The sequence below is a fragment of the Quercus suber genome, unplaced genomic scaffold (genome assembly GCF_002906115.3).
Source record: "Quercus suber isolate HL8 unplaced genomic scaffold, Cork oak 2.0 scaffold_71, whole genome shotgun sequence".
In the NCBI taxonomy this organism is placed as follows: Eukaryota; Viridiplantae; Streptophyta; class Magnoliopsida; order Fagales; family Fagaceae; genus Quercus; species Quercus suber.
In genome coordinates, this window is record NW_027069536.1 from 1,438,699 (window position 1) to 1,509,591 (window position 70,893).

At 33.3% G+C, this 70,893-nt stretch overlaps 3 protein-coding genes across 5 annotated transcripts; 2 read left to right on the top strand and 1 right to left on the bottom strand.

Annotated features, from left to right (window-relative positions):
- Positions 1 to 7,198: 7,198 nt before the first annotated feature.
- LOC111996129 (uncharacterized) lies at positions 7,199 to 18,124 on the top strand. Of its 3 annotated transcripts, none has more exons than XM_065773238.1 (6): positions 7,199 to 7,411; positions 8,049 to 8,120; positions 9,221 to 9,307; positions 14,096 to 14,214; positions 14,931 to 15,067; positions 17,435 to 18,124. In XM_065773238.1, exons 3-6 carry the CDS (start codon positions 9,295 to 9,297, stop codon positions 17,508 to 17,510), a joined length of 345 nt encoding a protein of 114 aa, XP_065629310.1. In that variant the 5' UTR covers positions 7,199 to 7,411; positions 8,049 to 8,120; positions 9,221 to 9,294; the 3' UTR covers positions 17,511 to 18,124. The 3 variants fall into 3 exon arrangements, with proteins under 3 accessions (XP_065629310.1, XP_065629312.1, XP_065629311.1); XM_065773240.1 differs by having other exon boundaries at positions 7,200 to 7,411; positions 17,439 to 18,124; XM_065773239.1 differs by lacking the exon at positions 7,199 to 7,411 and adding an exon at positions 7,435 to 7,607.
- A 17,151-nt stretch (positions 18,125 to 35,275) lies between these two features.
- Positions 35,276 to 38,173, top strand: LOC111996124 (uncharacterized). Its single transcript, XM_065773241.1, has 3 exons — positions 35,276 to 35,821; positions 36,553 to 36,790; positions 37,732 to 38,173. Exons 1-3 carry the CDS (start codon positions 35,468 to 35,470, stop codon positions 37,884 to 37,886), a joined length of 747 nt encoding a protein of 248 aa, XP_065629313.1. The 5' UTR covers positions 35,276 to 35,467; the 3' UTR covers positions 37,887 to 38,173.
- Positions 38,174 to 47,599: 9,426 nt separating this feature from the next.
- On the bottom strand, positions 47,600 to 60,554 carry LOC111996101 (transcription repressor KAN1). The gene is given in 7 exon segments (XM_065773243.1): positions 47,600 to 48,306; positions 48,502 to 48,601; positions 57,144 to 57,312; positions 58,190 to 58,235; positions 58,736 to 58,812; positions 58,957 to 59,322; positions 59,325 to 60,554. Coding segments are annotated over 7 exon segments (1,320 nt in total). The 5' UTR covers positions 59,773 to 60,554; the 3' UTR covers positions 47,600 to 48,192.
- Between the last annotated feature and the right edge of the window lie 10,339 nt (positions 60,555 to 70,893).

Here is a 70,893-nt window from a genome sequence, read left to right on the forward strand (position 1 = left end):
CGTCCCTCTCTCTCTCTCTCTCACCGATTTCCCATGGGTGCGAGTCACAGTGCTTTAGTGGTCACTGTGGGTCACTTGGTCATGGTGGGTTTAGGTCGTGGGTCAAAGTTTGGTGGTGGATCGGATTTGGTGTTTGTGATGGTGGTTGTTTTGTGATTTGTGATTTGGTGGCTGGGTTTTTGTTTTGTGATTGGTGATTTGTAAATTGTAATGGATGGGTTTTGGTGGTTGTTTTGGAATTGGTGATTTGTGATGGCTAGGTTTTGTGATTTGGTGGTTGTTTTGTAGTGGTGGTGGCTAGTGGTGGATTGATTTTGGGTTGGGGTTTACGGTGGTGGTAGGTGGGTGGGTGATGGTGGCTGGTGGTGACTGTGGGTTTGCTAGGTTGGGTTTATAGTGGTTTGTTTTTGTTTGTGATTTGGGGCTTGGGTGGTGGTGGTGGTGGCGGCTGTGGTTTTGGGTGGTGGTGGCTATGGCTGTGGGTTTGTGGGTAGTGGTAGAGATAAGACAGTGAAGAGATTTTTGAAGTGTCTAAAAGAGAGAGAGAGAGAGAGAGAGAGAGAGAGAGAGAGAGAGAGAGAGCAATAGCTCGTTTTTCTTGTAGTGTAGAAATTAAGTTTAATTAAAATGGACAAAGAATGTATATTTATATCAAAAGGGGATGTAGCTCAAATGGTAGATCATGTGGTAGAGTTTACACAAGGAATGAGGATTGATATCTTGCATCTCCATTAATTTTAGTTTTTTCCTTAAAATATTTCATTTTAAATTTATTTAGCAAGAAAGAGAGTAGATGAAAAAAAAAATGCTATTTGATTATCGAAACAAATGAATTTTAGCATGCAAAATGTTAGATTAATTATGGATTGCAGTAAAAATAACTAAATTTAATTCATTTAAAATTATATTTACTGTTAAATCCTTTCAAAAGAAGACGAAAAAGTTGATTATTTTTATTATTATTAAATTTTACAAAAATTTAAATAGAAATTAAGTTTAATTAAAATGGACAAAAAATATATTTTAATATCAAAAGGGGATGTAGCTCAAATGGTAGAGCATGTGGTCGAGCTTACACAAGGAACGAGGATCGATACCTTGCATCTCCATTAACTTTTTTATTTTCATAAATGATCACATTTTAAAATTATTTACCAAGAAATTGGAATAAAGGAGAAAAATATTACTATTTGATTACCGGGATAAATGAATTTTTATAGACATATGTTAGATTAATTATGGATTGCAGTAAAATTAACTAAAACTTATACCATTTAAATGATATTTACTATTACATTATCTCATAAGAGGAAGAGAAAATGATTATTGTTATTGTTATTAACCTTTACAAAATTTAAATACTAAAAAAGTTCTAATTAAATTGGGCAAAAAATATATTTTTATGTCAAAAAGGGGTGTAGCTCAAATGGTAGAGCATGAGGTACAAGTAAAACAAGGAACGAGGATTGATTGATACTTTGCATCTCCATTAATTTTACTTTTTTCTTAAAATATAACATTTTTAAAATTATTTAAAAAGAATGCGGATAGATGAAAAAAAATTACTAATTGATTTCTAGAACAAATAAATTTTAGCATCCAAATGTTAGATTAATTATGGATTGCAATAAAAATAACTAAAATTTATACCATTTAAATTATATTTACAATTACATCCTTTCAAAAGAAGTTGAAAAAGTTGATTATTTATATTATTATTAAGAGATTAAATTCTATAAGGATGTGATGTAAAACCTATGTTTTACACCATCCAATAAGTGATTGCCATATCGGCATTTTACTTAAAATTTATTAAAATTCAATACATCTTACTACACCTAATAACATCTCAATAGATTCTCAATTTGGTTGCATTTATATATGGGTATTAGAATTGATTGAGTGTGATTGTGTTTATTCTTAAATATGTGATAAGATGATATGACATGTTGGGATTGGAGGGGTAAAACATGGGTTTTACACCACGTCCTTATAGAATTTAATCTCTATTATTAAACTTTACAAAACTTTAAATAGAAATTAAGTTTAAGTAAAATGGACAAGAAATATATTTTTATATCAAAAGGGGATGTAGCTCAAATGGTAGAACATGTAGTAAAGCTTATACAATAAATGAGGATCGATGCCTTGCATCTCCATTAATTTATTTTATTTTCTTGAATTATCTCATTTTAAAATTATTTTGCAAGAAAGTGGAGTAAAGGAGAAAAATATTACTATTTGATTACAAGAACAATTGACTTTTAGCACTTTTAGCATTCATGTTTTAGATTAATTATGGATTATAGTAAAAATAACTAAAATTTATACCATTTAAATGATATTTACTATTACATTATCTCAAGAGAAGAAGAAAAAGATGATTATTATTATTTTTGTTAACATTTACAAAATTTAAATAGTAAACAAATTCTAATTAAAATGGACAAAAACTATATTTTTATATCAAAAGAGGATGTAGCTCAAATTATTGAGTACGGGGTAGCACTTACACAAGGAACGAGGACTGATTAATACTTTGCAACTCCATTAATTTCATTTTTTTTCTTAAAATATAACATTTTAAAATTATTTAAAAAGAAAGTGAGTAGATGAAAAAAAAATTACTAATTGATTTCCTGAACAAATAAATTTTAGCATGCATGTTTATACTATTACAATTGCATTATCTAAAAAGATGATTATTATTACTGTTATTAACCTTTACAATATTTAAATAGTAAACAAATTCTAATTAAAATAGACAAAAAATATATTTTTATGTCAAAAGAGGATATAGCTCAAATGTTAGAGCATGAGGTACAACTTACATAAGGAACGAGGATTGATTGATACTTTGCATCTCCATTAATTTTATTTTTTTCCCTTAAAATATAACATTTTAAATTTATTTAGCAAGAAAGTGAGCAGATGAAAACAAAATTTACCATTTGATTACCGGAACAAATGAATTTTAGCATGGCAATGTTAGATTGATTATGGATTGCAATAAAAATAACTATAATTTATATCATTTAAATTATCTTTACCATTACATCCTTTTAAAAGAAGATGAAAAAGTTGATTATTTTTATTATTATTAAACTTTATGAAAATTTAAATAGAAATTAAATTCTAATCAAAATGGACAAAAAATATTTTTTTATATCAAAAGGGGATGTCGCTCAAATGATAGAGCATGTGGTGAAGCATATAAAAGTAACGGGGATCGATACCTTGCATCTCCATGAATTTAATTTAATTTAAATTATCACATTATTATTTAGCAAGAAAGGTGTTAAGGAGAAAAATATTATTATTTGATTACGGAACAAATGAATTTTAATAGGCATTTGTTGGGAACCCATGGATAGAACTCACAATTTAAAACTGACTTGCAAGGGAAGGGTGCCCAAGAGCTTATATACATGTGTTTAAGCTTCCATTTAAGTAAACTAGGACACTAGGATCATAACATATCATCACGCTTTGCAGCCGATGTTCACGATAACTCACTCTAATGACACTAACCTGATGGTAGCCCTTTTTCTTTTGGCAGCTCCAGTTACCTATTTGTTATTTTAATCTAGCCTCTAGGTCACCCCCTCCGGGATTCGACCACAAAGCCGCAATTCATTTGATCCCATACTCAATAAACTACACTCGATTACTTGAGGTGGTAGTTCTCTAATACCAAATAACAAGAACTTGCTAGAATATGAATATGAATTGTGGAAAAGTAAGAATGATGAATGATGAATGAGAATAGTAGTTGTTGTAGGCTACTTCAAGAGGGTCTAGACCTTCATAGAGAGAGAGAGAGAGAGAGAGCAATTGGTTTATTCTTCATTAATATCTAATGTTGAATTACAATCATGTGCCTCATTCTCAGAACAAATGAATTTTAGTATGCATATGTTTGAATTATGTTTATACCATTTAAATTATTTTTACTATTACATCCTTTCAAAAGAAGATGAAAAAGGTTGATTATTGTTATTATTATTAAACTTTACAAAAAGTTAAATAGAAATTAATTTCTAATTAAAATGGACGAAAAATAAATTTTCATATCAAAAGAGGATGTAGCTCAAATCATAGAGCATGTGATGAAGTTTACACAAGAAACGAGGATCGATACCTTGCATCTCTCTATTAATTTTTATTTTATTTTCTTAAATTATCACATTTGAATTATATATTATACTTGGTGGGGATATTTCCATTAGATATATCCATGTTTTTAAAAACCGGACCAAATTGGTGCCTAGTGCCTATCAATACGGTCGGATAAAAACCTTAAAATCAAGAGCAGGAGCAAAAACTGTAATTTGGTATTGGTTTTGAAAACCATGTAAATATTAAAATGTATTAACTAATTACTATAAGGTTCTTGGCGTATTGGGAATTCGTTCTAAGTGTACTAGTAGTAATGCATCTTTTACTAACTTAGCACGATTTCTAAAACCCAACTTTAACTATATGTACCAGTTTTGGTTCCCCTCTGTACATTGCTTTTGGAATAAAGTTCTACCTTTTTTTTTTTTTTTTTTAAAAGACATGACCACTTGTAACAATCCAGCATATAATAATAATTATTAATAAAATAGAAAAATCAACTTAAAAGTGATTATTAACCATGATCACTTGGGTGTGTGTAAACGGGGTTGTTCATCTTTCTGGAAAAAGAAAAAGAAAAAGAATGGGGTTGATGGTCAATGTCTTTACAAAGAGAGAGAGAGAGAGAGAGAGAGAGAGAGAGAGAGAGAGAGAGAGAGAGAGAGAGAGAGAGAGCAATTGGTTTATTCTTCATTAATATCTAATGTTGAATTACAATCATGTACCTCATTCTCAGAACAAATGAATTTTAGTATGCATATGTTTGAATTATGTTTATACCATTTAAATTATTTTTACTATTACATCCTTTCAAAAGAAGATGAAAAAGGTTGATTATTGTTATTATTATTAAACTTTACAAAAAGTTAAATAGAAATTAATTTCTAATTAAAATGGACAAAAAATAAATTTTCATATCGGAAGAGGATGTAGCTCAAATCATAGAGCATGTGATGAAGTTTACACAAGAAATGAGGATCGATACCTTGCATCTCCATTAATTTTTATTTTATTTTCTTAAATTATCACATTTGAATTATATATGATACTTGGTGGGGATATTTCCATTAGATATATCCATGTTTTTAAAAACCGGACCAAATTGGTGCCTGGTGCCTATCAATCCGGTCGGATAAAAACCTTAAAATCAAGAGCAGGAGCAAAAACTGTAATTTGGTATTGGTTTTGAAAACCATGTAAATATTAAAAGGTATTAACTAATAACTATAAGGTTCTTGGCGTATTGGGAATTCGTTCTAAGTGTACTAGTAGTAATGCATCTTTTACTAACTTAGCACGATTTCAAAAACCCAACTTTAACTATATGTACCAGTTTTGGTTCCCCTCTGTACATTGCTTTTGGAATAAAGTTCTACCCATTTTTTTTTTTTTTTTTTTAAGACATGACCACTTGTAACAATCCAGCATATAATAATAATTATTAATAAAATAGAAAAATCAACTTAAAAGTGATTATTAACCATGATCACTTGGGTGTGTGTAAACGGGGTTGTTCATCTTTCTGGAAAAAGAAAAAGAAAAAGAATGGGGTTGATGGTCAATGTCTTTACAAACGGTCTCAATGGCAAATTGCCTTTCTTACTAATAAGCAAAAAAAAAAAAAAGAAAAAAAAAGAGAGGAAGAAATTCATAAATACATAGATATGGAAAATTACATGATTACACTACAAAAAATTGCTAAACTAACAAAAATAAACTACACTTTTACTACATTAACATATAAACACATGCATTATCCTCAATATTTATTTCTCTACTCTATTTAAGTACTATTTTTCTCTCTAAAAATAAATAAATAATTTTTTTCCTTTTCCTCACCACTTCCACAGCAACACGGCAACTTCCTTTTCCCTACCCTTTCCATAGCAACACGACACTTGGCTTTTACAGCACCACCGGCCCACCTTCACCGCCAATCACAAACACTGAACCACTGCAGACACCACTAAGCACCACCAATCACTGCAAACAATTTTAGCATCGGAAACCCACATTTAGACACTGAACCCACTCACCCCACCTTCTACCAACAAGCACCACCTTCAATCACCAAGCCCCATTGAACCCAATCCCATCCCTACCCTTTCCATAGCAACACGACACTTGGCTTTTACAGCACCACCGGCCCACCTTCACCGCCAATCACAAACACTGAACCACTGCAGACACCACTAAGCACCACCAATCACTGCAAACAATTTTAGCATCGGAAACCCACATTTAGACACTGAACCCACTCACCCCACCTTCTACCAACAAGCACCACCTTCAATCACCAAGCCCCATTGAACCCAATCCCCAGACCCACTCGTACCAACAAGCCCTATCACTCACTAAAACCATAAACTTTGTCCATAAGAGAGAGAGAGAGAGAGAGAGAAAAAAAAAAAAAAAAACAATTTAGTTTAGCTTTGGCAATGAACAACTCTCGTTACTTCTAGCAAGGTGTTTTCGTACACTATTATTTTAGGTTACTCTATTGATAGTGTTGTTTAGCCAAAACTTTAGCCATTTCTAGTATATGACGAGGCTGCTGCGAGTGCTCTAAAAACAGCCAAAAGGGAAAAAAAAAAAGAGATGTTACGTCTACAACAATTTTACAATATTTTTACAACAAATCACAGGTGGTTAGTTGTTATTGGTTCAAATTTGAAACTAGCGCTAAGATTACTTTTTTGCCCCAACAATAACAACCAATAACAACCTGCCACTTAGGAAATGTTGTAAAAATGTTGTAGAAATGTTGTAGACATAGCATTTCTCAAAAAAAAAATCCAAGACATAAATGCAGCAACATTCATTGCCTTTACTCAAAAAGGGAAAACAAAATTCCACAACTTTTTTTTTTTTTTTTTTAAGAAACAAATTCCACAACATTCTATTGTTGACAATAGTGCAATGCCACGTGAACCTGACCTGTGAGCAACATATGAAATCTATCACATTCTTCTTAAAAAAAAAAATCTATCACATTTTTCACATTAAAATATTAAAAAAAAAAAAGAATGTTCCAAAAAGGGAAAAAAGGGCGAAAAGAAAAACCCCAAATTTTTACACAAACTAAACCCACCGTTTTCTCTTTCTAAAAGTTTCCCCTCTTGTCTCGGAGACTCGGACTCGGGGTCTCTACTCTCTAGTCTTTTTAAATATTAAATTAAATAATAAATACTACAAATTAGTGCTCCCTTTTTTCTTTTACCCTATATCTCAGATTTTGGAATTTCCACAACAAAACAATTTCCTTCGATTTTCCTGGAATCCATTTTCCCAGGTATTCCGTCAATTTTCATGTTCGATTCCACTTCGCTCTTCTCCCTATATTATTAATTAGGGATTACATCCATTTTATAACAAAATTCACTTGTTCAAAATTTCTCAAGCATAATTTTCTTTCCTTTTATCATATCATATAAAATAAACGAGCAGAGATTGTACTGTAAAAACTCTTGGTCGTTCGCATAATCGTTGTAAGTCAAACAATTTTGTTAAATTGACCATTGATAGAGTTTATGTTGCTTATGATTAAAAGTGTGTATTAAAAGTGGTCTTCCATTTATGTGTGTGATTGTTGCTCTCTTTTATTGGGTTTCTGAAGTTGATTGGTTTTAGTTAAATAATACTATGTCCATTCCGCCGAAAACTGCTGTGTCTGTGCTTCTTTTGTATTAGCACATGTGTGTGTGTATATATATATATGTGTGTGTGTGTGTGTGTGTGTATTATGAATGTGAATATGAATATGTTTGGGTTAACGAGAGCGCTAGTTCCGTTATAGATAACTATGAAATCTGTGTTTGTTTCCTCGGAAATTTTGGCGTGGAATCAATTACTTAAAACAACATATCTGAAATTTTCTTATTCTTTTGTTTTCTCTTGGTTTGTATTTCTGACTTTTATTTTAATTATAGTCGCGGGGTTTAGAGCTTACCGAGAACGTAGAAGAAGTTGCGGCAGCAGAAATCTGACTCCACAACCACCAGGTGCTCCCTTATATATATATATATATATATTTGAACCTGATGTCCTCCTCAATGAGTTCATTTTGAAATAGAATATCAAATCTTGCTTTTCCTTATATTTAAAAGAAGTGAAATCAAATTTTAGTTTTTAAAAGTGTTAAATAGATTAAATTACATATCAATTAATTAACTTTAGTTTCAATAGTTCTTGTTATCTATTTTTATTTCTTTTGATTGGTAAGTTCCTAGTGGGTTTTGAACCCATGATCTCACCCTCCACCAAGCACTGGCAAGCGGAGAAGTTGCTAATTGAGATAGAGCTTATTGGCTCTTATGTCTATCATTAGGATTGAGATTCTTCATTTTCAAATTGTGGATATGAACGCTCAGCATTTTTGAATAAATACTGGATCAACAGCTGATGACTCCCTTTATATACAATGTATGAGTGTGCAATGTATATTGATGCATTATGATTCCTAGCCTGTATTAATGTATATTAGAAGCAATTAGAAACCCAATCAGTTTTGCAGTACTGGTCTATGCATGTTCTGTATTCGCATATTCACCATAAGTCCTCAACTATTTTCTGTGGCCATGTTAGAAGTCCAAAGTACTTAAAAACCTGTCAAGGTGCAGCCTAGTGGTTGGAGGCTTGGGATGAGCAGTAGACCCAGACGTCCTAGGTTCAATTCCAACTAGGAGTTCCCCTGGATTACGTGATAGGCTGATACATGGTGCTAGTGGGTGGGGTCGTGTATTTGTGGTTTACTTCCTAGGTGTGGGTCTAAGGGCCCTGCCTTAGTGAGGTTCCACGTCATTAAAATAAAATCTATGGCCACTTCTAGGCCCTCAACCAGAAATTATAGGATTGCAAAGTCTCTCTAACTTAAGAAACATGAAGAAATTTCAAACGTATATTAATGACCTAATTAAATACCATGACACCAATTTTTGGGCCAAAAAAGCTTCTTTGTTATAAGTTGGTATTTCCTCAGTTAAAGGTCATGCTGGAAAAATATTTAAGTTATTTCTGCTAGGTTGATGGCACTTTACCATTGTTAACAGCCGACATTTGTGGAGTTCATTTTTATTTTTAATTTTTAATTTTTAATGTTTAGGTCTCTTTGTAAGCAGAATCAATCTTTGCAAGATAGTTGCTAATTTTCTTCTGAGAACTAAGTGACACAACAAGATGGAGGACTCGGGTAATTCTTTCTTTTCTGAATCTTAATTATGCCTGCCATCAAGTTGGTGTACTATTGTAAATCGTAGCTCTTGAGATATATTTAAAATATTGAATTTGAAATGGAACTTTTTATTCATTAGAATTTTGATCAGTGGTTATATATTACTAGTGATTTAGACTCTTTTGGGTACTTGTTTGTCCGAGATTAAATTATATTATTATTATTTATTATGATTTATAGTTTTGTCAATTTCTTGGGTGCACTTCCCTTAATATAGATACAATTTTCTTGATTCTATGGGAAGTAGCTAGTGACCAAGGCTTAAGAAAAGCAATATAATTATGGTGGTCAATGTTCTCCTAGGTGATCTCTTGGTACAGTTAGCTAAATATATACTTCCAATTTTATTTGTATAATTCCAAAGTAGTATAACTATATACATACAAAAAGAGTATAGTATAAATACAGTTGCTTTTATCAATTTATTATTCATTTTTGTGGTTCTTGTTTTCTATTCCTTCTTATTAATCTAAAGTTACATATATCTAGAAATTCCTCCAAACTAGAAAAAGAGTGACCACTTAGCAGCTATAGTCTGCTATGAAAGTCTAGTGAATGTGAGATCCCAATACATAGTGCCATTATTCCATTGCATATAGTCCTCTTCAAAAGGTTTTTTATTAGTGATGATATTTTATTGAGAAATGATTACTTCATAAGCACATGTTATAGACACAAGTAGTGTAAGAATTATAGAATAAAAATTATATCCAGAAAGTATAGCGACTCTACAAAGTCTGCAATTGGTTGCTATTGGTGAAACCCAACCCACAAGACCAACTGACCAACAATCTGATGAATTATGATTTTAATTGGATTATTGAAATTTCTGCATCTTCAAAAGTGTGGCAATTTTGTTCCCTCTTCAATCCTTGTTAAACATTATGGATCTAGATTGTAAATATCCAATGAATGTTTACCAAACCAATTCCTCCAATGAAACCAGAGATTAATTACCCTCTTTGTTAACACCCACTGAATCCCAAAAGGCAAAAGCTTTAACAACAAAACTCTACATATTGAATGCAATTTCGCAATGAATGAATAAATGGTATGTTATCTCCTCACTGCACAGACACATACAGCAGCACCCAGCTAAAATAAATCCTTTCTTGATGAGATTATCTCAGGAAAGAATCTTCCCCCAAGTCATTGTCCAAACAAAGAAAGAAACTCTTTTTGGAGCCTTAACAAAAATTGTCAGTTTGTTGTTGGGTTGGGGAATAGAGTGAGGTTTTGGCAAGATGAGTGGTATGGGATCAACCTTTTCAAGTGGCTTTTCCAAGGCTGTATGGTATTGCCACTGATAAGGAGGTATCTGTAGAAGCTTATTTGTCAAGGCAGGGGGCGGAGGATAGAAGAATTTGGGATGTTCATTTTATTCGAGAATTTAATGATTGGGAGATAGATGAAGGGCTGCATTTTCTTCGTATATTGGGAGCTAATACTCCTCCAATGGATGTGGGAGACCGGATGAGATGGAAGTTGAAGCCTAATGGGGATTTTGATATCCGGTCTTATTATAACAAATTAAGGGATTCTCCCTCAATTGTCTTTCCTTGGAAATCTTTATGGAAAGTAAAGGCCCCTAGGCGAGTATCCTTTTTTGTTTGGTGTGTAGCTTGGAATAAGATCCTAAAGAGTGATAACCTGAGATTGAGGAGATTGTTTTTTGTGGACTGGTGTATTATTTGTCGACATTGTGGAGAGACGGTAGATCACTTACTTCTTCATTGTGAGGTGGCTTATCGGTTATAGAGCTTTGTCTTTATAACTTTTGGCATGTCTTGGGTGGTACCTAAATCGATCCCAGATTTGCTTTTTGGTTGGTGGAATTGGTTGGAGAAGTATTCGTCTCAGATTTGGAATTTAGTTCCGTTGTGCATCCTTTAGTGTATTTGGAAGGAACGGAATCGGCGAACTTTTGAGGATTTGGATAGTTCCGGTGATCAGATGCTTCCTTCTTTTAATGGGACTCTTTTTGATTGGTCTCGGGCATGGAGACTCATAACTAGTGATTCTCTCCCTTCTTTCCTTAGCTCTCTTTCTCTTTGTAATTACTGTTGATTGGTTTTCTTTTTTGTTTTTTCTCTGTTTTCTCCTTCTTGTATTTTCTGGGTTTGCTCTATGTTCTTCATGTATAGGATAGCCATTTGTATATATAACATTCTTACTTATAAAAAAAAAAATACTCTTCCAAGAAAAAGAGACTTTACTGGTACCTCATATGGAAGTGTAATATGAATGAACATCAAATCCGCCATCCCTGTTCAATCTGCACCACATTCTATTCTATCGCAACCTTCTCTCGTAGAGATATTTGAGTGCAGGAGATTTAGGAATAATTTTTTTTAAGTAACTGAAGAAATTAAGATGTGAAAAAAAGTTAATGTTCCCCATGTACATAGGAAGTGTACTAGGGAAACTACAAAAATAATCTAAAGTTACATATATCTAGAAATTCCTCCAAACTAGAAAAAGAGTGACCACTTAGCAGCTATAGTCTGCTATGAAAGTCTAGTGAATGTGAGATCCCAATACATAGTGCCATTATTCCATTGCATATAGTCCTCTTCAAAAGTTTTTATTTTTTATTTTTTTTTATTTTTAATTTTAATTTTTAATCTCATGCCCAATCATTAAAATCACTATGAAATCAAACATTCTAGCTCCATGTATCCCCATCCATCTGTCTAACCAAAACGGAATATATTGATGCACTAAGAAGCATGGCCATAGACATGACAATGGACATGTGACATGGCGACATGGCAATTTAAAAAAAAAAACCAAGGCTGTATGGTATTGCCACTGATAAGGAGGTATCTGTAGAAGCTTATTTGTCAAGGCAGGGGGCGGAGGATAGAAGAATTTGGGATGTTCATTTTATTCGAGAATTTAATGATTGGGAGATAGATGAAGGGCTGCATTTTCTTCGTATATTGGGAGCTAATACTCCTCCAATGGATGTGGGAGACCGGATGAGATGGAAGTTGAAGCCTAATGGGGATTTTGATATCCGGTCTTATTATAACAAATTAAGGGATTCTCCCTCAATTGTCTTTCCTTGGAAATCTTTATGGAAAGTAAAAGCCCCTAGGCGAGTATCCTTTTTTGTTTGGTGTGTAGCTTGGAATAAGATCCTAAAGAGTGATAACCTGAGATTGAGGAGATTGTTTTTTGTGGACTGGTGTATTATTTGTCGACATTGTGGAGAGACGGTAGATCACTTACTTCTTCATTGTGAGGTGGCTTATCGGTTATAGAGCTTTGTCTTTATAACTTTTGGCATGTCTTGGGTGGTACCTAAATCGATCCCAGATTTGCTTTTTGGTTGGTGGAATTGGTTGGAGAAGTACTCGTCTCAGATTTGGAATTTAGTTCCGTTGTGCATCCTTTAGTGTATTTGGAAGGAACGGAATCGGCAAACTTTTGAGGATTTGGATAGTTCCGGTGATCAGATGCTTCCTTCTTTTAATGGGACTCTTTTTGATTGGTCTCGGGCATGGAGACTCATAACTAGTGATTCTCTCCCTTCTTTCCTTAGCTCTCTTTCTCTTTGTAATTACTGTTGATTGGTTTTCTTTTTTGTTTTTTCTCTGTTTTCTCCATCTTGTATTTTCTGGGTTTGCTCTATGTTCTTCATGTATAGAATAGCCATTTGTATATATAACATTCTTACTTATAAAAAAAAAAAATACTCTTCCAAGAAAAAGAGACTTTACTGGTACCTCATATGGAAGTGTAATATGAATGAACATCAAATCCGCCATCCCTGTTCAAACTGCACCACATTCTATTCTATCGCAACCTTCTCTCGTAGAGATATTTGAGTGCAGGAGATTTAGGAATAATTTTTTTTAAGTAACTAAAGAAATTAAGATGTGAAAAAAAGTTAATGTTCCCCATGTACATAGGAAATGTACTAGGGAAACTACAAAAATAATCTAAAGTTACATATATCTAGAAATTCCTCCAAACTAGAAAAAGAGTGACCACTTAGCAGCTATAGTCTGCTATGAAAGTCTAGTGAATGTGAGATCCCAATACATAGTGCCATTATTCCATTGCATATAGTCCTCTTCAAAAGTTTTTATTTTTTATTTTTTTTTATTTTTAATTTTAATTTTTAATCTCATGCCCAATCATTAAAATCACTATGAAATCAAACATTCTAGCTCCATGTATCCCCATCCATCTGTCTAACCAAAACGGAATATATTGATGCACTAAGAAGCATGGCCATAGACATGACAATGGACATGTGACATGGCGACATGGCAATTTAAAAAAAAAAAAAAATTAGGACACACTATGGTGACATGATAATTAATAATTAATAAATACATATTTTTAGGTATATTTTATTTATTTTGAAGCATATTTTATGTTTATTTAGCTTTTACAAATAAATTATATCCATCAATATAACTAAAGAATGGATTTAAAGAAGCTTCGTTCATCTGCATGTGTTAATTGATTATTAATATTGTCTGCATTTGTTTATCAAAAAAATAGTATGCATTTGTGTGAAAGGGATTTAAAGAAGATGCATGCATTAACTGCAACGATATTCAGTGTTGTTTCTAGCACTTGAGGGCATAATATTAGTGAAGTTTGTTTCTAATTTTTTTCCTTTATAATTTCTTGAGGTTTATTTTATTTTTTCTGTTGGAGTCTTTTTTGATAAGTTAGTTTTCCGGTGGAGTGCTATATTAATTTACAAAGGGGTATGTTTTGTTTCAGAGGATGACCAAATTCCAGCTATCCCTACAAAGGAGCAGCCTAAAAATAAATGGGATGATGAAGATGTGGATGATGATGATGTAAAGGAATCATGGGAGGATGAAGATGAACCTACACCAGTATGATCAATAATTTAACTACGATCTCCTAGTATTTTCCTTTTTACCACACTTGTTGACTGGAATAGAGGACTGAGTATTGATTGATTGATTCATTAATAGATTGAGGACTGAGTATTTTCTTTTTTACCACATTTGTATTATTAGTTCTGGATTGAACAATTTGCAGAACCTCTGAGAACATTCTATTTGTATACAGATCCAGTTTATTTTTTGACATTTATATTTGATAAGCTTAATTGAAAAAAGTTACATAATTTCTTGAAAATTGTTTTGCTGTTTTTGAGTTTGTTTTTGGAGGTAGCACATGGCTCATATTTGGGTTGCCTATTCCTGTGTTGTCTTCTGACTGCACCAGTGGTCTGGGCAAACCAATAAGTCCAGGTAACATGGACCTTAACAAAAAGATGTAAAAGTTTTCTTCTGGTAGTCCGTTGTGGTGATTGCATAAATGCCCCTGCACATGTTGTTAATCGTTCATTTTGTATTAAAAGATGTTTTAGTTCTGAAATTTTCCAAAGAAATTTTTATTTCACTGTCAACTTGTTGGATGCATATGTTTTAGTGGAACATGGATTAGAGTTTGTTATTATGCAGTCATGGTGTTAAGGAATAAGAACACTGTTATATGGAGTTACATGCTAATACCTCATGTTTATGGTGGTTTGCTTTGTTTATGTTAATGAAAAATCTGTTGTCTATATGTGATGGACCAGGCACCTGAAACTAAACCTCCAGTTGAAAAGGCTCCAAAGAAACCCACAGTGAAAGCAACTGAAAAGAAAGGAAAAACTGTTGGAGTAGCACAGGAAGAGCCACTAGATCCTGTAGCTGAGAAACTTCGCAAACAAAGGTAAAGGTTTAAATAATCAGTACTGCTAATAATGAATTTTTTAATCTTATTTTGGGTAGCAAATTAATTGTAGGCATGTCTATTTCTTATCTGATGAGTGGGAAATGGTTTCCAGAAAACCCTTCAAAATTATGGGGCAGCAATAAATATTATTTTTGTATACTCTCTGTCTTGAGCAGAAAATTGTGTTAAGGTTGCATTTCTTGTTTGTATCTAATGCTTGACTCAGATTTTTGGTAACTGGTGAGGCAAAATTGGTTTCCCTCATATGCTGCAACCTGCAAGTCTTATGAACAAACAGCATCAAGTTTATTTCTCTTGTGTGCACTAAAATTGTTAATATCTAGAAAACTATTAACTGAAACTGCATTGAGGTTTTGTTTAGTTTGAAGCTAAGTTCTCTACTGAACTGACCCTGTGTGAGCCGATCACCCTAGCTCAATAAATGATTTTTTAGATATTCATGTGTGAGCATTGAAGGCAATGTTGATGTTTGACATGTCCATGTGTTAGACATGGAAATGACTATCATGGATAATCTATGATATGGTGCCCATTGTCACATGAATTATTGGATTTTTATAATAATTTTGGACATATAATAGCATCATTAAAAATTTAGGATATTTAATAGGTTAGCAGTGTGAGCAAGAAATTAATCAGTGAGAAATATGAATCACGCATATGTATCATACAAAAGTAGAGGCACTTTTTTCTCTTGCATGTAATGTTATTCACCATTTAAGTGTAAGTAGAGAACTAGATCGTTTTGCTGCACTAATTCAAGGAAGATTTTAAAGATGTACGCCTTTATGGTTTGCATATTTCTTTGAATGGTTTTGATCTACAAATAATTCCACCAACCTATGTGAAAATGCTTAGACCCTAACAATGTAATTTGGTGGTGCCGTCGTAGTTTATCCTGTAAAAGCATATATACTACTATCATTATTAATATCATTGTAGTGCCACTCTTGTCTACTTCAGAGGTTTTTTGCTAAGTGAATTCACCACTGAAGTTACATGGCTACTTATGATATTGTTAGGGATATTAGTCCTGTGGAGTGTTGACATTGCTCAAATAAAATATCAGCGAATAGTTTAGAGGAAAAAAAACCCTAAAAAAGAAGAGGAAGAGCAAAAAAGATTTACAAAATTCTTTAATAAAAGACTGGGTACTACGTTCCTATGCACAATTCATAGCCGTCCCCCGTTCAGCTGCTTAATCCACATCATTTGAGGTCTGCCTTTGTCATTTTTAGGATGAATTTTTCCCACCAGCTCTGAGCTCCAAGCGTATGACTTTATCTTGACTGTGAAGATCAGATTATGATGTTTATCTGTGTTCTGTGAAGCATTTGGCAGTATAACTTTGGAAGAGGGGTTGGGGGGTTTATCTTGGCTATGAAGATCAGATTATGATGTTTATCTGTGTTCTATGAAGCATTTGGCAGTATAACTTTGGAAGAGGGATTGGAGGATGGGTTGGAGTAAAGACCATAGGTTACTCTTTAAGGCATTGGTCTTGAAATTTCTTTCAGAAAGAAGGAAGAGTCCTATGCTTGAGTATCTAGGATGTAAGAAAATTGTTCATGGATTAAGGTCACCTCGATGGTTTGAAAAAAAAAAAGTTTCCAAGAAAGTCTGACAAGAACTTTCATATAGCATTGGTGTTAAAATTTCAGAAGATGGTTATAATGTCTGTTGGATGTTGTGGACTTCTATATAATTTAATTATCTTTAGAGTCATCTGATTTTGAATCTATTTTTCGATGTTTTAATCCGCCACCCTCGTACTACTTTCTTTGTTGATTCTATGTTAGTTATTCTGAATTTTATCAGTTTTGTTCTGAATGTGTCTGCTTTCTATTTATGGTGGGAACTGCTTCCATTTTTGTTCTCCATCTGATTTTTATTGCATTGTCAACTTCCTCGTCTGAAATGTTTGTTCTCTAATTTGAATTATGGAGGATATTAGTGCATTGCTATAAGTAATCATGATGAAATGGGAATATCATGTTTAAGGCTACAACCCACTGTAAAATAGTATTTGAAATGTAAAGAATGAATTTGCACCCTTCCACTGCATCTATTTTAGGGAGTCTCACTTCATGAAAGCAATACAGAAGATTTGGGGATGGCCAGTGGAAATAAGTGTATTTTAATATGTTATATCTTAAAAACATTATTTTAATTGGGAAAAGATGTACCGACATTGCATTAACTTTGATCCTTTATAATCACTTCTCAGTTTTCTGTATTTCATTTTAGATTTGATTCACACCCTTTCTGTTTTGTAACTGTCAATAACAATTAACAGAGATGTAGTAAGTATAAGACTGATGATTTACTAACCAATTACGTCAGGCAGTGGCACTCCTTGCATCGTCATGCGGTGTCATCATTGTCCCACTCATGCAATTGGGAAATAGCTTTGATTTGAAAAATCCATTTCTTACCAATGGGTATAAGATCAAAATTGAAGAAATAGGTATGACTTGTTCGGGAAGCTGAAGCAATAAAAGCTGAAAATGAGAAAGGGTTTGAGGAAATGTTATATGAGAGATTCGGTTTTTGGTTGGAAAGTAGAGACGGTGAAAACTTGTGAAAGGGATTCTGAGATCAAAGGAACAAAGACCACCTTTTGTCTTGCATAGGTGATGAAAACTCTCTATTTTATTTAATGTCTAAATTGTAATTTATATTTCCTTCAAATTATTTTAGATGTAACATATAATGGTACTCTTCTTAAGCTATATGTCACATGATGATTTTCACATGCATCATCTTTTTCAGTTGACTACTTTCTAGGCAAAAACCACTTTTGCCCCCCTTGCATGTTTATTGCAACTGGCAAGTCACAACTTGTGACTCACAAGGGTCCACTGACTACACCACAACCACTTCTAATTATCCTTTTTTTAGCCAGTCTTCTGCTTTACCAGAAATGCTTCTACACTCAGAGTCACCAACCCACACCCAAAATATTAATAAGAAGAGACCATGATACTCATCAAAAAACAGAGAAGAGACCATGATATAATTAAGATTGAAGGGGGCAAGGGGAGGGATAAAAGAGGGAGAAAATAAAGGCAGCGGTGGTAAGAGGTACTGAGAAGAATGAAAGAGGATGTGTGGGGGAAGGAGGGAGGAAGTTATAAGAGATAAAATAAAGGGTTTGGGGGGAAGGGTGGAGATGGGGATTGTGAATGGGTGATTGGAAATATGATCTAGAATGCCAATTGTCATTAAAATATTTGTTTTCCTCTCACTAGGCAACAATTTATATATTTGTATTGGTATAGTGATATAGTCTGGATTATTTATAATTTAATTAAGTTGTGATGTTGTAGGTTTTCAAACTTAATGTGACATCAATGAACAAACTACCTTTTAGCATCATTAATTTTCAAAACTACTTTTTAGATAAGTACTTTAGAGAAACTCTTCAAAGTATCTAAAAGACCATGGTGATAGCAAAAGAACTGCTAAAATTGGGACAATCAACACTAGAGACAAATCTAAAAATGAAGCCACTGATAAGCAGAAGTAGAGACAAGTGTATATCTGTGAATCATTATAAAGTGAGACAATTTAACAGCTTAAGGGTTCCTCTGTGTTGGCCGAGCTCATGGATCTTCTCAAATTATGTTCCTACCATTCATGAACCTAGACTGTACTCCTTTCTTCGGTGCCAAACCCAAACTTAATTAAAAAGAGCATAAACAAACACAAAGTTTTTCCTCCACAATCATCAATACGGGAGGGAGAAATTGTTAGAACAAAGTAAGTAAACAATGGCCATTTTGAAACTTGAAAAGTAACATTTCCTAAAATAATTTATATGGGTTTATCCTATTTCCACAAGTTTATTATTATTACTTGTTAAAGATAAAGATTTGAACAAAACAACATCAATAGAAAAAGAGTCTAAAAAATTTATGAAAAAAAAAAAAAAACCCATAACATGTAAATGATTAGATGATTATAGAAAAGGGAGAGGGAGAGACCTGGATGTGGTGGAGCTTGATGTGTTCCCAGACCTTCTTGATGGCATGGGTGCGAGAGGACTCGGTGGCGCCGTCGAGGAATTTGCCGAGTTGAGGAGAGAACTGAACCACCTTCTGACTGCCGATGTTGGAACGAGCTTTGGTAGTAGTGAGAGAGACAGATCGGCTGTGTGAGTGAGCGAGAGAGAGAGGGAGGCTGCGGTGAGGTGTGCGACTGAGAGAGGCTGAGGTGAGGCTGACTGAGCTGTGCGACTGAGAGAGGGTGAGTGAGAGAAGACGAGAGAGGGTGAGTGAGAGTGGAGAGTGGAGAGTGACTGTGAGAGAGGCATTTAATTTAAAAATATCCTATTAAAAATCGACTTTCAGAGAGTCGAGGTCCATGTGGACCGACAGATCAGAGCCAGGTGGCGCCACGTCAACGCCAGATGGCGTCTACGTGGAACTCGAGTTTTAGAAACTCGAGTTTTATGTGGATGCCACGTGGTATCACGCCACGTCAAATAGCAAAAATCGAGCCTCAAAAAGTTGAGATCTGAGCGCAAAATTCGAGTCTCTAAGACTCGAGGTGTTACTAATTTATATTGTTTTCAAACCGGGCCAACTAACTATATAATTGGCTAATTATAAATAATTACCCATTTCGTCCTCTGAAACACTATGGCATAATCATGCTTTTTTGTCCTCTTCAATCGATCGTTTTCATTTTTTCATTCACTTTTTTCATTATTACCTTTCATTCATTGCCCATCAAATCAATCATGTTGCTTTTAGTTTGGCCAAGCACTCAATAAAGGCCACTGCAAAGTTCCTAATCATTCAACCCAAGAATGGGCTGGACTACGTGAATCACGCCAAACAACCTTCGAAGCTGTTGCGTTTAAAAATAGACTAAAAATGAGATCAATTGACAAGGAAATTAAATAGCAATTCCCGAATTTTCTTCCAAAGTTTTTTTCTCGTGTTTCCACTTTCCATACTGTTTCTCATTGACATAACGTCAACCTTATTTATTTTAGTACGATAACATTAAAGTTTTTCTTTTTCAGTATCTGGCAATTTTTTAGGTGTTTATAGTCTCTGTCTAATACACATTATTTATTAAAATGAAGAATCTCTTAAAAATGACGCATATTTTTTGTTTAGAGGTTTCGAATACAGAATTTCATAATCTATATACATGATGTATGTATAATGAAAAATAATATGCTAAAAAGTTTATATATATATATATATATAATCTTATATTAATCAGTAATAAATGAAGAATAATTATCTGTCTTTACACAACTAAATGTACTAACAAATTTTTGTAAAGTATCCCTTGAGTGCCCACTCTTAAAGACAATTACAATCCAACGACATGAATGTTAAAAGTTACTTCAAATTTTCTATTTAATCTGAACTTTGTGTAGGTTTAATGAGATTACATAAAAGCAAAAGGGTCCTTATAATTGTCACCCACCATACTCGGTTTCTTGATGCATCCTGATTGCATAGCATTTTTATATTCACGTGTATATATATATACACACACACGTGTACACAAATTGTGTCACATTATTTGCAAAGTATATAAATCATGATCAATGGATACTTCTTCTTTTTTTTTTTTTTTTTGTTAATTATTATCTTCATTATTTTGCAGTTGTTACTCCATGGATTTTTAAATTCTTTAGCCTAATTTCCCCTTTGTCGCTTTTATTTTTAAATGAATCTCCTCTTCATTTGTTAATGCTTGATAAAAAATTAAAAAAAAAAACATAGAAAAAAAATACAATATAAGAAGATTTTTAAATGTGTACTCTTTGTGTAAAAATAAAGATTGTTAAAATTATTTTTGGTACTTCACTATGTTGTAATAGAAAAAAAAAAAAAAAAAAATTGGATAGTGCAAGAGGAGCGTGACAAAGAAATTATGGGTGATAGAAATGGTCCTACTTAAGCTAGGAAATACAAGAATGGTCCATGGCCCAATAGGATTCTCACGAAATCTCACGACATCATTATGGTTTTTAATTTTTAATTTTTTGAGACAATTTCAACTTATAATGTCTACTTTTAATAATAACTATTTATTATCAGATTAAGATATCAATTACTTTTTTGTGTAAGTAAAATTAAACCTCAAATTTTTTATTTAATTATTAAAAATTTTATCAATTAAATTAACTAAATCCTATCACATTATTAGCGTTTATAAAGGGAATAAAGCAAAAATGGTAGGGCCAATCGACTTTTGATTATTTATTTACGATTCTTTTTCTCATTTTGCAATTTTGTCTTCATTTTAGCAATCATTTTTCCATTATTAACTTTCATTTTCATCCTACTTTAGTTTTGGCCAATCACTCGGTTGAGATGGGGAGCACAAGATCCTTATCATTCAATTCAATAATTACGATCTCTGAATTTCTTGCATAAAAAATTGGTAAAATATCATTTTAGTCTATAAAACTTTTACAAAAGATTGTTTTTCATTTTTAAACTTTCAGAAGCTTATTTTTTCATTCTTAAACTTTGCAAATCATTTTACTTTTCATCTTTCTGTTTATGTATGTTAGTTTATATCTTATGTGGCCTAACGGAATATTGACGTGGGACCTAACTTGGGCTAAACTATTTCACTTAAAAACTACACTCTCCGTCTCACTTTTTTTGTTTTTTATTTTATTTTGAGATGTCCCAAAATATTGTCCTGTTTCTAAAAATAAAATTCATTAATTTACTAATGTTCCTATTATACTCCTATTAATTTACTAATTCAATTTTTTGATAAATTTTTTAAATGTAATTTTGAAAACTTATACATTTTTAAAAGGTAAACAAGACAATAAATGATGTTTGCTTAAAAAATTTGACTTTTTTAAAAAAAAAAAAAAAACTCAGATGGAGGGAATAAAAAAGACACGTGTATCACAATGATTCACACATTAAATAAATTTTTTTTAAAATACAAAAATACCCCACACTCCATCTTTCGACACAACCTGATAGAAATTCTATACCCAAACTGAATCTCCAGCCCAACTGTCAAACCCGCCGGCGACCCCAACTGTCACTGGAATTAATCGCACCATCTCTCCACAACGAGCCGCACTCACAAACCCACCACGCAACCAAAAAGCCTAAACCCATAAATCCAAACAACGGCCAAACCTTCCACTAGAAACAAACACAACAAACCATGTTTTGTCACTTCCGCTTCTCTGAATTAAACTTGAGGTGGGGTTTTAATGTTTCTTGCTGGTACTTGAAGAAAATTCACGGGATTTACATGGACAAGTCCACCTTTCACTGTGTTCTAAACCCATGTGTTTGTATTTGTTTTTTGGCTTCTGGGTTTGCAGGAAAATGAGTCAGCTCGATGTGGTATTGCAAGAATCGGTGGTGAGAGATAGAGTGACAAGAAAGACTCTGTGTTTTCTGAGAGAGCAAATGGACGGTGTAGATGGAACAAGGATAAGGCGGAGAAGTTTAAAAGAACGGTTGCGATTAAAAGGGATTGGTCGTTGTTTGAATTTTGTTTGGGTTTTTTGGTAGGGTGGTGGGTTTGTGAGCACGGCTGGTTGTGGAGAGTGGTGGTGCGATCGGCTCGCCGGTAACAGTTGGGGTTGCCGATGCAGCCAATGGGCTTGACAATTGGGCAGGGGTCTTCCGTTTGGGTATAGAATTTTTCAGGTTGTGTCAAGAGAGGAAGAAGGGTAATTTTGTACTTTAAATTAAAAAACTGAAATAGTTTAATGCAAGTTAGATGCATGTCAACACTTAGTTAGGCCACATAAGACAGAAACTGACAGACATAAATGGAATGGCGAAAAACAAAATGTTTTGTAAAATTTAAAGACAAAAAAAGGTGAAAATGATATTTTACCAAAAATAAAGTAAAATTCATATCTTTTATATTCTCAATTGATAAAGGAATTGCATAACAATTCTTGAATTTTCTTACATTGTATTTTCTTGTGTTTCCGTATCGTTGTTTAGAACATCAACTTCTTTGTTTATTTAAAGAACCATGGTGTACAAAGTTCTTTGACTACCTAAGCTTTCCTACGAGCACAATCCCTAATTACCTGCTAAAGCTTGGATTGAAGAAAGAAATATTAATAGATAAAGACTATTTTGAATGATTGCATATTATTGAGACAAATTTTTCCTCATGCCACATGTTTTAACATTGCTATATTTCACCTACTCAGTCAGCTCTTTATCCCAAAAAAAAAAAAAATACCATATGTTTGTGCTTTGCCTGAGTCATTGAAAAACTTGCGACTCTGTTGAAAGTAAAATTACTATTTATTGAGATTTTTTATTTATTTAATTCCTTCAATATTGCATTATCGAATTTTTGAGCTAGGATAACTGTGATGCTTTTCGAAGGGGCTCAAATAATAATGCATTATAAAATAGGAAAATAAATATGCAAACAGGATCTTTATTTACATGCATGGTAAATTGCCACTGGCTATACTCTATGCAAAATATGATAGTTGCTTTATGGTCAAGGATAGATGGTTATGAAAGATGTATAAAAGTGGTAATTTGATTTGCATTTTCAAGGTACTTTCAAACCCACTTATTTTGTTCCATTGATTATGGATGTGCCTTACTTGACACCCTATCGAGTTTAATAACTGAGAAATTAGCTATTGAGCTAAAAAATTTTTTTGAGAAAAAACCCTTAGAAATTAGCCAATGAAGCCATTGTTGTGAAGTAAATTAGCTAATATAGCTATTGTTGTGTATTGGGCTAGCGTTCTCTGGATGTTCTCTCTTTCAATGGTCACTTATTGAAAATGACTTCAGCCACAACTCTGCCTACTTTGGCTATAAAGCCAATAAAGCCATTGTTGTGAAGTAAATTAGCCAATATAGCCATTGTTGTGGAGTAGTTTGCCCTTTCATTGTTATTGTTGGACTACTTTCCAACTCCCCTATGCCTCAAATTGATTTCTTTTGGATTTTGGTTTGACCAGGTGTATGTCAGTTTAGTACTGTTCAGCCACAACTCTGCCGACTTTCCCTTGTTAATTCTAATGCACTATTCTTTTAACCAAAAAAAGAAAAAGAAAAAAAGTTTAGTACTGGTTTGGCGTTTGAAATGAAATCAAAATAGGCTTGGGATGAGGATATTTCCCATGCTAGTGTCGATTAAATTTTTTGTTTGTTTGCGTGTTTGTCAATTACAATGAAATTAGCCAATCTCTACAATGAAATGTTTTGGTACTCTTTTTTTTTAAAAAGAAATATTTTGGTACAATGATATTACTGTATTCCTACATAAAATATAATATATCTAATGTAATATATAATTTGTATATTTGTAAATACTAAATAATGGATGATCTTAACATTATCATTAAAAAAAGAATTTCAAACATAAAATGTCTAGAAAATCTAACTATATAATCAGTCACCAACGTAAGAGATTTATTTATTTATTTTAGTGTAGTTAAGGATGTCATTCCACGGAGAAAAGGAAAAAAAGAACACGTCAAAAGCACTAATAATCGGGCTTTAGGGTTTGTCAACCAATATTGTTAAGCATCCATTACCATTCCAATTTAGTACATAATCGGGTAAGTAAACACAAACTATTCGATTGGAAGATTTTGAAATAAGCTTTATTAATAAAAGTCTTTTTGGTGGCTTATATTCATCAATTATTCCAACAATTTAATCTAAAAAAAAAAAAAACATCTTTGCTAAAAAAACTCAAGAACATCACATACCCTAGAGACAATATAATGACAAAAGTAATATCTAACAAGATTATTACGTTTTACTAGAGAGATTATAAAACCTTATTCTAATAATAAGAAGATTCAAGAATAGACTTATGAAATAATTAGAAATTAAATATCAATCTAACAAAATAACTATAAAAAGAGAACAATTGATTTCAATAACAAAAATGTGAAAAATATTCTTGGATTGTGATAGGCCAAAAATATATTGACCTTTTATGGTAAATTAACCAATTAATTAGCCAAGTTAATTAATTAAGTCAATTAACATGCAATACACGTGATAGCACAAACAAATCACCAGCTAAGTTAAATGCAGCGCAAAATAAATTTGACAGGGTGATTTATTTACGAATGGGGAAAACTTCCAAGGAAAAAATTTCATCGGGTGAATTTAAAGTCACCACTCTTGAGAATCTACTATTATCAAAACAAGCGGTTACAAGTAAAAGGAATCACATTACCTTATACCAACTTACAGTTGAACCCTTACCCTAATACACAATTGGACTTGTAATGTAGTGACAATCTCTCCTTTCAATACACGGCTCCAAGTACGTGACTAACCAATTGATGCATGAATCTCAATACGTGACTAACACACCAACTTAAAAAGGATGTTGGCTACAAAGTTCTTCAGTTCATCCAGACAAGAAAGATCAAAAAGCTCATTGGTCACAAAACCCTACGGCATACAAACATAACAGCTTCTTCAAGAGAAAGATGAACCAGGGCAAATTGTCTTTGGTCACAATATGCTTGCAACAATAAGTGCAACTACCTTATGACAACCCTTAGAATAATTCTCATATATATCTAGGATTGTGAGAAAAGAAAACCTAAACACATAACTTGGATATGCGTGAAAAATAGATCTGAAAAACTGATTTTCGTAATTCTCAATAAATATAGCTGTTGAGATTATCTATCGAGCTTCACCTTTTAAATCTCAATAGATACATCTGTCGAGCTTTAAAGAATAACACTTCTTCACTTGATTTTTGGACAGATTTGCATGGCTTCAATACTAGAACTTGAACTCTTGTTCCTTGAAATATTAAACACATCCTAGATTTATCTAATTACAAGTAAAATGCGTTTTGTCAAAGGATTAGCCAATTCTAAATGACATATGTTCTTAACATGATTTACATATGTTCTAATAGATTGAATGGTAGACAACTTACAACACTAGGGATTCACCCTTTACCTTAGTTTAGGTTCTTAAACTTCTATAGAAAATAAAAAATATCAAAAATTGATGAAAAATAAGGTTTTTCAATAGCCAAAAACGTGGCTACCCTTGTATCTCTTTAATATGTATAACATTCAAAACCTTAAAACACATGCTTCTAAGAAGGAAAATAAAAAATGTTAATTCTCGTCTTTCAACAATGGGTCAACTTTCAGGTTGGGTTTGGCCTTGACAACATCATACAAATTCTAAAGTTTTGGTAAACTATAAAATTTTAGATCTTCAAATCCCCTTTCCGTAGCTGCAAGAATTAAGTCAATCCAATATTGGAGTAAAAATGATATGACCAAAATACCAAAATTGGTCAGAATATTTCCATGCTAGGATTTTTTTTCATTTTTGGCTTAAATGAATTTCTCTCTTTCCTTTCATGATTTCACACATCTTTGACTCATTAAATTCTTCAAAAGACACTTCTCAATTGATCTTCATCCTTGAATTCTTTTAGTTTCATATATGTATACTCATTAGTTTTAATCTCTTATAAGAGAAAAATACACATAATGAGTATATTGCACTTTTAAACTATTATCAATACACAGTAAATTACATTGGCTAATAAGTCAATAAACTCCACGATTATGCTGCATTTTTTTGATTGAATATAATTAGACAACTCATAATAATTTTTTTTTTTGTTGATTTGTCATTTTAAATAAAACAATCTACACTATAATTTAATTAAATAAACTCTTTTTCAAATAAATTTTCTAAGGTAAATTACAAAAAGTCCCCTGAGAGTTGGGCAAATGTTATCTACCACCTTAAAAAAAAAAAAAAAAAAAAAAATCTAATTGACTCATGCTTCTGGAGCTTGCACTAGTGTACCACTACTACACCACTACTACACATGTGTAGTAGTGGTACACTAGTGCAAGCTCCAGAAGCATATAAAGCGCTAGTGGGAGGGTTCTCTTTTCGATGTGGGATTTCAGGCCTTGGGGGCTGAGACTATGAAACCCTCCTCGGCTTGCCTGCACTCGGTAAAAGAGGACAAATTCGTGAGAGACTGGCTCTCCAAAGCGAACAAATCCTTAGAGTGGAGTCAAGTACCCACACTAATAATAAGAAGATTCAAGAATAGACTTATGAAATAATTAGAAATTAAATATCAATCTAACAAAATAACTATAAAAAGAGAACAATTGATTTCAATAACAAAAATGTGAAAAATATTCTTGGATTGTGATAGGCCAAAAATATATTGACCTTTTATGGTAAATTAACTAATTAATTAGCCAAGTTAATTAATTAAGTCAATTAACATGCAATACACGTGGTAGCACAAACAAATCACCAGCTAAGTTAAATGCAGCGCAAAATAAATTTGACATGGTGATTTATTTACGAATGGGGAAAACTTCCAAGGCAAAAATTTCATCGGGTGAATTTAAAGTCACCACTCTTGATAATCTACTATTATCAAAACAAGCTGTTACAAGTAAAAGGAATCACATTACCTTATACCAACTTACAGTTGAACCCTTACCCTAATACACAATTGGACTTGTAATGTAGTGACAATCTCTCCTTTCAATACACGGCTCCAAGTACGTGACTAACCAATTGATGTATGAATCTCAGTACGTGACTAACACACCAACTTAAAAAGGATGTTGGCTACAAAGTTCTTCAGTTCATCCAGACAAGAAAGATCAAAAAGCTCATTGGTCACAAAACCTTACGGCATACAAACATAACAGCTTCTTCAAGAGAAAGATGAACCAGGGCAAATTGTCTTTGGTCACAATATGCTTGCAACAATAAGTGCAACTATCTTATGACAACCCTTAGAATAATTCTCATATATATCTAGGATTGTGAGAAAAGAAAACCTAAACACATAACTTGGATATGCGTGAAAAATAGATCTGAAAAACTGATTTTCGTAATTCTCAATAAATATAGCTGTTGAGATTATCTGTCGAGCTTCACCTTTTAAATCTCGATAGATACATCTGTCGAGCTTTAAAGAATAACACTTCTTCACTTGATTTTTGGACAGATTTGCATGGCTTCAATACTAGAACTTGAACTCTTGTTCCTTGAAATATTAAACACATCCTAGATTTATCTAATTACAAGTAAAATGCGTTTTGTCAAAGGATTAGCCAATTCTAAATGACATATGTTCTTAACATGATTTACATATGTTCTAATAGATTGAATGGTAGACAACTTACAACACTGGGGATTCACCCTTTACCTTAGTTTAGGTTCTTAAACTTCTATAGAAAATAAAAAATATCAAAAATTGATGAAAAATAAGGTTTTTCAATAGCCAAAAACGTGGCTACCCTTGTATCTCTTTAATATGTATAACATTCAAAACCTTAAAACACATGCTTCTAAGAAGGAAAATAAAAAATGTTAATTCTCGTCTTTCAACAATGGGTCAACTTTCAGGTTGGGTTTGGCCTTGACAACATCATACAAATTCTAAAGTTTTGGTAAACTATAAAATTTTAGATCTTCAAATCCTCTTTCTGTAGCTGCAAGAATTAAGTCAATCCAATATTGGAGTAAAAATGATATGACCAAAATACCAAAATTGGTCAGAATATTTCCATGCTAGGATTTTTTTTCATTTTTGGCTTAAATGAATTTCTCTCTTTCCTTTTATGATTTCACACATCTTTGACTCATTAAATTCTTCAAAAGACACTTCTCAATTGATCTTCATCCTTGAATTCTTTTAGTTTCATATATGTATACTCATTAGTTTTAATCTCTTATAAGAGAAAAATACACATAATGAGTATATTGCACTTTTAAACTATTATCAATACACAGTAAATTACATTGGCTAATAAGTCAATAAACTCCACGATTATGCTGCATTTTTTTGATTGAATATAATTAGACAACTCATAATAATTTTTTTTTTTTGATTTGTCATTTTAAATAAAACAATCTACACTATAATTTAATTAAATAAACTCTTTTTCAAATAAATTTTCTAGGGTAAATTACAAAAAGTCCCCTGAGAGTTGGGCAAATGTTATCTACCACCTTAAAAAAAAAAAAAAAAAAAAAATCTAATTAACTCCCTAAGCAAAAATTGTACTTTAACACTGGTTCCTCTATTCCTTCTTTTGCTTTCTTTTTCATCTCTAGCTAATCCATCAACTATTGGACAAAGTTTAGCTTTAAACCCGTATAAAACCATCTCTTCCAACCCATTACACAATAAATTATAAGATTATCCATGTATGTTATTTAAACAAATTACATGACTCATTAAAAAAGTCATGTGACTTAAAATACACATGAATAATTTTCTAAAGGCGAAAACCACATTTTCGTCCCTACATTTTTACGCGATTCCCACTTTGGTCCCTAACTTTTTTTTCCACCGCTTTTAGTCCCTATTCCGGAAAATGACTCTCGTTTTAGTCCTTGCTGTTACATCAGAGACGGAAAATGCTAATGTGGCAAACAGATGGCACTGTTGGCTGACGTGGCCATTAAAATAATAATAAAAAATGTTATTTGGTATTAAAAAATAATTTATTAATTTTAACTAAGTAAAAAAAAAAAAAAAATCAAACAAAAAAAAAATTAAAATTTATATGAATTAAGAAAAAAAAAAAAATCTAATTGACTCCCTAAGCAGAAATTGTACTTTAACACTGGTTCCTCTATTCCTTCTTTTGCTTTCTTTTTCATCTATAGCTAATCCATCAACTATTGGACAAAGTTTAGCTTTAAACCAGTATAAAACCATCTCTTCCAACCCATTACACAATGAATTATAAGATTATCCATGTATGTTATTTAAACAAATTACATGACTCATTAAAAAAGTCATGTGACTTAAAATACACATGAATAATTTTCTAAAGGCGAAAACCACATTTTCGTCCCTACATTTTTACGTGATTCCCACTTTAGTCCCTAACTTTTTTTTCCACCGCTTTTAGTCCCTATTTTGGAAAATGACTCTCGTTTTAGTCCTTGCTGTTACATCAGAGACGGAAAATGCTAATGTGGCAAACGGATGGCACTGTTGGCTAACGTGGCCATTAAAATAATAATAAAAAATGTTATTAGGTATTAAAAAATAATTTATTAATTTTAACTAAGTAAAAAAAAAAAATCAAACAAAAATAAAAAAATCAAAATTTATATGAATTAAGATCAAAAAGTATCTTGAAGAAGAACACTAATAACACCAACTCAGACTTAAGTTCTCAAAATTGAAAACCAAAAATCACAAATAACTCAAAAAATAAGATCATAAAATTAAATATAAGATCCACATCAGAATAAACATGAACAAGGAATTAAATAAGAACAAGATCAATATTCCAAGCTCAAAACAATATTTCCCACTCTGAATCTTGTTGGGTTGTGGGGTGGTCCAATGGTTGTGGCGCAGTGGTGGCATGGCCGTGGGTCTTGGTTGGGTAGGTAGACTCTGAATCTCAAGAGTTCCTCCCACTCTCTCATCCTCTCAGTTCTTGGGTTCCACAAGTGACAAACCCACAGGGTTGAATTTGTGTTTGGGTGGCCGGAAATGGTGGTTTGGTGTTTGGGTAGCTGTGGGTTGGTGTTTGGGTGGCTAGGTTGGTGTTTGGGTGGTTGGAAATGGTGGTTTGGTGTTTGGGTGGCTGTGGGTTGCTGTTTAGGTGGCTGGGTTGGTGTTTGGGTTGGCCAGATTTGTGTTTGGGTGGTCGAAAATGGTGGTTTGGTGTTTGGGTGGCTGTGGGTTCGTGTTTAGGTGGCTGGGTTGTTGTTTGGGTTGGCCGGATTTGTGTTTGGGTGGCTGGAAATGGTGGTTTGGTGTTTGGGTGGCTGTGGGTTGGTGTTTAGGTGGCTGGGTTGGTGTTTGGGTTGGTCAGATCTGTGTTTGGGTGGCCGGAAATGGTGGTTTGGTGTTGGTGTTCTTAGTGTTCTTTTTCAAGATACTTTTTGATCTTAATTCATATAAATTTTGATTTTGATTTTTGTTTTGATTTTTTTTTTTACTTAGTTAAAATTAATAAATTAATTAATAAATTTTTTTTAATACCAAATAACATTTTTTTTTTATTTTTTTTTTAATGGCCATGTCAGCCAACAGTGTCATCCGTTTGTCACATCATCATTTTCTGTCTCTGATGTAACGGCAAGGACTAAAACGAGAGGTGTTTTCTAGGATAGGGACTAAAAACGATGGAAAAAAAAAAGTTAGAGACCAAAGTGGGAATCGCGTGAAAATGTAGGGATGAAAATATGGTTTTCGCCTTTTATAAATCGCAGTGTAGTGGATTGGAAGAGATAATTCTATACTGGTTTGGAGCTAAGCTTGTTACTCAATTATTTATCACGTAGAAATTTCTTTGTGTATATAATTACCACAATATAGTCATTGTGGGACAACATTGTTTGTGGAATTTAGCATAAATAGTTTTAAGTATGATTTGTGTTTAAGGAAAAATTGGATAGTACTTGACATTGTTGATGGTCATTTTGGAAGTCAAAAAGAAAGAAGCCCAGCAACACAGGTAGAAAGGAGTTGGTAAATAGATAAAAAAAAACCATTAAGCCCAAGCGGCAGGAATAATGGATCACAGGTCCATGAAATAAACAAATGGGCCTTTAGGAAACAAACAAGCCCAAAGAAGCCAGAAAAGAGAGAAATAGCAAACCCATGGGTAGTATATGATGAAAAAAAGTGAGAATGGGCCACGACAGGCCCGAAGTAATGCAAGTAAATAAAGTAAGGGGTTGGTGGCAAGCCCATGAACCCCAAGGATGAGGACAAGGTAATTGGGCCGGGGAAACCCAATGGAGTTAGTAAAAACTCATGGGAATGCAGAGTTAGGAAAAAGGCCAAGTAAGCCTAAGAAAAGCAAATGGGCTAAGGATGCCCAAGAGAAAACAAATGGGACACAGGAGCCCGCAAGTAATGTGATGAAAAACCAATGGCCATACTGAACCACTGAGGAAAAAATAAATGGTAGGCCTAAAGAGGTCTAACAGGATTGGGTCAAATACATATCACAGTAGGAATGACAGAGTGATATGGTAGGAAAAGATAGCAATCAAGAAGTAGACTGAAAAAAGGTAAAGCTCAACATCAAATAAAGCCTAGTTCCTAAGGGGAGCGGGAAATCAGAAAGCAGCTCACATAAAAGGTTAAGGACGGACGGCAGATTGTGTAGGCAAGCCTCCAGACCATGACGAACACATGAGTAGTAGGCAGATTTTGGACATATATGAAAGGGAGGCACGCGTAAGGCCCAGACATCACCAGCCTGTACTCAGCCAATATGAGATATAGTGAGGTCATGGTTCAGAGGTAAGAGGGCATGGTTTGGCCATGAGGAGAGGGAAAAACCTATTCTGGGGTTCCTGCTCGAACTCTTTTGGGGGATACGTCCTGCAGGGATGACATACCACCCAAAAAAAGTAAGGTTGAGTTGGAACCACTAGGTGAATGCCATGAAGGATAGGGAGAGAGCACCCACACCGTGGCAGGAAAGGGTGCCATTGTAGACTAACAAACAAAATAGTTTTCCTTGTCTGGTGATAGGGAGTGGCACATAGACGGACCAGTGATGGTCGGCAAGTACACCCAGACCAGACAAAGGTGGTTAAGGGCTAAAATAGTAAAATTCGGTTACGGCAAGTACTATAAAGGGAGGCCCTTGCCGTGCACAGGGAATAACAACACAGAATCATGGTAACAAGAATCTCCAAGGAAAACCAAGAAATAGAAAACAAGTGTGGAGGAAAGAAAGGAAAGATAAGAGGAAAATTAAAAAAGAAAGAAAAAAAATAAACAGAGAGTTAGATCAGCAGGCATGCACCAATAAGTTGATTCCCTCTTTCCCTCTCAAAATCTTGCTCTCTGCCAGAATCAAGAAGTTCACTTGGGCACCAGCCATTCAGGTCTGTTTCCCTCAAAGTGATTAATTTTCACTGCAGGATTTCCCCGGGAGATTATTCGCATTGAGAAGAAATGTTCTTCTCTCTTTGGTTTCATTCTTGCGGATCAGACTCGATCTGATTTTTTTCTTTTAACCCATATGCTACCCACTTATTCCCTTGCTTTCTTTATAAAAGTGATTGTTGTTATTGTGATTATCTTTATTAATTAGGGATTATTTACTCACTTTAATTAAGGAGCCGAAATACTCCTTTTTCTTTTTTGGGTTTTATTATTGTCATGTTTGTCTGCCACGACTCATCTAAAATAGCCCTGCCTGCTGTAAGCATGCTCTTGGCAAACGAAGCATAGTTTGCGCACAAGCCAGACAAAATTAAGTTGCAGTTGGACCGGTCTCAACTCCCTTACTCAGAATACTTGGGCCTAGTACCACAAGAGGTAGCCCAGCCAAATATAACAAAAAGGCCCACTACAAACATTAACCCTAATCTCAAGATAATTTTTGCATTTTACCAAATTTTCTAATTTACAGCCACTTGTTAAAATTAAAAAGTTAAAAGAGTTAAGTAAGAGAAATTCTAAGAACACAAAAAATTGTCATAACATATTTACAACACTATTATACATTTTGTTGTGATAGTAAGGCTGCATTTGGTTTGATTGAAAACATTTTATAGCAAATATTTTATAGCTTTAAAGGTGTTTGGGTAGATTGAAAAATCCAATCAACCTTAAATCATTTTCCCTTTGACTGTAAAATAGGACTGATTTTAGTGTAAAATGAACTATACTTCTATTTTCCTACATTTTATTTTCAGTCACAGAACCAAAGAGAGAGAGGGAGAGAGAAAGAGAGAGAGAAAGAGTGAGAGAGAAGAGAAGAGACCTTGAACATAAATGAACAAGCACTAAAAGATCAAAGAGGAGCCAATAGAAAATAGATTGGACCATTGTGGCCCAGTTGATTGAGCCACCTCCGAGTCGATCGGACCACTGTGAGCAACCCACCCATGAATTGTTTGGACCACCCGATGAGATCTTGCTATTGCCTCCGGATCGAACCATTGATCTCATTGTTGCCGATGCAACTAGATCGAGCCATTGACCCACCCATAAACTGCTCTCGATCTTGTCATCTTGTTACCGATATAATATTTGTTTGGAAACTGAAAAAAAAAAAAAAAAGGTGAAAAACGAGTAAAAAATGTATTTTCTAAAGTATTTTCAAAAACACAACCAAACGCCTAAAAATATTTTCACCTGAAAAAACATAATACATTCAGGAAAACATAATACATAGAGCCAAACACATTTTACATTGAGCTAAAACATCACTGTCGGTAAACAAAAAGAACCGCAAATTAAAGAGAACTAATTCTTGGATGTCGGCCTCCTGAGAGCATCCGCAGTGGAAATTGTAAATGCTAAATCTAAGGAAATTTTGGCATTTTAAGCTTAAAAGAGTCAGCAGCTGGGATTGTAAATCTGAAGAATCCTAAAAAAATTTAGGATTGTGCTACAGTGCGATTCTACATGTAGAATCGCACTGTAGCACAATTGTATAAATTTTTTAATCACTTTTATTCTCTCTCTCCTCTGTCTTCTCTTTCTCTTTGTCTCTGGGGCTGAGACGTTTCTTTCTTTCTCAACTCTCTCTTTCTGTTTTCTCATCTACGCTCTCTCACTCTCTGACTCATTCCTCGAGCGTGGGTTTGAAGTGGTTTTTCTTCTTGGTGTGTTTCTGGCAATTTTTTTGTGTTTCTTGGCAATTTCCTCGATCGGTGGTGGTAGTTTTTGGCAATTTTTGTGTTTCTTGGCAATTTTCTCGATCGGTGGTGGTAGTTTTTGCCAATTTTTTGTGTTTCCTTTCCTCTTGGTGGTTGTTTCTTGTGGTTGTTGTTGGTGGTGAGTTTGGTTGTGGTGGTGGTTGCTGGCCGGTGGCGTGGTGGTGGCAAGGTGGGTTCTGGGTTTTTTTTTTTTTGGAACAGGGTTGTTGCGTATTTCTGTGAGAGGAGTGCATTTTGTTGGATAATATATTTTAATGTGTAAATATATTATTTTAATAAGTATGATAAGAAAATAAAAGTTGGAATGCTGGATGTATAGTAAAATGGTATTGTATAATTGATAAAGTGATTTTTTGAGATGGTAAAATAAGATGAGATTAGTATTCCGGCTGGGATGCTCTGATGGAGAGAATCTAATTAAAGGGAAAGAAAAGATCAACCCAATTAAAAATAACAACAACCCACGTGTACGAACAACGTTATCATAGGAAATATCCTCCTCACTTTTGAAAGACCAAATAAAAAAAAAGGAAAGTGTTGTCAAATCAGAATCAGGACGTCGTGCCCTCATCCTTATAAACGCTAGTTCCCCCACTTATTAAAAAACAATTAGTTATAGACTAGTAGATGAAGAACTCAAATCATTGATTGGGATGGCCACTCACTACTGAGTCTTCAACTTCACAAAACAAACAGTCTTCTCTCTCTACCAAAAATAATCAAAATGGATGAACCGTTTTACGGTGCGGAGAGGCCTACCGGCAATGGTACTTACGTGGAGGTGACTGGCGGGGGCGGGGAGGACGACCAGCCTAAAGAGAATTACCACCCCCACCACCACCACCACGGCGGCGGAGGAGGGGGGGCGGAGGAGACGTTGTACAGCGTATTCCACCGTTTCATATCGGCGATTCTGTTTCCTGATCACGGTGCGGATCCTGCTCCGCTGCTGCACCGGATCAAGACCTCTGCGGTCCACAACGTCCCTCTCCTTCGCGAAGCTTCTGTAAACACCGCCCGGAATGTTCATATCTGGACTCGTAGAGGCTCTCCTCTTCGTGCTCTCCTCGTCATTTCTGTAAGTCTTCTTTTTTTATCATCTGTACAATGTTACAAATGATTGTAATAAGATGGCGTGGCAACCTAAATAAGAGACAAATTATCAAACACATAGACGGCATACACGGCACAACAAAAACCCCATCATGATCTCGAGTTATTTATTGTTAGTTACTAATGATTGTAATAAGAATATACTTGGATTTGTAGTATGAACTCAAAATGAGATTACCCATCTTCTAAATTTTCTTGTGTTGATTATTGCTCAGGTAATGATACTCTGATTTCACAATGGGATTGTGACCTCTGATTGTTATTGTACTTGATTTAATGGGGGGGATTGTTCTCTAGAATATGTTTTTAGATACATTGTGCTACTCTATTCATATTTCTTGCAAGACAAAAGATGAGATTTTTTTTTCCCCTCATTGCTAGTTTTTTCTATCATCCATTTTGATAACAAAATGAGTGTTCCATCTGAGATAGGAATATTAGGATGGCATTGTCTCTAAAACTTAATACAGGTTGATGAAGGTTGTTTTTTTTTTGGGGAGGGGGAGGGGGGGGGGGGATGTAGACTATAGAGATATATGAATGACATTACAGGTGAAGTGAATGGTTTTGTCAATAAGTTTACATTCTCAATAGAGGTTCGTGAATTTTAATTACTAATCTTGTAGATCCCGTATTCTTTTTATTTTTAGTATCTCTTCTGAGTATATCTTGATTTACTTTACAAATGTACTGCAGGTTGGGACGATCACTCTTCTTGCTTTGACAGGATTGCTTGTCTTTATGCTCTTCTTTCTGACTGCAACTGTCAATGCCATTGTCATATCTCTTCTGGTGTCTTTGGCAGCGGCAGGTGGCTTCTTGGCTCTTTTCTTCACCTGTGTAACATTTATATACATTGGAGCGTTATCAGTAGCTGTGTTTGTTATTTCCAGTACTACAATTTCAGCAATCATAGCTGCTCTGATAGCTACAGGTAGAGATGACCTTTCTTTCTCACCTGCCACACCTTTTTTTTTTTTTTTTTTCTTTTTCTTTCTTTTGTTGGTAATTACACATGCACCCAGGGGATCTTCAACTCAGAACCTCACCTTCTACCTTGTTATTAAGAGGGAAAGAGGTATCATTTGAATTAGAGATCATTGGCTTTTTCAGTTCTTACTTGCCCAAATTGTACTTATTTACTTCTTATTATCAAGTCCTACCCGGCCAATGGTTTATCAGTTATACAAACTTCAACGGATGATTGGGAATTTTGCTCAGTGTTTAACCAGAAGCGATTGCCAACCTTGTAATGATGGTTTCACTTTAAAATTTATGAGACAAAATTTAACTCATTCAACTTTCTGATCGGAACCATATCTGTAATTAAATAATCTAGTCTAGTCTAGTCTACAAAGATGATAACTATAATAAAAAATTATTGCACAAGACCCTGAAATTGATGTTGAATCGCTATTTTGTTTTGTTTTGATTATGACTGACTGTATGTAAGGGCTTCTGGGGTTGGGCCCACAGTGGACCACTTGTCAAATGATCTGGTGCCCTAGGGAAGGGAAATACATATCAGACCCTGATAATTGTTTCTATCTCTGGTTAGATAAATATAACCATATCCTCGTATTGTGATATACTTTTTTGTTTCTTTCAGTTTGTCTAAGCCAGTATTTCATTGTATGCACCGTCTAATGAAATTCATTCGTTGTTTAATGTGTAGATAAAAAAATATTAGTGGTGTTTTTCTAGCTCCTGCTAGTTAAATTTGCTGCTCATTCTGTCAAATCGCTGGCTTTATTTTGCTTTTCTTTGTTACAAGAAGCTTGATAATCGTTCATACTATATTGACTTTTGATACTGCTCAGTGGCTATGTTTTCCATAACTCCTCTTTCTGGGCCCAAAATTTTTGTGTAAACCAGGGTGGATTGGATTCTTCTGGACTTTGTGGTTGGCAACAAAGAAAGGCTTTGATATTGCTAAACACTCGCTCTTTGTGACTGGTTCAGCAATCTCGTCTTACTCTACTGGTAGGCATGCTCGCCACAGTGAAGAACTAGGCAAGAAAGCAGATTGAGAATTTACAACAAATAGAAGTCCACGTGTGTAGAAAATCTTATACATGCCTTTATACAGGATTATGCCTGCAAAATTTTCTTGACACATGGCTCTTGTGATTACGTTGTTGCTCAATATTGTTGCTTGTTTGCGGTTTGGAAGCATATGATTGTAATTAGTACTGCTAGCTAAGATAGTGATCTTCCTATATTTGTCTTTTAATTTCGCATTGTATAATTAATCGGAGTTTTGGAGTTTGTTTGCAGTTTGCGTGTCTATATGAAGAGAAAACAGTGGTTTTTTTTTTTTTTTTTGATATGGAAAACAGTGGTTTTGTCTTGTATTTATTCTCCCTTTCACTCATATCTCTGTGTGTGTGTGGCTCGTTTAGTTCATGGCATTGGAGTTAGTCGAAGTTGGACTCAATACTAGGTGGGTTTCTCTATTGATTGCTGATTTTTTGTAAATACTCGAATTTAGAGGATCTTGCAGCCAGAAGATATCTACGAACTAACTGTATCGAACATTACTTGTGCGTGCACACCTGGCATCTTGTCAGCAAGGATAAATAAGAATGTAATCATTTTCATTTACTATAATACAGCTTCGTGTAGTTTAGAATGGTCCTAACAGAAGCTTGGAACTCTGCTTTCACTGTAGCTTTGAATGGAAGCAGGGTTCTAAGCCTAAGAGTTTTTTCCAGTCTTGCCTCAGTTGAGTTGGAAGAGCCTCCCTTTTCTGAGGGAATTACAATTAAAAAAGAACCCTACTTTTTTACATTGTTTTTGATTAGGTACTAGGAAACCTAATTTTGTCAATTAAAGTTTCTTATTTCTGAAACCATTTTGATTTGAAGCCTATCTCATTCTTTATTCATTTATGTTAATGTGGTAGAGAAAAAGGGAATATTGTTGGTAGAATTTTTCTTTTTAGAAAGAGAGAGCTTTGATAGGTAAGTATATGGATGGGATGGGTCTTATTTGGCATCTTTAAAAAAAGTTACGCTTCAAAAATTTGGCATAAAAATATGAAAACGGTGAAAAAATGGTCTGTATATAGTATGAGTATAATATATTTATTTTTTTTTAAAATGTGTAATAAAAATACAGAAATATATATTGCATATACTGTTTTTTGGAGACAAATATAATAATCTTTGCATCATGGTATTTTAATTCCTGCCAAGTCTGATATAATCATTGGAATGTCCCAATATAATCATGGTTACAAAACTAACCATGATTATTATGAGTAATGTATTTTACTAGTATATTTTCATTTGTTTTATTATGAGAATCAGGGTTGAAATCTTCATTCCCCTTATTATTGAATATTAAATATTAAAAAATAGAAAGTCTAAAAATTAAAATAAAAAATTACAATATTTTTATAACACCTTTATTTTAGTTGCGGTAAGTTCAAGTATAATATTTTATTATTTAATTATATTTTATTTTAATCCATAGCAATCTGATATTTCAACTGTGTAAAAATATTGCTATACTCTATACTGTGAAGATATTGCAAAACTTTGTTGCATTCGTATCACAATTCTTATTTTTATTTATTTATTTATTTCTGAGAATTCGTGTCACAACTCTTAAAAAAAAGAGACCCAATGAATTTTTATTTTTTGGTTTGCGTTGGGAACCGTGATGCATAATTACAGCAACAAGAGAGAAGAAAAAGTTTGTGTTTATGTTTTTGGCAGCTTTTGTTCTTATTTGAGTTTAGGACTTAATAAAGTAAAATATATTAAACTATTACTGTGTTTGACCGAAGAGGTTTCATTGAGATTTTTTTTAATCCTTTACATCTAGGTATCATGGTCAATACCACTGTTTTTGAAAATGTTTTGCAATTTACTCTTTTTCTTAAGGTTATTTTTTCTAAAAAGTCAAGTTTCTAAAACTCAAATTACACGATAAATTACAAAATATTTCATACATATTTTTTTAAACAGTAGTATTTGGCCATTTTGGCCTAGGTATCATAATTCATTGATAATTTTTAACAGACATTTGTCTGTTTTTAGTTTTTGTGGAAACCAATGTATTTAAGAAGTTGTGTTTTAAATCTTTCATAACAAAAGCTATTATATTTTAAATTCGGACAAAATGACACTTTATCCTCTTAAAATAAATGACTACACATTTTCTCTTAACTATGAGAATGTACGCTTATTCTTTCTAAATTATTATCCGTGTAATATTTGTCCTCTTAAACTATGAGAGTGCATATTTACTCTTTTAAACAAAGGTTTGACTTATCTTAAGTATTTTTTTAACTGAACATTTTTTGTTTTTGTTTTAAATATACAATGGTAAGTGGTAGTAAATTTAATCTCCACTTTTTATTTAGTTAGTAGGTGATGTGACAGTTTCTCATTAAAACAAAAAAGAGATTCAAGTTAAAAAAGTGCTAAAGGTAAGCTAAACCCCTTAAACAATTACTCGTGTAGCACTTTGAACCTTGTTCCATGAATAATTAATAGTTTAGAGAAATAAGTGAGCATTTTTATAGTTTAAAGGTAAGTGTAAAAGGAGTATAATTTGAAAGAAGGCATATAATTTCGTACTATTAGACTCAAAACGGGAGAAGGAAGTTTTTGTTTTCTTGTTTTTGTTTTTTGTTTTATGTTTTAAATGTACGCATACAATACTTGTTTTTACTAACTAGGTTAAAAACTATTCTAACATGCATGTCAAATTTTGTGCAATTCAGATGTTATTTAGTATTCGATCCATAAACTTATATTTTACCTAAAATTTAAAATACATAAACTTAAAATTTAAATATTATATATAGACGAGATAGTTATTGATTTCAAATATTTTTAAAAATTTTATAAGCATAGCGGTATAAAAAGAAAATGTAATCTAATACTGACTTTGTCAAAATTTGTATTTGATAAAAAAATATTGAGTAGAGTAACATTATTTGAACTTAACCCATATATATATATATATATATATATAGACACAGACACACACAACCTTCGGACTTAAGTATGAACCCTACTTAAACTGACACCATTAGGTGTTCTTACGCAGAGTTAAATATTTGAGCTCTTTAATAGACTAGCCCTTGAATACCACTAAGTTTCTAGGTGTTTTTATATCCTTCATGGATAAAGAAATTTAGTATTTTTTATACTAAGGATGAGTTCATTGTGGGAAGGCATGAGGCATCCATTCACATCCAAAGCATTTCTAGTCTCTAAAAAGTAAGTAAGGATTATTTCATGTTTAATTAATTATATTATTTATGGTATAATGGCCTAAAACTACATAATATGAAAAATGACAAAGTGAGTAAGGGATATTAATGTTTAAGTAATTATTATATTTATGGAATAATGGCCTAAAATTACATAGTGTGACCATGAGAAAATAATAAATAGGGTAAATTTTAGTAAAAGGTTAGGCTTAGGTTCAGTGTCCAATAGTACTAGACCTATTAAGATGATGACATGTGTTCACTTTTAGACACTATCACCATCTGACCGGGTCTAGTGCACTGATGCATTGGACCTAAACCAAGTCCTTTAGTAAACTACCTTGAGGTTTGAGCTAATGCCAATCAGATCCAAGACTTCTCAAAAGTGACCAATTTGGTCTCTCAACACATTTTGGTTCTTAAACACTGTTACCTTCGTCACTTAGCCTCTCTTTTGTCTCCTCTTTCCAACTCTCTCTTCTCTAGTGAATGCTTATGTTCTATTCATTGTGATTACACAGATATGAGCATGCATTTTGAGCACATCGACTACACAACTGCACCATGACATAAAACACAAACATACACAATCATATAAAACCCAAATCCCCCAAAAATCCCAAATTACAGAGAATACACTTTAGATTCATAATCATATACACCAACAAGAACAATATATTAGATACATTTTGAGACAAAACTAAAATCAAAAAATACCCATAGATCCTCAAATGATCATTCCCAAATAACACATTTCAAACCCAAATCAAATATCACCATTAAAAAACCCAATCCCTAAATCGATAAGACCTAAATCAAAAGAGAAATAAATAAAAAACAAAAAGTAGAATAGAGGTAAAGGAGAAAGATCGGCGGTCACTAGGTAGTGTTGTTGGTGTGATTTGTGGCTTGTGGTGGTGGCGGAGCTCGTGGGTCTTGGCCAATTGCTCGAAAATCCTAGCCAATTGTCTCAATGGCCATTGGTTCAAAGAGAGAGGGCAAGATGGTAGTTGCAAAATATGGATTTTGGCTATGGCCAAAGCTTGGGAGAGAGAGACTTTAGACACCGTGGGTGAGAGAGAAGAGAATCTAGAGAGGTCTTGAGAGAGAGAAGAGAATCATGGGCTGAGAGAAGAGAGAGAAAAGAGAGAGAGGCTGAGAAGTGAGAATAAAGTAACAGACTAACGGCGTTAAGAGATCAAATTATGTTAAGGGATTAGGCTGGTCAATTTTAAAAAGTTTAGGACTTAATTGTGATATAAACCTAAACCTTAGAGTAGTTTTTTGAAATTTACCCTAATAAATAATAGAAACAAACATGATAATAATAATAGAATCAACAAAAGGTGGAAGTAGTTAAAACAAGATCAATGTTATGATGTGAATCATGCCAAAAAGTTGACTTAATTATCTCAATTTTTAATTGGATAGGAAAAAAATCATATATTTATTTTTGGCTAAAATACAAAACTCATATTCTAAGTTTCACTAGAATTCACTTCAATTCTCAAACTTTTCTTTCGTTTATTTAATTAAGGTCTCTTCGTCAACCTTCTTTAATATATTTTTTTAAATTCTAGAAAATATTTTTAAATCATTAATTTGAATTTTTAAATTTGAAAATTTGAAGAAAAAATTAAACATTTGGACAGTTAACTACAACATTTAATAGAAATTTATGAAGTTGTTTTCTTTGCAAAAAAAGTTTATGGAGATGTCTTAATTGAATAAACTTGAAACTTAGAGAATTGAAATGAACAAAAACAAAGTTAGAAGACTAAAATAAATTATGGTGAACTAAGAAGGGGAGTTTTCCATTTGGATAAAGTCAAGTTTGTAGCCTAAAGCCACAACATCACTCAATATCTTTTTATTTGATGTAAATTTTGACAAATCCACTATTTGATTACATTTTCTTCTTATATCTTCCATGTTTGAAAAATTTCAAGAAGATTAAAAATCAATAGTTATGTCATCAATCAATTGTTTAAATTGCAAGATTTTGTAATCTATACATAAAAAAATAAATTGATGGATCATATAGTAAATAATATCCTATTAACACAAAATTTGACATGTATGTTAAAAGTATACAAAACATGCAATCCAACAATTAGATTTTCAAAAGAACAAAGTTTAGCTACAAAATTGGTTATAGCCTAAAACTACAACCTTATTCAATAAAATAAACATTGCTATATATTTTGAAAATCTAACTTTTGAATTGCATGTTTTTTATACTCTTAATACACATCAAATTTTGTGTCAATTGGATATTATTTACTATATGATCTATAAGCTCATATTTTATGCATAGTTTTAAATTACAAAAACTTGCAATTTGAACAATTTATTGATGACTTAGTTATTGATTTTTAATTTTTTAAAAATTTTACAAATATGGAGAATATAAGAAGAAGATATGATTCAATGATAGATTTGTCAAAATTTACTTTCAATAAAAAGATATTAAATAAGGTTGTAGTCTTAGGTTACAACAAATTTTGTAGCTAAATTTTGTCATTTTCAAAATACATAGCTATATTAAAAATTTTAAAGGAAGCTATAACTTTATGCTATAATTAAGTTTTTAGCTAAATTTTGTTCGTTTCATTCTAGCCTTTAGTTTTAGATGCACTAACCACCACCACCACCACCTCTCTCTCTCTCTCTCTCTCTCTCTCTCTCTCTCTCTCTCAAGAAGAAAAGAGGAGACTTTGTCTAATAAAAGGAAATGATTTAGATGCACTAACCACCACCACCACCACCTCTCTCTCTCTCTCTCTCTCTCTCTCTCTCTCTCTCTCTCAAGAAAAAAAGAGGGACTTTGTCTAATAAAAGGAAATGGATTTCTAAGAAAATTATGACTTTGTTTTATTAAAATCAAGTCGGCCCACTCTCTCTCTCTCTCTCTCTCTCTCTCTCTCTCAAGAAAAAAAGAGGGACTTTGTCTAATAAAAGGAAATGGATTTCTAAGAAAATTATGACTTTGTTTTATTAAAATCAAGTCGGCCCACTTTCAAACTTTCGTTCAAAACACGGCTAAATTCTTCCTTACTCAAAAGTAAAAACCCTTTTAACCCAAAACGATCCAATGCCCAATAAGATTACTAATCAATTTTTTAGCTTAAAAGAAGCCGACAAAGCAATCTCCTTGCAATTGGGTTGATACGTGGTCCCCATTTATCCAATCATGTTCAAGAGAGCCTTTTACCTCCCTAATCCCCTTCGACCCTCTTCATTTCAAGGTTTTCTCAATTTTGTTCATTTTTCTATAATGATTTTATTTTTTAATCTAATATTATATATGTAAAAGAAGCCGACAAAGCAATCTCCTTCCAATTGGGTTGATACGTGGTCCCCATGTTCAGGAGAGCCTATTACCTCCCTAATCTCCTTCGATCCTCTTCATTTCAAGGTTTAATTTTCTCAATTTTGTTCATTTTACTATAAAGATTTTATTTTTTAATCTAATATTATATACGTAAAGTTGTGATTTACAGCTATGTTTTATGTTGGCTTTATTCCAAGACAAAAAAAGTGTTGTAATTGTTTTAATTTTGTTCCTTGTATTTTGTGAGATTTTATTCTATTGGGTTTAGTATTAAGTTGATGAAGAATCAAGTATGAAATGAAGATTAATGCAGTTTTGCGACTAACTTGCAAGAAACTCACGAGTAAAAGTTTCCGTGAAAAGGCCACATGAGAAACACATACTGGAAACTGAAGAGTCAAGTGCCAGACTATATTTCGCGAGTACTTTGCGAGATAGACCATATCGCGAGGTACTCGCGAAACTCTTTGCCTTGAGGATTTTAAGTGTGATTTTCTTATTCTTCACCTATATTATATATACCCTCATTACCCACAAAAGTAAAGAAGGCTATTCAGAGAGAAAACCCTAGATAGGTTTCTACAATACAACACACCCATCTTTTAGAGAAAGAGAGCTACTCATCCTTAGTGAGAAATCATTGCAGTCTCTTCTCTTTCCCTCTTCCAATGTAATACCTTGAGAGGTGATTTTTACCCAAACACAACCCACATCTATTCAAAGTATAGAGAGTGTTTTGGAACTTGGGAAGCTTTGGGAATACGCCAAAAGAAGCCAGTCTGGCTTGGCAGATGTAATCGAGTGGTATTGTGAGATTTGGAAAGTTAGTAAAGATAAGACTCCAAGAAGTCCGTTGGTAGCAAGAGATTGGAGGGCTCAAGTATATTGGGTAAACTAGGCTTGGAGGGTCTTTTGTTATTCGTGTACTCCAACTTATTCATTAGTGGATCAATTTCGATTTGGAGGGTCGCGGAGAGATTTTTTATTGAGTTCTTCGGTTTCATTTTCGATAATACGTCTTGGTGTTACTTGTGTTTGCATCTCTATTCTTTTACTTTTGTGCTTTACTTTTATTGTTTATTGTTCATGTGTATGCACTACAGTAAATCCAGTGATTGTGCTTCATTTACTCTTGTTCTGCACTTAAATAAGTTAGAGTAAAAGTAATTAAGCCGTAATTTAAAATTAGAGATCTAAACAAGATCGTGTGTTTTAGCATAAATCTGAGCTTTCAATATATAGCCTGTCATATCATATAATATTTTAAACGATATAGCAGTCTATATGTATCTAGATTTATAAAATTTAATCTAAACTTTGAAATATTTCAATTCAAATAGAAAGGATTGTTCTCTCCTCCCTCCCCAACCAAACCCATCCCCAATTCTTCTTTTCCCCCTTGACGTGGTGGCGAAACCAAAAAAATGTTCTTTGAGAGGCCATGGTTAACCTTAATCTTGTAGATACAATATATACGCGTGTCCATTATGAATTGAATCCTAGTTGAAAAAGAATAAATATCATAAAAGATAAAACTATAAAATAATTATTATAAAAATAATCATATTGAACTATTTTATATTACTTTACTAAATTTTTTACAATGTATAGTTCATTTTTTTTCAGAAAATCATTTTTCATATATTATTTGAATAGTTATAATAAATAAAAGAAGTAAAATGCACCCATATCCCTCCATCTTGGACTATTTTCTAATTACAATCCATTTATTTTACTATTATCTTAAGAATCATGTGGTGTATATGTTATGACTTATATATAGATAAATAAGGCGTGTTGTACAAGTAATCTACAACTATGGGTTTAAGTTCATTGGTTTTATATTTTAACATCTCCCCTCAAACTTATGATGGGTGAAATGATGTCATTTAATTTAGCACTTTTCATTCACTTGTGAGTTACCTGAGCTGCCATTGAGTGGGATCCAACACATGAAAATTTAAATGGGAGGCAAGTTGGACATAGGGAATTGAAAGTATTTCTTGTTTTGGTGCCATGCTAAGGTCTTAAAGACTATGTATTAAATTGGAAGTAATAAAGTATAAAGGTCTACCTTATATATGGGTAGACAAGGTGTATTATACATGTAACCTATAACTATGGACTTAAGCCATTAGACTTATATGGTAACAGTTATTAATAAAATCTAAATCATACATAATCAAACAATAGGACACTAAATGGAATAATAAATAGAAATCAAAGTTCAGCAAGCATTATTATTTGTTCCTAAAAAAAAAAAAAAGCATTATTACATTTTACCCAAAAACAATTACACTCAATTTATTATCATATATATCGACATATATTTGAGGGACTTATGAGTTAATTTATTTTAGTGTGGTCTATATATTGAAAATTTTTGAGGGGGAGCAGCTACTTATTTTTCTAGAAAAATACTTGTAAATATAAGTATATTATCATATATAATAAAAAATTTTCAAAATATTTTGGGGGCCATGGCTCCCCTGGCCTCAATAAATTAATCAATAAATCTATAGGTGGGTAGAATGAAAAAAAGGAACTGCAGCGAGGATTTCGACAACTACTGAGATTCGAAGTGTAGGGTTTCATCGGTGGATAGTTAATTTGCAAAACAAAAATAACCTACTTACTAGGCTGGAACCAATGAACCGGTGAAGTTAGTTGGAGGCACTCTAATGAGCAGGCCATTAAAGAAGATCACATATATGCTCAATGAATAGGGTAGAGTGTAGAAATTAAAGATGAAATATGTTATGATCTGGATATGTGAATAAATTAATTTAGTTGGATTTGAGATAACTAGCCTCCTAGAACATGAGAGAGAGAGAGAGAGAGAGAGAAATTTGGGTTTAATTCTGCTTGAGTTCCATTCCCCCTTTCACAATACATAAATAATACTAATAATGAGATAACTGTTGAACCAACTCCTATCAATTACAAATTTGAAACAACAACAACCTAATCTACTGCTGCTTATTTATCATTATCTGCTGCTGCATATTTCTGTTTCTTATGGTTTCTGTATTTCGGACATAACAAAATGCATTCCTTTTCTCTTTGGTTGAGTGGAGTATTTCATCAATAAATCTCACTTAAGAAAACCCAGACAGTTGGGTATTAGACAGCTTTGCTCAGTCAGAAATTCGATGTCTTCGATGTTTAACAAAAAGCAATTCGAAATTGGAATGATCCCATTTTTATTATCAATTATCGCTTTACAAGTGATCAGATTACAAACAAGTAATCAGACAACAACGGAAACCAGCATTACATTTGGCTATGAAGTACAAACCAGCATTATGTATAGTTGATTTGGAAGAAGTGCTCAGCCAACTTTCATAACCATGAATAAGTTAATTAGTTACTCGCTTACTTTGAAACTTGAAAGATGATTAGCATGGTCGTGCTTACCTGTATCACATACTAATTGGTCTCTACCCAGATAAAGCCACCCGGACAGGAATAGTCTTTAAAAGTGACTAGAATTAGCTCGCCTTATTATGTGATTCTCTTTTCCTGTGTGCACTTCTTCTATTTCTTATTTTCCATATTTTTCTATCACATAAGCTTTAGCCACTCATAACAAGCCCCAAAATAGGTTCCACGTCCATTCGAAAGATTCAACTTGCATTAACGCTAGAACTATGGTTTCCTCTTCCTCACAAACACCCTTCTATTTATCTATGACTTCTCATTCATGAAGATAATTAACTAGTCATCAAGGAATGTAAAATCAGAAACAAGACAAAGAGGAGATAGTCATGAATTAGTCATGTTCTTTGCCCTGCCAATCTGGTCTTCCTAATGTGAACTCCAAGCTTGGGTTCTTGCAATCCAAAGTTGACCCTAAGTAGCTCTTCAGTTGGGTTGAATCACATTCCTGTAACGTTTTGGAAATTTGGTTACTATCAAGTATACGTGAATGTATGCAATTGAATAAATGTTCCTGCGAATAGGGTCATGTGTAAACATGTCCAAACGGCAAAAAAGTATGTGATTATCTTGATACTATATGAATTTTGAGCAGCATATTTGAATCATATTGTACAATGGATTCCGAGACTTGAATCAGTACCTGTATATGGTGCCCTCTTGATCTTTGTTGTGAATCGAAGGATGCTGGTCTGAGCACCTCTACTTCATTGGAGTTAGCTTGTGGCCATGCGTCTCTATTACTGCATTTTTGAAAACTGAGTTAGTCCGAAACTATTTTGGTATATTATTTATTTTATCATACATGTTGCACAGTAGCAGTGAAGAGAAAAGAGGTAGAATTTTTCTTATAATATATAGTGTTAATTATTTGACATCATCATGAGAATTTTAGCCATGTTTGAAGAAGATACATGATGAAAAAGATATATGAACTCAAAATTTTTTATTTAATTCAAATTTAGATTTTAATGAAAAAGATATATGAACTCAAAGCCATATTAAAGGTGTACCGCATGCAGAACTGAACGCTCTTTACAATCTCGAAGTTGATTCTCAGAAGAAACAATTGGACAGCGTTAAGAAACAGCTAGGGAAAATATTTACATAAAAACGATGGCTTCACATGTTTAACCAAGGTGAGTAAGTATGATGGTAACCACAAAACTCAAAAATAAAATTCCCGCAATAGACAGTAATTTATTTTGTTTCCCATTTAGTCAATAGGCATGCAATTAGTCAAGCTTTGGGTTTGTAGTATTTGGACCATCAACTATACCTCTACATTACAAGCTTGCAACTAGAATACTGTGCCAATTTCAAGTCAAAAAAAGGTGAAGATATGTCTACTCAGGTTGCATTTGAAATGAATAAAAAGAAGATAAAGGACGACTGTGCAATCCCAATGTAAGTAATGCTGGGAGTGAAGAAAGGAACAAGAAATGTCTCTTAATACAAAAAGGAAAGAAAAACTTGAAATTTACGTCTAGGCTCTAAGAAAGACTGTATTTATTTACTAAATGCATTTAATTTAACACAGCCTACGACAGAACTAGTCAAGACTGAAAGTTTCAATTAATAGTTTCATTGGGTAGATCAAGCAGAAAAGTTTCTGAATTTCAGCCACCCTTTTAATTTAGAAAAATACTAACGAGTGCCCTTAGAGCATTAGTTAATAATCAATTTAAAGAAAATTTTGATATTACTTTTATGGGAAATAAAAAAAACTGTCAAAACATTAATTTTTTTTTTTTTTTTTTCATTTTCTCATAAAAACTTTTTTTAACAGGATTGTTAACTAATTCCCTAAAGGCACTTGTTAGTATGACCATATAATCTATTATATATATGATATTAAAGTTGAAACACAATTAGATTTCAAATTGAATTTTAATTATTTTTTAATTATTGTCTAATTTTTCACTACACGTATAATTTATTATTCTTAATTTTAGTGTCAATTGATCCATTCATAATACTTAGCACGAATATCGAGATGATCGACCACCCTACTCATCTAAATAAGACTAACTCATTGTTTATTGTTGAATGTTTTTATACATGAGCACGAGTTACAATCTAATAATATAATTAAAGTAGAAACTCAACAAGTTAGAAGGCCTCTATCCCAAATTAAGTGTCCAAACTAGATTTTAAATCCACGTTACTTTTGTTCCAAATGTCCATCAATGTAAAACTACTTTCAATCCATTTGAAATTTATCTAAATTTTTTTACCAAAATTTATCATTAACTTAAGTATAATATCAATGAAAAACTTACCATGTTTCAAAAAACTAATTGTGCAGTTTTAGTAGATGTTCATAATAACTGAATTTCCATAACTTATTTAATAATTGTAATAAACTTGATCAAATTTCATTGTATCACAACATTGAGCTTTATATATATATTTTTGGATAGGTACAATATTGAGCTAATCTCATCCTTTGTATATTTTGTATTTTGTTTCCTAAGACTCTTAAACTCTTGCAACCTTTATCTCTCTCTTATATGTATTTTTCAATATAGATATAACACATACACCACTCAACCATGTAAGTGGCAATTTATTCAAAACTCCACGTGCTTCAATTTGGGATGAGAGTCAACTCTTCTTCTGTTCACCCAACTGAACCTTCCCCAACCAATGTTCTCCTTCCTTCAATGACTAATGCTCACAATTTTATCAAACTTACTAAAAAAAGATACCTCTACTAGAAAACTCAACTGATTCCATACCTTTGAGGTCAAGACGTCCTTGGCTTTCTTGGTGGCTCTAATCTGTGGTCCCTTCTACAATATCCATCAATAACACCTCAGCGACAAATCATATCTTCCTTTCTTGAACTCATCAAGATCAACTTCTTATGAGCATCCTAATCTCCTCCTTTTTATCCAATGAGATCCTACTCATTATTGCGGGTTTCACTTCCTTCCAAGAAATTTGGAGCACACTTGAGTCCTCACTTGCCGATCTTCCAAATTCACATGCAATTTCAATTTTTCAAACATTGATATTTTTCTGTCACTCAGTTTTTGCATAAAGCCAAGTCACTTTTTGTTGAACTTACTGTAGCTATAAGGCCTCCGTCTATTCAAGACTTCAACATCTGTCTACTGCACCTAGTTTGTTTAAATGTGCCACAGTTTATCTAAGTATATATAGTTGTACTTAAATACGTCCATGCAATTTCTGAGACTCACAAGCTAGTTTGTTTAAATGCTGTGAACAAGATTAGGCGTGCGTTCGGATTATTATTATTATTACAAATTCTAGTTTGTTGAAAAGGGACAAAAGTATATATGTACCTTAAAGAAAATGAGACTTTAGAAAAATTTACCCTAACAAATAATAGAAGAAAAGTGGATTTGTCTAAAATTTTTGATAATCACATATAATAGCCTTGTCAGAGTTCAAATAGGTTTCAGGATATATCTATAAATACAGTGATACTATGTACCTAAACAAACATATTGAAGATGAGGTGCAAGATCATATTTATAATCCATTTCATATAAATATTACGGGAAATTGTTGTTGAGCTGACATATTACTAGCGACGAAATTAAAGCAAGAATATCAAGTCTTGTTCAACTAACATATATAGAGTAAGAGAAATCACGTTTAGGTCCAATTTTACTTGGGTTGGTCACAATGCATGGATGATGGAGTAAGGATGGAGATCACATGTAACAACCTTGTTTGAGAATGGAGGATTAGAATGACCTGAAAATTAATCTTGGTGCCTATTTATAATCATCATAATCATGTAAGGAGTTGTGTCATTCCTAACAGTTGCAACCATTCGAATGTTGTAACCCTTGTCAAAGGTCAAATCTATTCAACAGAATAACACCTTTGCACGGGAAGCTATCACCATCTAAGGACTGAGTGTAATGAGTGAGGGCACACTATTATTATGTTATTGTTCACCCCATGCTTAAAACTTGTCATCTCTAACTTGATAGTAGTAATATATTTGCCTAGTTAGAATTAGTCTTCCCTTATTGTTTTGACCATCCCAGCTATCGGAGTCTCAATTTGATGCAATGGTTTTTCCATATATCTGCTATGTATCTACATATTTGACAAAAAGAAAGATTAGCATATATTCATCTAAGAGCTAACCAACTCTATATGGGGGAGTTATAACTAACTCTCTAGGTTTGGAAATATATGACATACTTTTAGCTCACAGCAGATACATTTGAGTCCATAAATTTGATATGCTAATATCCTCTTAAGAACGAAAATAGATCCTTATCTAACTTATGGTAATTATTTTAATCAGTTTATAGGTCGTAGTGTATGCAGAAGTAGAATTATAGTCAATACCATCTCTGATTTGGAAGATTTATAAAATCAACCTCACTATGATTTATAACTTACCATGTAAGAGCATCCATATCAGTAGATGAAAACTTATCATCTATTTTGCACACAAAAAAACTACTTTTTCTATTTTAAATACCCATTTTTACAAAACATCCACATCAGTCCATTTATTATACACTATATTTTATATAAATAATATTTTTTATTCTTTTTTAATATTATTTTATCTCCAGTTTCTTTTTCCTATTCTTGCTCTTCTTTCTTTTTGCTTATCTCTCTCTGTCGTTTCCTCTTTCTTTTTCTCCTTCTTCTTTCTTCTTCTTTCACATCACCAATCCAAATCACCTCTCCAATCCATGATTCACGATCACCGATCCAACAATTTTGTTCCAGTGGTTGATTTTGTTGTTGATTTTGTAGTTGATTTTTGATTTTTGTGGTTGATTTTTGATTTTTGTAGTTGATTTTTTATTTTGTGTCTGTGAGAGTGTGTGTATCGGAGGAAGAAAGAATATGATGAGGGAGAGTGCGTTAGTTTTGCAGATGCAGAAGAGAGAGAAAAAAATGAGGAAATTAGAAATTATTAAAATATTAAATGTAAGAGCTACAGTAACCGTGCAAATATGCGTGATTATTGTAGCTCTAGTGCATTTATGCACAATTTTACACTCACTGATGTTGGTTTTTTTTGCTCAAAATGTGTAAAATCAATTACTTTTTTCTATTTTGCAAGACTTTACACATGCTAATGCATGCTGATGCTCTAAGTCAAGCAACTTTGTACATTACTGTTTAGGAAGGAATGACTCTTCTCCCTTGCTACGAATTTTCAACTCACCGTACTATGAAAAACACCACGCAGTACATATTCTCCGCATGATACAATTGTTTACGTCCGGGGGAAATTTTCATTTGAGATTGATATTTATAATAGTCAAAAGTAATGTGCAAAAAGTCATTTCATTCTCCAAACCATGTCTACTATGACCATACTATGACCAATTATGAGATGTTTATGATGTTTTTTTTCTTTTCACCGACCATACATCAATATGAGTAATTATTGGGTCTTCAATCTTCATATTTCTTAATGATGTTTAAAGCGTCAAGTACAAAGTTAATAAAACCTAATTAATTACTTAAGTTAAAAAAAAAAAAATTCCTAGTTATGTGTACTGTAAAACCACTTTCTTTTTATATATAAATATTAAAATAAATGTAATTATAAATATAAAATTGTAAAACGTTTAGGTCCATTTTTACTTGGGTTGGTCACAATGCATGGACGATGGAGTAAGGATGGAGATCACATGTAACAACCTTGTTTGAGAATGGAGGATTAGAATGACCTGAAAATTAATCTTGGTGCCTATTTATAATCATCATAATCATGTAAGGAGTTGTGTCATTCCTAACAGTCGCAGCCATTCGAATGTTGTAACCCTTGTCAAAGGTCAAATCTATTCAACAGAATAACACCTTTGCACGGGAAGCTATCACCATCTAAGGACTGAGTGTAATGAGTGAGGGCACACTTTTATTATGTTATTGTTCACCCCATGCTTAAAACTTGTCATCTCTAACTTGATAGTAGTAATATATTTGCCTAGTTAGAATTAGTCTTCCCTTATTGTTTTGACCATCCCAGCTATCGGAGTTTCAATTTGATGCAATGGTTTTTCCATATATCTGCTATGTATCTACATATTTGACAAAAAGAAAGATTAGCATATATTCATCTAAGAGCTAACCAACTCTATATGGGGGAGTTATAACTAACTCTCTAGGTTTGGAAGTATATGACATACTTTTAGCTCACAGCAGATACATTTGAGTCCATAAATTTGATATGCTAATATCCTCTTAAGAACGAAAATAGATCCTTATCTAACTTATGGTAATTATTTTAATCAGATTATGGATGGTAGTGTATGCAGAAGTAGAATTATAGTCAAAACCATCTCTGATTTGGAAGATTTATAAAATCAACCTCACTATGATTTATAACTTACCATGTAAGAGCATCCATATCAGTAGATGAAAACTTATCATCTATTTTGCACACAAAAAAACTACTTTTTCTATTTTAGATACCTATTTTTACAAAACATCCACATCAGTCCATCTATTATACACTATATTTTATATAAATAATATTTTTTATTCTTTTTTAATATTATTTTATCTCCAGTTTCTTTTTCCTATTCTTCCTCTTCTTTCTTTTTGCTTATCTCTCTCTGTCGTTTCCTCTTTCTTTTTCTCCCTCTTCTTTCTTCTTCTTTCACATCACCAATCCAAATCGCCTCTCCAATCCATGATTCACGATCACCGATCCAACAATTTTGTTCCAGTGGTTGATTTTGTTGTTGATTTTGTAGTTGATTTTGTAGTTGATTTTGTAGTTGATTTTGATTTTTGTGGTTGATTTTTGATTTTTGTAGTTGATTTTTTATTTTGTATCTGTGGGAGTGTGTGTATCAGAGGAAGAAAGAAAATGATGAGGGAGAGAATGCGTTAGTTTTGCAGATGGAGAAGAGAGAGAAAAAAAGGAGGAAATTAGAAATTATTAAAATATTAAATGTAAGAGCTACAGTAACCGTGCAAATATACGTGATTATTGTAGCTCTTGTGCATTTATGCACAATTTTACACCCACTGATGTTGGTGTTTTTTTTTCTCAAAATGTATAAAATCAATTACTTTTTCTATTTTGTAAGGCTTTGCACATGCTGATGCATGCTGATGCTCTAAGTCAAGCAACTTTGTACATTACTGTTTAGGAAGGAATGACTGTTCTCCCTTGCTACGAATTTTCAACTCACCGTACTATGAAAAACACTACGCATTACATATTCTCCGCATGATACAATTGTTTACGTACGGGGGAAATTTTCATTTGAGATTGATATTTATATTAGTCAAAAGTAATGTGCAAAAAGTCATTTCATTCTCCAAACCATGTCTACTATGACCATACTATGACCAATTATGAGATGTTTATGATGTTTTTTTTCTTTTCACCGACCATACATCAATATGAGTAATTATTGGGTCTTCAATCTTCATATTTCTTAATGATGTTTAAAGCGTCAAGTACAAAGTTTTTTTTTTTTTTGATGGAGCGTCAAGTACAAAGTTAATAAAACCTAATTAATTACTTAAGTTAAAAAAAAAAATTCCTAGTTATGTGTACTGTAAAACCACTTTCTTTTTATATATAAATATTAAAATAAATGTAATTATAAATATAAAATTGTAAAGAAGCTTTTTAGTGAGTATCTGCTATAAGGAAATATTATTATAGTATTGTAAATGACCATAAGTACTTTACTTGGTAACAGGAAATAGTTTATACATATTTATATCATAGATGTACGTTTTCTAAAATCATTTCCTTATATACCCAACTAAACAATTGGCAACAAAGAAAAAAAAAATTGAAATCAGACTATATTAACTATTCTTGTGAAGAGCATTGTGGTTAAATGTTATTATCCAATTCCTCCATGCAGGAGAACGTAGTTTTGCTTTAAGTTTATATATGTTTCCATAATTTTGAGAAATGGCATTATGAGGGCTGCTGTAGAAGAATTACAAAGTAGAAAAGATAATTCCCTACATAGATTTCATATTTTAATAGCAGATTTATTATTTTCTGCCCTCTTTTCGGTTACATGACGACAAAATAGAAGATCATGATGCTGGTGATTAGCAATTAACTATATGTCCTTTCCAAAGGAATTAGATAAGTAGTATTCATAATAAACCAGAAATCTATTTATCATGTCCACATGAATAGTATAACAATCAAGTACTCTCAATCAGCCACTTTTAGCAGCAGGCGCTTGATATGAGATAAAACAACTTGTTTAGAAATTATAATATATATATATATATATATTTTTTTTAAGAGAGAAATTAGAATATCTTTGAATACTATATAGATAGTACCTCATATCATTCCCCGAGGGAATCAATGACAGAGCAAAAGTGCAAAGAAGCATTCATGTTAGCATCTAAGTGAATTAATTAGAGCCATTTATTAACTATAGATGCATTCAAAATAAAAAGGAAAAAAAATTATATTAGTAACCCAAGTCCCAAGACAAGACTAAACTCCATCTAATCACTCTTCCAGTAGTTATATATAATTCCCAGCCGACAAAAATTAGCTGGGCTCTTAGATTGTGATATTCAAAGGAAAATAAAAGGGAATAGAAGAAAGAAATCTAATGAAAGCATGAAGAACATTTAAAATGGAAGCTGGTGCCATCGAACACGTACGATTTATATATAAATTATATTAGAATATAGTTGCTTTGAACCTTGAAAAGAGGAAAGCTAGCACTTACTCTTATAGAGTCAAGGGAGTACTGGTCTTTTTGGTCATATATGCAATATCCTCGTGGAGAGAGAATAAGAACCAGATTTTAACAAACAACACAGTCACAATTAAAATAAACTATAAAAACATCAATTTATATAATAATAAAAACTGTAATATGATATACATAGTTCTAAAGAAAAAGAAAAAAAAAAGTGTAATATGTGGTTGCTTTTGCTTATCCTCATTAACATTTGATTATGTCTCTAACTTTTCTTTGATACCCATTAAAGCTACAAATCTCATCTCAGCGTAAATGCAAATCTTCTCAAACAAAAGATTAAAAAAGAGAGAGTGAGAAAACCAAACAGAAATAAAGCAAAAGCTGCCTCAAGAACCCTTTTTTATTCTTCAGAAAATGGTGGACGTGTGTTTTGGTTTCTAAGCCAAGGTACCATGCAAAAAAGCAAAAGGAATTCAGTACTTAAAAGCGTAACACATACATGCAATCTTGCATAGCATATATAATAATTTAACAAGGGGAGGACGCTACAGCAGTGTTGCATACATGGGTGTATTAAAGAGAGAGAGAGATATATAGATGAAGAAAGCTATATTAGTACCTTGAAGAGTTACTCCAAAGAGTGGTGGAAGCATAGTCAAGTACATGATCTTGTTGCACAGGACGATGATCAGACGGTCCTCTTTGATCATTATATGAAGGACGTAGGCCAGGCTCACTATTGCTTCCAATTGGTGAGATATCATCCTCTCCAGATCCATCTGATTGGCCTTCAAGAAAAACCAAAGAACACTTTCATTACAATATTTAACTAGTCATGCATGCTTAAGTGAAGCTAGAATGTGTGTAACTACATGTGTGTGTATGTATGTATGTATGAATGTTGAATTTGCATTCATCAATTTTACTAATGTAATGTATGTATATAGTACTCATGGATCTTTCTGTTTTAGAATTTATATTAAAAAAATAGGGTTAGTAAAAAGGAAAGGAAATGACAGAGAGAATTCTTTTCCTTTTCCAAATGGGGCTCAGTAAAAAAAAAAAAGGGGGGGAAAAGAACAACACAAGGGGTAAGAAAAAGTTAAGGCTGCTAATTAAAAAAAAAGAAAAAGAAAAGGTTGTGAAGGATAAGCAATACGAATTGTTACCTGAGGAAGCTGCAGATTTGTCAGTGGTCTTAACAGTTCGATACATCTGCAAAGTGATTGGGAAGAATTGCAAAGACATATTAAACACTTTGATTATGAAATAAAAATTAAATATATTGGCACAAAAATAATAATAATGTGAAGAAAAAAAAAGGGAAAAAATAAAAATTAAGATCTCTCTTTCTCTGTGCTATTCTATTTTCTGTGGGCTTTCTGGGTTTGTCTTGCTTTCATCATTAATCACGAGGTTGATGTTTGATAAGGTTGTAATGATGTGTATTATTGAGAAATGATGACTACTTTTGTCTGTCATCATTCTACTTTGCTTTTTTCTCTATCTCTCTCTCTCCCGTGTGTTTGTGAGNCTTTTCCAAATGGGGCTCAGTAAAAAAAAAAAGGGAAAAGAACAACACAAGGGGTAAGAAAAAGTTAAGGCTGCTAATTAAAAAAAAAGAAAAAGAAAAGGTTGTGAAGGATAAGCAATACGAATTGTTACCTGAGGAAGCTGCAGATTTGTCAGTGGTCTTAACAGTTCGATACATCTGCAAAGTGATTGGGAAGAATTGCAAAGACATATTAAACACTTTGATTATGAAATAAAAATTAAATATATTGGCACAAAAATAATAATAATGTGAAGAAAAAAAAAGGGAAAAAATAAAAATTAAGATCTCTCTTTCTCTGTGCTATTCTATTTTCTGTGGGCTTTCTGGGTTTGTCTTGCTTTCATCATTAATCACGAGGTTGATGTTTGATAAGGTTGTAATGATGTGTTATATGAGAAATGATGACTACTTTTGTCTGTCATCATTCTACTTTGCTTTTTTCTCTCTCTCTCTCTCTCCCGTGTGTTTGTGAGAAAGCAGAAGCTGTACTCTGTCTGGTCTCTCAGAAGCTATAGACTGAAACAAAGCTCCCTAGTCTTTAATTCACTGCTTTCATCGGCTATTGTGCCGGTGGGATGGACCAACACCGCCCCAGATGAATGAGCTACACAAACAAAGACACAGAAAAAGAGAGAGAGAGGTTTTGTGATATTTACCTGTAAATGGCTTTTTACATGCGCTAATGTGAGATCCTTCACATCCATGAGCTCAAGAACTGATTTTGGTGTAGCTCCTGAAACTCATTCCCCAAATAGATTTTAGACAAAAAGGAAACACATCCATTAAAAAAAAAAAAAATCTAAATTTCAACACGAAATAAAAAAGATAGAAAAAGTAAGAGAACATATGTCTATATTGGAAAAGATGAAATCTTTACTTTCATGGCCACCAAGAAGCTCAACAGCGTGAACAAATCTAGCATGGAGAGTGCTTGTCCAGCGCATTCTTGGTGCTCTCATACTCCTCTTTGTTGGAAGCTTAGGCATAAATCTTGATCTCATCATCCCAATCCCATGAGGAACCTCTGAAGGTCCTACCCCATACTGATTATGGTGATGATGATGGTGCAATTGGTGAGATTTGAAAGCCTCTGTTGAAAGCCCATTAAACCTTGTTGCAGTTGCAGTCCCTAAACGATTATAAGCTGCGGCCAAAGACGACGCATTAGGCCCCGAGCTTAAGATTGACATGGCATCCAAACCCCCTCCATAAGGTGATGAGTGAGCGTGAGACAGAGACGAGGAGAAGTGCAGAAAGAGGGATTATTAGAAGGCATTTGATAGTAGCACATCTTAGCTTCCTTGTCTCTTGTTGTGTGGACTTGGTCCATAGGCAAGAAAGGAAATGAACGGTGGTGTTGATAGACCGGAATCCCTTTGATCGGCTTTAACCCGTCAGAGGACACATCCAGTACTCCATGGTTCATGTGGTTTGACCGATTGTTAGGGTGGTGATGATGATGAACAAGATGCCTCTGTTGTTGGTAAGGGTTAGGTGTTGTGAAATTCCTCCCTAAAGAGAGCTCAGTATGAGCTTGGGACTCAGTTGTCCTCCTAGTGTTTACTTCATTGCTAGTATTGCAAATTTGTGAAGAAGAAGAAGAAGAAGGATTTGGAGGACTGATGTGTAGTGAAAGATCAGGAAGTGGGGTTGAAGATGGTTCAATGAAAATCCCATCCAAGGGCATTTTCATTAGCCCCCCTTTACCAAATGGAATAGGAATAGCTTAATTTCCTTTGCTTAATTCAACTTTATTCTAAAGAAACTAAAGACATTGGAACTATTTCACAAGTGGGTCTTTCAATCTTTTTTGAACTCTCCTTGAGTTTCTTCTTCTTTTTCCTCCAAGAATATATGGAAAGCTATGAAAGAGCTAGAACTACTGCAAGCTTGATATGCTTTTTAAGACAAAAGGCGGAGAACTCAAAGGGACTTGAAGCAAAGCAAAGTAAAAAAGAAAAAAAAAAAAAAATCTTCTATCTTCTAAAACAAACAGACATGCTCAAGAAAAAGGGAGAGATGTAGGGATAGGGAGGAGATAAAAGAGATAGAGATTTTTTTTTTTTAAATATAATATTATTGTACATATATTTGTTGCTAAGCAAAGGAAGAAGATAAAAAAAATTAAAAAAAAAAAAATGAAATCCAGAAAGGCAAGGAAAGGAAAGGAGGGGATATAGGTCCGGTGTTCCTTGAGAGTATATCTTGGAAAAAGACACTAGAAGACGAAGAAGAAGAAGAAGAAGAAGAAGAAGAAGAGAACACAAGGTCTTTCTCTCTCTCTCTCTCTCTCTTTTTCTCTGTCTCTCTCTATGGTCAAAACCCATAAAATGCACCAAAAATATATGGTCACTTTGGATTTCCCTTCCCCGGAGACGACGGGTTAAAAAATTTTAGAGAGAGAAAGACAACCTCATGTGTGATTCCTTTTCCCCCACACTCCTCGCTCTCTCTCTCTCTCTATTTCTCTTTAATATATTTTTTTTCATACAGAATAATAATATTCATAGGTCTCATTTCCATACATTAATGGACAGGCAAAACATAATAAGAGAGTAAACGGGTAGGACATCTTACTTTTTTTTTTCTTTCACTTAAAATGTAATTTGCTTTCACTTAAAATATAATTTTCCTTACAAAATCATGGAGAAGATTTTGAATTTGTATTATTATATTATAATATGTTAAGTATAGAAACCCCCCCTATTGACTTGAGTGAGTGAGTGAAAGTGAGAGTGTGAGAGAGAGAGACCCACAAAGGGGTTTTTGTTTGTTTTCATGTGTACGCATAATAAGCCCTAATCATACATTGTAAATTCTAATTCTTCTAACATATCCTCCTCCTCCCAAATATTCCCTTCATAATCTTTCAACAACTTTGTCTGGCATCCTGAGTTTTATTATGTCTTCCTCCACATCACCGTCCAACATCTTCTAATTGACTACACCCTCTATGTGTTTGGGTTTTCAAAACCCTAGGCTAAATCGAGGATAATCCTTTAATTTTATATTATGGGATCCTTAACTCTTTCATTGGGAACTAAACCCTTTCTTTAAATGCTGTCAATGGAGATAACAACCTTGCTCTGGCGGATGACACCTCTTTGTGCCATTTTTTGCTTAAAAAAATTTGTAGAGCCTTAATTTATTTGATATGTTACCTTCAACAAAATATTACTATAAGGGAACACTAATTCATAGGTGGTGTTTGAATGGTGCATTAAATGCAAAAACTGGGTAAAGTTAATGCTGTTGGGTTACTTTCTCTTGCAATGGTTTTTCTACAAATAGCTTCAAAAATTAAAAGGAAATAACTCATCTCTCTCTCTCTCTCTCTCTGACGCCTAGTTGTAAGAAACGGTCTTTGTCCAATGTACAGTAGACAGAAAAGTGTATTACTAGAAGTTGTTTACTCTATTAAAAAAAATATATTGTTTAAAGAAATTGGGAATATAATTAAACTTATTGTACACAAATTATTTTACACAATCTAAAAACAATTGAAGTTACAATTTTCAAATTGAAGCGTGTATAAAATGTGTAAAACAATTTTGTGTGATAAATGCTACTCTTAAAGATAAATTAACAGTACAATAAGAACACAATTTTCAATAATAATACTACTATAGCAACAACGATCTCAGTAAATTAGTTAGAGTTGACTATATAGTTCCTCAACAATAACAAATGATAATGTTTAGATTGACTAAGAAATTGAGAAAAGATAAATTTGAAGGGGGATTGATTGTTTGAACACTCCAAGCCTTGATATATGCAAATATAAATATGCCCAACTCCGTTTCGTATAATAAAACAAATCAAATCATATAAACATGCTAAAAAACAGAACTTTTTTCTGTGTAGCTGAATTTTTATTTTTATTATTGTATTGCTAAGAGCCTAAGATAAATGACATGTTCCATGGCTATATTTTTCCAACGTACCTTCACCACATTTTTATGAAAGTGTGGGTGGCAGTAAAGGAATTTACAAGGTTAAACCAGGGAATAAAATATCCAACTTAACAACTTTGGCCAACTTGATCAGTGGGTTGGCTGAAGATACACGAGTAAGTCTAGTGTTACAAATTTTTCCATAATTTTGTCACAATTTTGTTACGTAGTAACTCATAAGTAGTGAAAATAAAATAGTGGGTCCATGATTTCACCACTCATGAGTCACCACATAAAAAAGTTGTGGAAAAGTTTATGGCACTAGACTTACTCAAGATACACTCATTAATAAGTCAATGAAGTTTCCTTCTTCATTTTTGTTTTGTTTTGTTTTTTTTTTCAAGAAGTAATTATTTGAGTGCAAAAAATTACGTATCTTGTATAGATGTGCAAGGCTTTTAAAGCATTTACAGTTGAGTTTGTTTAAAAAAAAACCTATTTTAACACCTAAAAAATTATTTTATTTATTTTAAACACTGTTTTTCAATTCACCCAACATTCCATTCTTGTTTTTACATCAAACTCAACACTATTCACTTTTTTTATTCATTTCACTATGTTTATCTCTCTTCCTCAATGTCTCTCTCTTCACCCATAACAATTTCTCTCTTCCTTTCTGTCTCTTTCTCTCTTCACCTGCCCCCCAAAAAAAATTGAACCACAACAGCCACCACCACCCACCCCACCCATTAATAGCCATTGAAATCACATATCCATACCCACAAGCACAACTAAAAAACTAAATAAAAACTAAATCAGAACCGCAATCCACTATTACCACCACAACAACAAAACTGACTCACCATCACCATCCACTACTGCACAGACTGGAACCCACCATTGCACAACCCACCAACCACAAAATCAACCGAAACCCAAATCTGCCAATCCAAAATTTCAAAACCACTGACCAAAACCATCGATCTACACATTGGAGGACATAGTGTGAGGTTTAGGAAAGAGAAGGACTGGACAGAGATAGAGGAACGATAGAGAGAGACAAGACAAAGAAAGGAGAGAGAGAAAGAGTCTATGAGAGAGGGAGGAGAGAGAAAATATATATAAATAATTTTTTTACAAATTTGCGACAGTAACTTCTTATTTATAAGAAATTTTGTAGTAAGGTCATAAAAAAGTTTAGGTATACATACCCTGCTATTGATGCTTTTTGGTGTGAGGGGTTTTACAACTTCAGATGCTAATGCTCTTATAGGGATACATTAGCAATCGTTCTTACATAAATCATGCTCCCAATTTTGGCTTTCCAAAGTGCTTGAATTGGTTTCTGTAGTCGATTGGTGAGATACTTTTCAAGACTATGTATCTTAGGCCACAAATAAGGGCTAGGTTCAATCACATTTAATATGACAGAGAGTGGGTGTGGCATAATAAATATTCAGGACCTAAGAACTGATAGGCCCAAAGAAGTGACGAGAATGGTCAAGATCGAGCCATTTGCCCAAACTAGAATTAGTCTAGAGTCGACTATTCTCCTTTAGTACTATTCGGTAGGGCAAAAAACCCAAGTTTGTGTCATAGACCATTCTGGTCCCTCCAGAAAGGAAAATTTCATATTAGATCAAAGAGAAGGAAATGTGATGAGTTGACTATGCTAAAAATGGAAAGTGTGATGAGTTAGAGCATCAGCATCCCGAAATTCCAATTCTACTCTATTTTATCATTTTAAAAAGCCACTTTATCATTATAGCATACAATTTTACAATACCTCTAGTATCCCAAACTTTTATTTTACAATACAACAAATTAAAATAATATTTCTACGTAATAAAATAATATATCCCAAAACCTAAATAAAAACAAAAAACCCAATTCACCTCAACCACCTACTGTCGCCGACACCACCACCACCACAACCACCATGAAGAACATACCCACACCGAAACCCATGGCCATGCCACCACCCCACGGCAACCCTAGAAACCTCAACCTTGAAACCCATGGCCACCACCATCAACACGACAACCCCCCACCTTCACCACCATGAACCCACATATGACCCATAATAAAAACCCCACCCCCTTCCACCACCACCACGGCAACACCCAACTCCACCACTATGAACCCACAAAAAAAATCCATCCCATAATCAAATCAAACCAATAGCAAATTTCGAATCCAAAAGATGACCCACCAAAAAAAAAAAAATCAATTCAAAATTTATGCAAACCCAGCTACAAACTAATCTCGCCGTTGCAAACCACGCCAGAAACCCATGAACATGCTGCCACAAACCACCATACCACGCCGCCGCATACCCATGAACCCAGAAAACGTACCCAAAAATCGCCATTGTACCACGCCAATCTGACTTCCCCAGTCTTGCCTCCACGCTGGACCCATGACCAACGCCAAAATAGCCCACTGTGAGATCAAGAGAGATGTGATGAGAAAGAGACGCCGTTGTGGAGAGAGGAATGAGATGAGAAACAAACAAGAGCATAAAGTGAGAGAGAGAGTTAGAAAATGTGAATAAAAAAATATTATATGTTTTAGAATTGTGCTACAGTGCAATTCTACCTTTAGAATTGCACTGTAGCACAATTCTAAATATTTTTGAAATAGTCTCTTTTGACAATTCCTGATGCAGTGGTTATTTGGTGCATTAATGCTAAAATTCTCTTAGATATGGCATTTGCAATACCAAATGCGGATGCTCTACAAGGGGCTAGGCTTTATAAAGTTTGCTCTTTCTCAGCTGTGGTATTTATATCCAAATGAGAGGAAAATCTTATTAGTTAAATAAGAAAATTCATATTTTGCTATAATTAGTCATGAAATGAAGTCAAAGAAAAAAGGGGCAAAAAAAAAAAGAAAAAAAGAAAAAAGGAAGAAAAAAGAAGAAACAAAGATAAAAATATGGACAAAGTTTAGCTACAAAATTGGTTGCAGCCTAAGGCTACAAACTCACTTAATAAAATAAATATTACTGCATATTTTGAAAATCTAACCGTTAAATTACATGTTCTTTATGCTCTTAATGCACGTGTCAATTTTTGTGTCAATCAGATATCATTTACTATATAATCTATAATCTTATATTTTATGCATAATTTTAAATTACAAAAACTTGCAATTTAAAAATTTACTGATAACATAGCTATTGATCTTTAACTTTCTTGAAATTTTGCAAACATGGAGGATATAATAAGAAGATGCAATCCAATGGTGGATTTGTCAAAATTCACATCCAATAAAGAGATATTGAGTGAGTTTGTAGCATAAGGTTATAATCGATTTTGTAGTTAAATTTTGTCCTAAAAATATTCTTCAACCATATATATATACACTTAAGAGGTTGTTTCAGTTCTGAGCACTCTAGCTACTTCTATCTAATAAACTTATGTGGGTGAATATGGATAACCAAAAAAAAAAATCCACATTCGCTTACCCATTTAATTCCCAAGATGAGTTTTATGAACAGTGGCTCCCTATCTTTAGGGAACACTTTTCATTCTCTACATTTTTTGATTCATTTTTCACCCCCCCCCCCCTCTCCTCTCTAACACATACACACAGACCTCGCTGATAGCGCCTTCCAATTCATTTTTCCCCCCCCCCCCCCCCTTTCTCTCTAACACATACACACAGACCTCGCTGATAGCGCCTTCCAATTCTCTGATCGTCATGTTGGGCAACTTGCTCTCTCTCCTCTCTGGGCTCTCTCTTCTTGGTCTACTCGCTAGGCAACCATGGGGCAGAGATTAGCGGCTATTGTGGACGTATTCGGAGGATAAAGCTTGGGCGGAGGATGTAGCATCTCAGCACTGGAGATCATTCTGCTGTGAGTGCGGGTATGGGTGTTAGGAGGAAATAATATAAAATAATGGAAATATTAGTAAATTAAATAAAAGAACGTATAGAATAGAGGATTTGACGTATGATGTTTTAAAAAATTGTTAGCTAAAGTAGGCGAAAATTTGAGGAAGCCACTACCAATGCTCTAAAGTTGTTGAAATAGTTTTTATTTTTGGGTGGTAAAACGTAGGTTTTATTGTCATCCAAATTAATCAACATAAGAAAATTTTTAAGTATTGTTATCCTAAAATAGAGAGAAAATTTTAGGAAGCTGCTACCAATGCTCAAAAGTTGAAATAGGTTTTATTTTTTGGTGGTAAAACATTGGGTTTATTGTCATCCAAATTAGTCGATGTAGAAAATTTTTAAGCGCTACAATTACTAGCTACTAATAAGTTTGATTGTTTTAGATTGTTTCCACTAACCCTATTTGGATACAGGTTAGATAGGATATGGATAAAAAAATGAAATATTTCCTTCTTTTTCTTACAAAAGGAAGAGCTTAGATTTAAATTACTATTATATATATATATATATATTTATTATTTGATAGTTACAATTGAAGAAGAGAATTTATTGCCTCAATGATGACCCTATTGATTTCATCCGTATTCCGATAGAAGAAATATAAAGGTTGAACTTTCCTAAAGCAAGCACTCTTTCACATATTATAACAAGTGGACTTCCCTTTAACAAGCTCTCTAGTCCTCCTTAGGGTGGGACTTCCTTTAATAACTTTCTAAAGGCTGCTTTTCTTCCTTAGGTTGGTGGTAGATTAGTGAGGCCATCATAAATGGTTTGTGTGACCACGACAAAGAGAGGTTCAAAATAATATATTCAGTCATTTTTTTTTCTTTCTTTGAATTTTCGTCTTCCTTGAAACTCACTTTTAAAACATTTTTAAACGATTGGGTTTTAAACCCTAAATGTATTCATAAAAAAAAAAAATACCAATTAAATTGCAAAATTCTTAGTTAAGCGAGTTAGAAATGGGAGAAACAAACTACATAAAATTACTGTTAGTTAGGCCTATACGCACATATAGTTACCCATCTAAACATGGGCTGATATCGACCAAGTAGGGCGTATTTGCTCCAAAAGGAAAGAGAGAGCACGATTGCAGTTGGGCCACAATGGCTTAAGGTCGATGACTTAAAATTTTATATTTTTGTTGATAAAGCGAGATGACTTAAGATGACAACATACACATATATTTGATGAAAAATTCGCACTCATCAGAGGGCTACCATTAAGTGAGCAGATGATATGATATCCCACATGTATCTTATTTTTATTGGTAGTCAGATTGACAAGAATATATGGTGGAGAATATTGAATAATCTGTACCATTATACTTGATATATGGTACAGTTCTATACCATACAATTGATGCTCATTCCCCAACAATCAGAACCATTTAATCAGCTGGGGTCCCACATTAGCAACTTTTGGAAAAAAAAAAAAAAAAAAGCATTATCACGAAAAAGTAAACCTAATAAATGATGATAATCCAATCAGGCTGGATTTTCCTTTTATATTTAATTTTCTTGGGGTCCACAGATTTGACGGTTGGAATCAAATTTGCATACCGCTTTTTATTTATTTTAATTCAGAATTTGTAGCACTCTTGACCTTCGGAGGTGTGCCTACTCAGACATGTGATAAATCTGGGAACAACTACGGGAATCGGGTGGGTTCGGGGTTTTCGACCCGAAAGTTACCAATGTTTTGATATTAAAGCTAAAATTTAAATTATCAACCTAAACCTAAACCTAAACCTAAACCTACCCAAACGGAGACTTAAAAAAAAATAAAATAAAAAAATAAAAAAAACACCAGCCCACCAACTCAAAAATCCAAGATATCAAGTCGGGTTGAATTTGGTCCGTTTTGTCAAGTTGGTAAATTAGATGTACACCCTTAAAACTAAAAACTAAATAAGTAATGTAATTAAAACTAGCCCCCACCGTCATGTTAATAGCTAGATCAAAGTCACAATGACCTCTTGTCTTGTCGCATCACATTGACACCGTTGTGAGTCTACAATAGAAAAATCTTTATTTCTTTATTAAAAAAAGATAAAATAAAAAGATAAAATAAAAAGATTTATAGTAGTTTTTTTTAATATATTAAATTTTGTTAAGTTTATTTGATGGTAGTCAGTGTGTGTGTGTGTGTGTGTGTATATATATTTGCTATTGCACTATTATTTTAATTATACTTATGTTTTAGGTTTATTTTATATGTTCTGTAATTAAAGTGATGAACTAGAACTATATTTAATATATATATATATATAAGAAAATTGTGATTTTTCATACGAACAAAACATTAAAAAATGTTTTTTAAAAAGCATTTTCAAGAACACAACCAAATACCCAAAAAAACTACTAGAAAACAAGTACTTTTTCTTTAAATGTTTTCAATTTTTAGCAAAAAAATATTTTATTCCAAACCAAACGGAGTCTTGATTGACATTAACAGTCACAACATTAATGAAAATGGATAGAAGGATGAAGTTTAGAACAATTTTGAACATTAGGTACTAAAATAAAAATTTTTACACAGGAGACCAAAATCAAAATGATTCGTTTAGAAATTGCAATTTGCATTTTTGTTTAAAATTAATAATAACTGCATAGTAATGAATAGGTAAAGGTAATGCAATTGTTTACCACCAACCTTAGTAGCCTAGGGGTACATAAGTACATTGGTACCACGACCATACACTGGTGGCTCTACATGCAAGCCAGGGTGATTACAGGACCACCCTGACTTGCAAAAATATACACTTGTCAATATACATATATATATTAAACTAATTTATTGTGACCACCTAATATAAATGTTTGCTGAGGACCAAAATGTGACAAGGAAGCCCGTTTAATGAAAAGTAAGGAAAGACAATGAGCCTTAACAAAAGAAGGTGAAGTTAAGAAGGACTATGAAGGAAAAAGAAAGAAAAAGTAAAAAAAGAAAAGGACCCAAACTTAGACCACAAGCGGATCTCCATCATTTAGGAAGCAGATTGTTTGAGAGAAAGCCTAGAAGATCTTGAGAATGATGTGGACAACCTAGAAGAACCTGAGAAGGACGTGGAAAGTCTAGAAGGTCCTGAGAAGGACGTGGTGACCCAAAAGATAATCTGGGAACAAGCCACTCATATGTATCCTTGAAAGAATGAAAGATTCTTTAGATGTTCTGTTGAAATCAAGAGGCAGAAAGAAGTGAAAGGGGCAAGTGGTGTCCTTGGGTTTAGTACCTGATGTAGGAATCGAGGGATATTAGTCAGGGCAGAGGACATGCAGCAAGGGGGATGATGGTTAGAGGCTTTTCAAGCTCACCTATTGCAAGGAGGAATCTATGCAATTTCTAGAAAAAAAAATGCCAAACCAAGAAGAGTCAACATCAAAGCCTTCAGACCTTGATGTGTCCTTTTAAAGCCTTGAGAATAGGACATTGGCTGACACATGGGAAAGCCAAGATGTATGTTCAGATCCCTAGCAAAAGCCATTAAGTACCTAGCAAACTAAGTATCATCTTTGTAACCCATGGTCTAATCCCATGGAATCTTGAGTTCGTAATAAGGGAGAAGTGGTTTGGTCGGTAAGGGAGTGATTTATGGTGAAAGGAGGATCTTGATGTCTTCCCTTGGTTAATGTAATTACTTGGAATGCATGAACCAAAGGGCTAACTCAGTTCCTCCATTTGCGTGACGTCTCCCCACAACTTTCTCTTAGTTGTCCTCATCAATCAAAGTTGTCACCCATTACATTGGATATCCCACCTATTCCTTTGACTTTCTAGGAAGGCGTCTTTCATTTGTAGCTAAAGTCAAATACTCTTTTGAGTTATAATTTCCAAACTAAGCTAAAACTCTACCCAAGAAACTTTAAATTCTTGTCAGAGGATATGGATTTACCCAGCAAATTAAGGATGTCCTCGCCTGGGAGTCCCAAACCATGTCCACTATAAAATGAACACCAAATCATAGCAGAAAGGGGGGCCAGAGTTTCAAAAGGATAACTCTTAGAGTTTTAAGAGTTCAGCAAGGGAGAAAGGAGAGAAAAAGAAAAAAACAAGATGGCCAAGGAGGAGGACTTCATCCCATATCTTTGAGATAATTCAAAATATCACTTAACTTCTAAAGAAACATATGCAAAAAGCATGCACACATCAGATATCACTCTCTCCCACAAAATCCTCCTCGCCAAACTATCTTGGAAGGATACGTCCAAGCAAAACTACTTTGACTTCAGTTCCAAATCCCACAAGTTTTGTGCAAAAGCACTAAATTTGTGAGAATTGGAGCCAATGATTTTGTGGCTGACTCATTTATATGAAGTTCATTTACATATATGTATATGCTTTAGAATGTATATCCTAACCTAAGGAACTAACAATTATTTGAGGATATTTATATTGTATAGTTCTTATGCAAAACCTACAAAGGTAAAAGGAGAGGACAAAATCTAGTTAGCATGGAGGAAGATCCTGTGGCCAGGGAACCAGCATTTTGGGTTCCTAGATTAAAGGTCCCACAGTTCAAGGAACCAGCGTTTTGGGTGCCATGGATTAAATACTTAGTACCCTTGGGAACCATGACATCACGCTAGGGGAACCACTTGTGGAGGAACCACTGCAACATCTTTCCCAAAGAACCATCGTGGAAGAACTGAGTGAAAGAACTCTTTTCAATGTTCACACAATAAAAGACAAGCCCTAAATACTCGATTTTAATCTCATTCTCATTGTGAATATTATGAACAGTATTATTTTAATCATTTTGTAAGGGTAAAAGGTCATTTTAAGACATTAAAACACTTATAATGATATTTTATTGCTTAGGAGGAAATCACATTTTTGCCTCATGTAGCTTTATGTGACTTGCGCACAAACCAATTCATATAATGACCCTAATAAGCCGCAAAGAACTGGAACCAGTTCACCCCACACTTTATCATCCCTTCTTTTGAAGCCCAAGATCCCCCATCAGTACTAGGCCTGGAAACCATAAAAAAAAAAAAAAAAAAAAAAAAAAAAAA

Coding starts and splice junctions, on each gene's coding strand:
- LOC111996129 (XM_065773238.1), top strand. Junction 14,215..14,930: donor ATGAAGATGAACCTACACCA/GTATGATCAATA, acceptor GTGATGGACCAG/GCACCTGAAACTAAACCTCC. Junction 15,068..17,434: donor GAGAAACTTCGCAAACAAAG/GTAAAGGTTTAA, acceptor CAATTACGTCAG/GCAGTGGCACTCCTTGCATC.
- LOC111996124 (XM_065773241.1), top strand. CDS start 35,468: ATGGATGAACCGTTTTACGGTGCGGAGAGGCCTACCGGCAATGGTACT. Junction 35,822..36,552: donor GTGCTCTCCTCGTCATTTCT/GTAAGTCTTCTT, acceptor AATGTACTGCAG/GTTGGGACGATCACTCTTCT. Junction 36,791..37,731: donor AGCTGCTCTGATAGCTACAG/GTAGAGATGACC, acceptor TGTGTAAACCAG/GGTGGATTGGATTCTTCTGG.